At 49.3% G+C, this 69707-nt stretch overlaps 4 protein-coding genes across 4 annotated transcripts; 2 read left to right on the top strand and 2 right to left on the bottom strand.

Annotated features, from left to right (window-relative positions):
* Positions 1-9538: 9538 nt before the first annotated feature.
* LOC117867492 (C-C motif chemokine 4-like) lies at positions 9539-11392 on the bottom strand. The gene is made up of 3 exons (XM_034752586.1): positions 11018-11392; positions 10472-10586; positions 9539-10011 (listed from the first exon to the last, which is right to left on the bottom strand). Exons 1-3 carry the CDS (start codon positions 11088-11090, stop codon positions 9924-9926), a joined length of 276 nt encoding a protein of 91 aa, XP_034608477.1. The 5' UTR covers positions 11091-11392; the 3' UTR covers positions 9539-9923.
* An 18163-nt stretch (positions 11393-29555) lies between these two features.
* Positions 29556-32809, top strand: LOC117867493 (C-C motif chemokine 4-like). The gene is made up of 3 exons (XM_034752587.1): positions 29556-30844; positions 31005-31119; positions 32245-32809. Exons 1-3 carry the CDS (start codon positions 30772-30774, stop codon positions 32324-32326), a joined length of 270 nt encoding a protein of 89 aa, XP_034608478.1. The 5' UTR covers positions 29556-30771; the 3' UTR covers positions 32327-32809.
* An 8646-nt stretch (positions 32810-41455) lies between these two features.
* Positions 41456-43825, bottom strand: LOC117867522 (C-C motif chemokine 4-like). The gene is made up of 3 exons (XM_034752654.1): positions 43669-43825; positions 42638-42752; positions 41456-41809 (listed from the first exon to the last, which is right to left on the bottom strand). The coding sequence occupies exons 1-3, from the start codon at positions 43739-43741 to the stop codon at positions 41722-41724; spliced, it is 276 nt and encodes a 91-aa protein (XP_034608545.1). The 5' UTR covers positions 43742-43825; the 3' UTR covers positions 41456-41721.
* A 19801-nt stretch (positions 43826-63626) lies between these two features.
* LOC117867732 (C-C motif chemokine 5-like) lies at positions 63627-66947 on the top strand. Its single transcript, XM_034752976.1, has 3 exons — positions 63627-63919; positions 64563-64674; positions 66014-66947. Exons 1-3 carry the CDS (start codon positions 63709-63711, stop codon positions 66099-66101), a joined length of 411 nt encoding a protein of 136 aa, XP_034608867.1. The 5' UTR covers positions 63627-63708; the 3' UTR covers positions 66102-66947.
* The last annotated feature ends 2760 nt before the right edge of the window (positions 66948-69707 follow it).

Below are 69707 nucleotides of genomic sequence, written 5' to 3'. Positions count from 1 at the left end.
GTGAGTCCTTCACCATTACCTAAGTAGCACTTGCTTGACAAGGGGCATGGGTTACAAAACCCAGTGAATAGAGAGAGGATGGGGACAGGTATTTGTATGTGTTGGTCTGAGCTGTCTCTGAGGGCTTGACACACCAATTGTACTACCTCCTCTCTTGACTGTTGAATATCAGAGCTAACTTTGATTCCATTAGGAGTCTAGTTAAAGGCTGCTGAGCTGAATTCACTTTGGGCCAATGGTGCACCAGCACTGGGGCTCCCCTACTATGAGCTGAAATTGCTAAGAGCTGAAATCACAAAAGAGCTAAAGTTCTTAAGAGCTGAGCTCACTGAGTGCTGTTAACTAGTGGGGGAGCCTGAAGCTATATGGCTAAGCAGCTGGCGGAGCAATTTGTGGGGACGACTGGAGGAGCAGCGGGCGGTGCAGAGCCTCGTGGGGATGGTTGGAGCGGCCCAAGGAACAGCGAGCGGAGCTGTTTGCGGGGACGGCTGGAGCGGCTCACAGGTCGGTGAGCGAAGCGGAGCAGCTTGTAGAGCGGAGCATTTTGTGGGACGGCAGGAAGGGGACTGGATCATGGTGAAGGCTGTGGAGAGACGGCCGGTCTCGGATCACGTAAGGTGCCCCTTAACACCCTGCATGCCCCACCCCTTTTACTCTGGGGCTGCACTGACCAGGGACAGAGAGTTTGGGATCTGTTGGACTTTTGGGACTTTGGGTGGTTGCTGGACCCAAGAGACTTTGGGGGTGTTGGACTTTGGGGACTCTGGGTGATTTTTGGGTTGCTGGATTCAAGAACTCAAAGGGAAAGGACACAGCCCAATTTAATGCTGATGTTGTTTACCTCATGTCATTAAACATTTTCTGTCACACTCAGACTCCGTGCTTGCGAGAGAGGAAGTATTGCCTCTTAGAGGCACCCAGGGGGTGGTATGTAATTGTCCCAGGTCACTGGGTGGGGGCTCGAGCCGGTTTTGCATTGCGTTATTGAAACGGAACCCCTAGATACAGAACCCGGCCCTTGTTGCTGCCAACTTAGATGGGCAGAAGGGTTACATATATATTGGTGACCAAAACTGGACACAGGACTCCAGCTCTTTACGACTGCCCCGTCCTCATCATTATTTACCACTCTGCCAATCTTTGGGTCATCTGTAAATTTTACCAGCAGTGAAAAAGGGAAGAAGGAGGATCTGGGGAATTACAGGCCAGTCAGCCTCACCTCAGTCCCTGGAACAAGCATGGAGCAGGTCCTCAAGGAATCAATTCTGAAGCACTTAGAGGAGAGGAAAGTGATCAGGAACAGTCAGCATGGATTCACCAAGGGCAAGTCATCCCTAAATAACCTAATTGCCTTCTCTGATGAGATAACTGGCTCTGTGGATGAGGGGAAAGCAGTGGATGTGTTATTCCTTGACTTTAGCAAAGCTTTTGATACGGTCTCCCACAGTATTCTTGCCAGCAAGTTAAAGAAGTATGGGCTGGATGAATGGACTGTAAGGTGGATAGAAAGCTGGCTAGATCATCGGGCTCAATGGCTAGTGATCAATGGCTCCATGTCTAGTTGGCAGCCGGTTTCAAGTGGAGTGCCCCAAGGGTCGGTCCTGGGGCCGGTTTTGTTCAATATCTTCATTAATGATCTGGAGGATGGCGTGGACTGCACTCTCAGCAAGTTTGCAGATGAAACTAAACTGGGAGGAGTGGTAGATACGCTGGAGGGTAGGGACAGGATACAGAGGTACCTAGACAAATTAGAGGATTGGGCCAAAAGAAACCTGATGAGGTTCAACAAGGACAAGTGCAGAGTCCTGCACTTAGGACGGAAGAATCCCATGCACTGTTACAGACTAGGGACCGAATGGCTAGGAAGCAGTTCTGCAGAAAAGGACCTAGGGGTTACAGTGGACGAGAAGCTGGATATGAGTCAACAGTGTGCCCTTGTTGCCAAGAAGGCTAACGGCATTCTGGGCTGTATAAGTAGGGGCATTGCCAGCAGATCGAGGGACGTGATCGTTCCCGTCTATTCGACATTGGTGAGGCCTCATCTGGAGTACTGTGTCCAGTTTTGGGCTCCACACTACAAGAAGGATGTGGAAAAATTGGAAAGAGTCCAGCGGAGGGCAACAAAAATGATTAGGGGGCTGGAGCACGTGACTTATGAGGAGAGGCTGAGGGAACTGGGATTGTTTAGTCTGCAGAAGAGAAGAATGAGGGGGAATTTGATAGCTGCTTTCAACTACCTGAAAGGGGGTTCCAAAGAGGATGGAGCTCGGCAGTTCTCAGTGGTACCTGATGACAGAACAAGGAGTAATGGTCTCAGGTTGCAGTTGGGGAGGTTTAGGTTGGATATTAGGAAAAACTTTTTCACTATGAGGGTGGTGAAGCACTGGAATGGGTTCCCTAGGGAGGTGGTGGAATCTCCTTCCTTAGAGGTTTTTAAGGTCAGGCTTGACAAAGCCCTGGCGGGGATGATTTAGTTGGGGATTGGTCCTGCTTTGAGCAGGGGGTTGGACTAGATGACCTCCTGAGGTCCCTTCCAACCCTGAGATTCTATGAGTCTATGATTTTACATTTACTTCCAGATCATTAGTATAGATATTGAATAGCATCAGGCCTAGAATGAGGCCCTGTGGGACCCCACTAGAAACATTCCCATTTCATGGTAATTCCCCAGTGATGACTATCAGTTAGCTACTTCCCTTTAACAAGTGCGTCCTTGAAATTGTATAATAGCAATTATTTAATCAGCATGTCATGTGGTCCTAACTCAAACACCTTACAAAAATCTAAGTATATTACATCTATGCAGTTACTTTATCAACCAAATTTGTAGTCACTGCAAAGAATAATCAGTTTGTTTGATAAAACCTATTTTCCATAAAACCATAGTGACTGGCATTAATTATATGAATATCCTTTAATTCTTTGTCAGTTGAAGCCCATGTTGACTTTTCCATTATTTTACCTGGGACTGAGGCAGGCTATGTTACCTGGGTCATCCCACTTGCTCCTCTTTTGAATAGAGGAATAACATTATCACTCTTCCAGTCTTCTGGAATTTTCCTGGTATTCCAAGACATATTAAAAATTAAGATCAGCAGGCGAGAGATCTCCTCAGCCAGCTCTTTTAAAACTCTTGGCTGTGAAATGATCCAGGACTAGTATCAGAGGGGTAGCCGTGTTAGTCTGGATCTGTAAAAAGCGACAAAGAGTCCTGTGGCACCTTATAGACTAACAGACGTATTGGAGCATAAGCTTTCGTCGGTGAATACCCATGTCGTCAGACACATGTTCCTAATATACATGCCTCTGACGAAGTGGGTATTCACGCACGAAAGCTTATGCGCCAATACGTCTATTAGGTGCCACAGGACTCTTTATCCAGGACTAATGATTTAAAAATGTTTATCCCTAGTAGATGCTGTTTAACATCCTCCTCGGTTACCGTCTGGAATCAGGGCCTGTAGCTGCTCTGGGATCAGCTAGCTGCCCTGAAGTTGAACACCCTGATTGACCAACCCACCTGCCTGGTTGAGAGGTGTCACCAGACCTGCCTTTAAGTCCAGCAGCAGCATTAGGCCAGTGGACGCTCGCCACTTACCCCTGCCGCTGTGATCATTCCTGTGCCGGCCTCGCTCCAACCCTGCTCTTCAGTTTGGTTCCTGATTCGGGCTCTGACCCCAGCTGTGACCACTAGGCCTGACTGCCCATATCATGCGTTATTAATTAACTCTAAAGTTAATTAATCATCCTCACATGATACAAGAACACCATCCTGCTTCTTTCCAAATACAGAAGAGAAACATTTATTGAACAATTCTGCCTTTCCTACATCAGTATTAACAATTTTACTATCTCCATCTAGTAATGGGCCTATATAATTTCTAGGATTTCTTTTGTTGCTAATATACTTAAATCACAGGCACCGACTTTCCATTGGTGCTCGACTCCCAGCTCTGCCCCAGGCCCTGCCCCCACTCCACCCCTTCCCTCAAGGCCCCAGCCCCGCCCCACCTCTTCCCACCCTCCCCCGAGCACGCCGCATCCTCGCTCCTCCCCTCTCTTCCCACAGCCTCCTGCACACAGCGAAACAGCTGATTGTGGCCGGTGGGAGGCGTGGGGAGGGAGGGGGAAACACTGATCGGCAGGGCCCACCAGTGGCCGGAGGGAGAGGTGCCGATGGGGGGGGCTGCCAGTGCGTACTCAGCACCCACGATTTTCCCCCATGGGTGCTCCAGCCCCAGAGCGCCCATGCAATTGGCGCCTATGACTTAAATACGAGTACCCAGAAGTCACCTCCTACAAGACAGGCCCAACAAAGAAAATAACAGAACACCACTAGCTGTCACCTTCAGCCCCAAACTAAAACCTCTCCAGCACATCATCAGAGATCTACAACCTATCCTGAAAGATGATCCTTTACTCTCACAGATCTTGGGAGACAGACCTGTCCTCGCTTACAGAAAACCCCCCAACCTAAAGCAAATACTCACCAGCAACCACACATCACTGAACAAAACCACTGACCCAGGAACCTATCCTTGTAACAAAGCCCGATGCCAACTCTGTCCACATATCTATTCAAGTGACATCATCATAGGACCTAATCACATCAGCCATACCATCAGGGGCTCGTTCACCTGCACATCTACCAATGTGATATATGCCATCATGTGCCAGCAATGCCCCTCTGGCATGTACATTGGCCAAACCGGACAGTCTCTCCGCAAAAGAATAAATGGACACAAATCTGACATCAGGAATCATAATACTCAAAAACCAGTGGGAGAACACTTTAACCTGTCTGGTCATTCAATGTCAGACCTGCGGGTGGCTATCTTACAACAGAAAAACTTCAAAAACAGACTCCAACGAGAGACTGCTGAGCTGGAATTGATATGCAAACTAGATACAATCAGCTCAGGATTGAATAAGGACTGGGAATGGCTGAGCCATTACAAACATTGAATCTATCTCCCCTTGTAAGTATTCTCACACTTCTTATCAAACTGTCTGTACTGGGCTATCTTGATTATCACTTCAAAAGTTTTTTTTCTCTTACTTAATTGGCCTCTCAGAGTTGGTAAGACAACTCCCACCTGTTCATGCTCTCTGTATGTGTGTATATATATCTCCTCAATATATGTTTCACTGTATATGCATCCGAAGAAGTGGGCTGTAGCCCACGAAAGCTTATGCTCTAATAAATTTGTTAGTCTCTAAGGTGCCACAAGTACTCCTGTTCTTTATACTCCTTCTTATAGTTCTTGTACCTGCCAGTCATGGATTTTCCCCCGATGTCTTTAGTATTCCTTGTCAATTTTCTGCACTTCATAACTTCTAATTTATATCGATTGCTATCTAGTCTCCCTTTTACCATTTCTTAGTTGACCCGAACAGCCAGTCAACATTCAGGGCCCTGGCGATGTTCCAGCTGGAAGCAGAACTTGCAGGAGTCTGGTATTTTCTTTGCTGGAGTCTTGTTTAATAACAGTCATTTACAAAGTTCCGCTTCTGCCAATTCACGAAGAATCAAAAACAAAAGGAGCAATTTCTGTGCTTTTATCCCCAAGCCTCTTTAGCCAACACCAGACCCAAAAATTCGCTCTAACTTTTCCCAGGGTCATGTGATCACAGTCCGCTGCTTTGGCTTTCTTATTGCCTCTGCTCTGTCTTCCCTAACTCTCACACACTTTACCTAAAGCAATACTCAGCCAAAGCCCCTCCACCCACCCAGCGAACCCCTTTTGTCTGAGGTGTGTGTGGGGGGGGTTGTGATGAACGACAGTTATGTTAATTGAGGGGTGTGTACACGCCCAATGTCAAAGAGGTTTGTGCCCCATGCAGTCACCAGTGCTTCTTAGCAAAACATTGTATATCACTTTTTTATGTCTAATTGCTGCCTTCAGTTCACCACTGAACCAGACTAGCTTCTAGCCAAAGTTGTTCTCTTATCTGATTTTGGAATTGTGACTTTTGGCCATTTAATAAACTCTTCTTAAAGAACTCCTAACTGGCATTCATGTTTTTCAGGTTAAAGCTTTATTCCCAATCAATTTTGCTCATGATTTTTCTCAGCTTTGGGAAATTGGCCCTTTTGAAGCCACAAGTAAGGGGTGAAGGACTTGTTAATTCAGACCCCAGAGTCTCTGAGCTACACAGTCACTGAGGAGACAAAGCCAATGTTTTTTAATGCAATATGCAAAACTACCCAGCATGGCCAACTTTGATTTTAAATGAAACGTGAGAGTCTCCTGCCATCACATGACTCCAGGAGGTGGGGCTTTAAGAAAAGCATCAAATGCTACGAGAACAGATGGTGACAAGAACACAAGAGTTGGCGACTCTCAGCAGGGGGGTTGTGTATTTGTCTCTGAAATATCTGGAATTGGTCCCCATCAAGACAGAGCCTTCTGCTCATGTCACTGTCTGTCCCTGTTCTCCCTGCTCCTCTCCCCCACCTGCCTGGCTGCTGCCCCTCTCCTCCCCGCATCCTACTCCTGCCCCTCCTAGCTTCTGCCTGTCCCCCTGCCATCTGCAACTGTCATCCCTCCTCTGCCCTGCCCACTGCTCCTCACCCATCTACACTGGAGTCAGGCTGTCTCCTTTTCCTCCTCCTCCGTTTACGGGTGCTAGTGGGGGAGAGGGGTAACTGAGGGCCCGGAGGAGACAGTCTCCCAGTCTCCAGCAGAAGAGGCTGGGCAGAAGATGGCAGCGTTGAGACCTCTGTGTTCATGCCAGGCAGGAGCAGAACCAGAGCAAGGACCAAAGTAGAACCCGACTTTCCATCACTCCTTCCTCATCTCGCTCTGAGCCTGGCTCGTCTCCTCTCCCTGTAGGACGGAGGTGCAGCGGAGTTTCGTGGCTGAAGAATTTCCAGGAAAGGTGGTGGGCATGACACCAATTCTGCTGAGCAGAGAATATTGATGAGCCGCTCGGGAAGTGGCAGCAGGAAGAGCAGAGATCATGGCCTGTGATTCCACAGTTCAATTCTGACACTGTAGGACAGTGGGTGAAGATGGAAGAAATGATTCGCTGCCGCTGCTTTCCAGGAGACAGCCCCCCCTTCTGTAGGTGTGGGCTGCAGTCCTCGTTCCTTTGCATTTGACTGTGTTACAATGACTTTTGTTTGACTGGGTCTGAGTTACCAGGAAAACCTGATTGCGCTCTGTGACTGCCCTGTCCTCAACATTATTTACCACGGCACCAATCTGTGTCATCTGCACATTTTTTTAGCGATGAGATTTATTTCCAGAACTTTGACAAAAATATCGAACAGGGTCAGGCCTAGAAACGATCCCTGTGGAACCGGTCTGGAAATGACCCCACCCACTGAGGAGTCCCCATTGAGAACTGCTTTTGAGATCTGTCTGTCTGCCAGTCTTCACGCATTTCACATAGTTTCTATTGACATTGCATACTGGACATTTTTTCATCAGAATGTCAGGCGGTACTAAGGCACATGCCTTACAAAAGTGCAAGTATATTACAGCTACACAATTACCCTTTATCTACCAAACTGCCAATCCTCTCAAAGAATGAAATTAGGTTTGTCTGACAAGACCTATTTTCTATAAAGCCCTGTGGACCCGCATTAATTATATTCATATTCATTAATTGTTTAGCAGTTGAATCCACTATCTCCTTCTCCATTATTTTGCCTGGGATTGATTTCCGGCTAACCAACCTGGGTCATCCCGCTTGCCCTTTTTGAATACTGAAACAACATTAGCACTCTTTCAATCTTCTGGAATTTCCTCAATATTCCAAGATTTATTAAAAATTAACATCAGTGGGCCAGAGATCTCCTCAGCCAGCTCTTTTAAGACTCTTGGGTGCAAGTAATCTGGGTTTGCTGATTTAAAAATCTTTATCCCAACCATGTCTTGTACAGCATCATCCTCAGTGACTAATAAAATGGAAAATGCTTTGTCATCCACAGCTGATATGAATGCATCATCCTGCTTTTTCCAATACAGAATAGAAATATTTGTAGCACACTTCTGCTATTTCTGCATCATTATTCATAATTTTACAATCTCTATTTAGTAATGGGCCTGCTAAGATTCCCCCCCCACTCAATATATATAAAAAACTCCTCCTTGTTGTCCTTAGCTCTACCAGGCATGGATTTTTCCCTGATGCCTTTAGCTTTCCTTTTCAATGTTCTGCCCTTCACAACTGCTAATTTATATCAGTTGTGATCTGTTTTCCTCCTTTTCATGTGTAATATATTGAATTTTTATTTCTAATTTCTGTCCTTACTTTGCCATTGACCCAGGATGGACTTCTACCCAAAGTTGATCTCTTTCTTCTCTATTGAACCATGGCTTTTTGGCCATCAAATAAATTCTTCTTAAAGACTGCCTATTTTCATTCACATTTTTCAGTCTAAATTATTCCTCCCAATCAATTTTGTTCATAAATTTCCTCAGCTTTGGGAAATTAGCTTTCTGAAGAGCCAGGTAGGGGTGAGGGACTCATTAACTCAGATCCTGGAGTGTGTGAGCAGTTCTAAACAGTCATTAGGGTGGCAAAGCCAATGTCTTTGAATGCAATAAGCAAAATACCCAGTATGGCCAACTTACTTTTTTTTAAATGAAAGGTGAGATTCTCCTGTCATCACGTGACTCCAGGAGGTGGGGCTTTACGAAAAGCACCAAATACCGTAAGCCCAGACTGGTGATGACAACACAAGAGTTGGAAACCCTGAGTATGGGGATTGTGTATATGCCTCTGAAATTGGTTACAATCACAGACAGACTCTTCTGTTCACATCACTGTCTGTCCCTGTTCCCCCTGCTCCTCTCCCCCACCTGCCTGGCTGCTGCCCCTCTCCTCCCCGCATTCTATTCCTGCCCCTCCTAGCTTCTGCCTGTCCCCCTGCCATCTGCACCTGTCATCCTTCCTCTGCCCTGCCCACTGCTCCTCACCCATCTACACTGGAGTCAGTCTGCCTCCTCTTCCTTCTCCTCCCTTTCTGGGTGGGGTCAGTGAGGGCATGGAGGAGACAGTCTCCCTGCTCTCATTTTGAGTGCCCGGTGCCCCAGTGGCCCCCATTAGCTCTGCAGATCAGTTGCAAGGAAAGCCCCTGCAGCCCGGAACTGGAACATGCTTTGGACAGATGAAATGTTCTGAGAGTTTAGCTGCCAAAGTCTAGCTAGTTGTTACTGAGCCTGTGTGAACTGAGATCTTTCCAAGGCTTAGAACTGGGTCAGATTTGGATAGGTTTTCGTGAGGGCAGCAAAAGGCACCTCCCTGACACTAGGGTGTCCCACCTGCCGAATTTTCCAGCCCCTGCTCCAATGTATGGAAGTGCTAAAGTTGATGATCGTAAATTGTCTTTCTCATACCTCACTCCCCCACTGCCTGTCTTCCCCTCACTTTGTGTAATATCAGCCATATATCTGTAAATTGCTTGTAGTTTTCTTGGCCTAGAAAGGGGCCTGGACCCTTATAAAGCGATATCATTATTAATAATAAGAGGTGTCGTTCCCCAAAAGGATCCATACTAACAAACAGGCAAACACAGGACATTCATATAAAAATATTTATTCTTCATCATCTACGTTCAGCATTCCATCAAATCACATAGCTCAGTATTACAGGAAACGTTCCGTTTGATATAAAATATATTAAATAATCTTCACATTTGAGCTGTGAAGGGAGCCATGTCATGTGACCTGCCCCCAACCCCCCGGGTACTAATCTAGAAATAGTACACCGTTTAGCTCAGGTTTCAGTGCAAATTAGATTTCTTAAATAGATTGAAATAATATTTTAAATACATGTATATATGTCAGGTTATTTCCACTAAGCCAGCAAGTGGCACTAACACTAGATGCACCAGCAGGAAGGGTGCCCTTTGAACATGAACACTTTCATTGCTGGGCAAGGCTTGGTCCCTGGTCTGTCCCCTGCTCTGCTCACTTCATTTCCAGATGGGTCACGTACTCCTGAACCCAGTCCTCTTTGGGGTTAGCACAGACTTCACGGCCCTTCTTGGTGATAAATCTGCCGAACGAAAAACATTTGGATTAGAACAAGGGGAACTTTGTGAGTGGAGAGAACCAAATGTCTCCCTTTAAAACCTCTCCTCTCACTAATACCAGCTACATCCAGATCCCGTAGATTAGGGGAACATTTTCCAAAACACCTACGTGATTTAGCTGCCAAAGGCCCATTCTCAAAAGTGATCTAGCCGCATCGGAGCACGAGGTCCATCGACTTTCAAGGAGACTCAGCTCCTGTGTGTCTCAATCACTTCCGATAATGGGACTTCAATGACTCAGCAGCCTCGCGCCTTTGAAAATTGCACACCCTTAGTCTGCTCTGTTCTCTTTCTCTGGTGCAGTCTCTGTCAGAGCCTCCCCCACCCCTTACATTCAGTGGGTCTTAAGAAACCCCCAAGGCCAGTAACTGGGGGACACAAAACATTTCTCTCTCTGTCTCAGGGTCTGAAGTTTGTACTTACACTATGGCCGTCTGGGAGCACATGCTGTTGGTGTCATAATAATCCACCACCAAGCCGCGTGGGATCTTCCGGGATGTGTAGCTAAAGCAGCAGGCAGTCGGGGGATCGGAGCCAACTGAAAGAGACGGAGACAACAAACATGAGTGTGTGCTGAGCTGTATGCAAAGAAAAGCCCCTCTGGCAGCCTGGGGGACGTGGGACGGGGCAGGAAGAGAAGACTTCCAGCCGTAGGGAGTCGGGATGAGGAAAGGAGGTGAAGGAAGGAGGGAAATGGGGGAGATTTTCCTCCAGGAATTCCTTCCATCCTTTCCTCTTTCCTGGACACAGCCAGGTCTGAAAGTTCTTGTCAGATCTTTGGTGGGCTGCTGGCTGCAGCCCTGACACCACCAGGGCTCTCCCCTCCCCAGAAGAGACCTCCTTGCCCTGCCTTGACCAGCGAGAACCTGCTGGCTAGGAGCTGGCAGAAGGAACCATCTCCCGGCTACGACATTTCTCCTTCCTTCTCTGAAGGGAAACACTGAACGAGAGGAGAGAAGCTGGACTCACTTGGGGCAGAGGAGGCCTGCGAGCAGAAGGCAGCGATGAGGAGAACGGCGAGGGCAGCCACGGAGACCTTCATGTTGCTGTTGGGTGAGGATGAGCGTCAGGAGCAGAAGCAGACCAGGGACTCTTGAACACTCCTTCTCCTTCTGATGCTGCACCCAAGGGCAATCTGTCCTTTTATAGGCGCCTGGGGGGCAAAGCGGAGGGAGATTGCGAGGGAATTTCCAGTGCGGTGGTCAGCTGATGTCAGGGTGCCGTTGTGCCGACTGCAGGAAAAACTGAGTGGCTGCGAAGGGCTAAGATTTGAGTCATAATTTGCTGTTACTTCACCAGTGAAGGGGAGGAGCTGCCTTGAGCATGATTGTTCATATCCTATCTTTTGCAAATGCGCCTCAAAACACAACACTGTACCTTTTGATCTTTTCACAACAACGACGATCACACGAAGAGACCCACAGGCCCAGCTGGGTTCCAAGTAACCATGTTCACTGAATAGACACATACCTGCCATGCCCAGCTCACTCCAAAAACACAGAACACTCTGAGTATTCCTACACAGCCCCCACACTATTTAAGGGACACTCCCCAATTCCTCCTAAAGTAAAGGACCTAAAAGCTATGATTATTGTTACTTTTCTATTAACTTTTTATTCATTTTAAAAATAATATATAGAGAAAAAACCAACACCACAAAATATACACCACAAAATATACACCACATACACTTCTCAGACTATACTAACCACGTGCTACCTAACCTGAGCTATGCTTTAAACATTTCATTATATATAATACGAATGGTTAGCAGATAAATCAGTGATTTGTGTTGCACAATTTACAAACACATGTTGCTTATAAAAATCCAATAGTTAAAGAAAAATGATTAAAATCAGATAAAGAATAGAAGCAAAATTCAGAGAAGGGGGCTGGGGACGAAGAGGGAAGGAAATGGGTAGAGAAGAGGGGGGCCCTGCACTTGCATGTTGGCCAATCTTATGACGTCTATGCTCCAGTCTCCAATTGTTGGTTGCTTTTTGGATTTCCATTTTTGGAGTACTGGTCTTTTAGCAATTATTAGTGCTCTGCTGAGTCAAAGTTTTTCAGATTTATTCGGCTTCCAATGAACATCCATTGGGTTTAAAATGACGTGTTTAGCTTGTAATACCATTGTAGTTGATAAGAAAAAAATTAACTCTGCAGTTTAGTCCTGCCCAAACCACAGGTCTAGGTGCAGTCCCACCAGCTGCATCATGGCACCAACATCTGTCCGACTTAGCAACTCTGGTTTTGAACAGGTGGAGAGGGATCCAATGCATCCTCCGTGTGATTTGCTGCTGGATTAATCGTACGCAGAGGTCAAAGGAGCAGTTCCGAACACTGGCTAAAATGCGTTTCCATTGGTTAGCAGGAAGTAATTGGCCTAGTTTTGCTTCCCATTCCTTTTTTTTTGTTTTTTTGCTAGCCTGGTGTGTACGCAGTGTTGCCGTAAGTGTTGGAGAGATGAAAGCAGTTTCTTTGGGTCAGGGATACGAAGACATCAGGCCAAACAGCTGGGAGATGGCACGTTTACACTGGATATATTGCCACTCCTTAGTCTCTAGATTGAACCTTGCTTTTAATATTGTAAAAGGCAGGAAAGCGTCATTGTCTATAAATTGACTCCCAATAAATTCAAAATCCCTTTCCTCATGCGCCCGGGCTGTTGATGGGGTTGCCTGCTGTTCCGTGTTTCGAGTTATCGCGGACAGAGGGCCTTGGTGTGTAGAAGGGGGTCATGTTTCAATTGAGTAGACATCGGACGCCAAGTATTCCGGGCTGCCACAAGAGTTGGCAATTGCCCTTTAGGGAATCTGCAGTGCGTTGGGAAGGGGTAAAGGAGCAACCGATTCTGCTTCCCGCTGGAGCCAGCCTGTGGGGGAATGAGCCGCTGTGCTGCTTGGCTAAGAATTAGTGCCTGATGGCAACGTTTGAAACCGGGAAATCTGAACCCCCTGTTCTGTCGGGGAGCTGTAATCTGTGTAAGGAGATTCTGGGTTTGTCACCTGCACCCCACAAGAAGGACCTGAACATGGTGTTGAGTTTGGTCCGATAAAAGGGAGGAATATGGCTAGGGAGGGAATTGCGAATGAAAAGGATGCTGGGAAGGGCATTCATTGTAATTATGTTTGTTTTTCCCCCCAGGGGGAGAGGTAGCACCTGCCGCCTATTGAAATCCTTTGCTATCAGCGTGTAATAACCTGCTGTTGTTCTGATTTGAGTGATACTACTCAGGACCTTTGACCTCTCGCGTTTAATCTGTATGTGAGAATTTCCCCTGCTCTGCCCTCCAACTCCCAGTGTGTTTGTCGGAGTCTAAAAATAGCAAATTCAGCACATGTGGAAGTCGGTCTGTTTCCTTCATACTGAAGATTGAGTCATGTTTTAAGTTTTTCTTGGGTGGGGGGGGGTAGTTTGCACATTCGAAATCCAGAGCATTACGTGGTTTGGTTAATTCCAGGAGCTGAGCCTGGCTACTCTTCTTTCTACCTGCTGCCCCTAATAAAAGCGTTTAGTGTCTCCCATAGGGTGGAATGGGATATCTCTAGTGTGGCGTGCATTTGGAATAAAAACCAAATTTCTTCTGTGACATAGTGCTGAAAAAGTTTATCACTCAGAAGGGAGGAGTTCAGTCTCCACCTCTCACAAGTCCAGTTTGTCTCAGGGGGGGAAAATTGTAGGATCACTGGTGCCCGATCACAGCTCATGATAGACCTGATTTCATTATTAAGTACTGAGTCCAACAGATTAATAGAAATTGGGAAGAAATCTATTCGTGAGTATGCGGAATGCGGAGAGGAGAAAAAAGTAAAATCCTTCATTGTAGGGTTCTGTAACCACCATATGTCTTTTAACCTCGATTCTTCCATATTGTCTTGTATAAAGTTTTCAGAATGTGATTGTGTACACTGGGGCCAGGCTGACTTGTCGAAAAAAGGGTCCAACACCTCATTAAAATCGCCTGCTGTGATGATTGATTCTAGTAGGATATTAATTAATTTTTGAAAAACTTAAAAAAAAAAACCCATGGATCATCTTTATTGGGGCCATAAGTATTAATTAGGGGCTATATAGTCAGAGATCTTAGCCTTCACCTGCAAAAATCTACCTTCCTCATCTTTATTTACATCTAGAATTTGTAAATTGCGTCTTTTGTGAAACAATATTGCTACGTCTTTGGCTGCGGGGAAGAAATTGCTCAACACCCACTCCTCCATCCAGCTTCTCCTAAATTTCTCTGCCGCCAACTCATTGTGGTGGATTTCCTGTAGGGAGCTATCTGCTTGCAGTGATTTTAGATGAGTGATAATTCTCTTTTTTAAATCAGATGTGATTCACCCCTTTGATGTTCCAGGAAACACCATTTATAATAAAAAGAACGAGGAGTCCTTGTGGCACCTTAGAGACTAACACATTGATTTGGGCAGAAGCTTTCGTGGGCTACAGCCCACTTCATCAGATGCATGCAGTGGAAAATACAGTAGGAAGATATATATACACAGAGAACATGAAAAAAATGGATGTTGCCATACCCACTATAACAAGAGTGATCAGTTAAGGTGGGCTATTATCAGCAGGAGAAAAAAACCTTCTGTAGTGATAATCAGGATGGTCCATTTCCAACAGTTGACATGCTTATTTTTACTCTCACCTTCTTGTCAACTGTTGGAAATGAACCATCCTGATTATCACTACAGAAGGTTTTTTTCTCCTGCTGATAATAGCCCACCTTAACTGATCACTCTTGTTATAGTGGCAACACCCATGTTCTCTGTGTATATATATCTCTTCCTACTGTATTTTCACTGCATGCATCCGATGAAGTGGGTTTTAGCCCATGAAAGCTTATGCTCAAATAAATTTGTTAGTCTCTAAGGTGCCACACGTACTCCTCCTTGTTTTTGCTGATACAGACTAACACGGCTACCACACTGAAATCTGTCACCATTTATAATGTGACAGGTTTCAGCATGGTAGCCGTGTTAGTCTGTAGCAGCAAAAACAACGAGGAGTACTTGTGGTTTTTGAATGTTATAATTCTTGACATCTGGTTTGTGTCCATTTCTCTACACAAAAGAATAAATGGATACAGATCAGATGTCAAGAATTATAACATTCAAAAACCAGTCAGAGAACACTTCAGTCTCCCTGGTCACTCAATAACAGACTTAAAAGTGGCAATTCTTCAACAAAAAAACTTCAAAAACAGACTCCAACAAGAAACTGCAGAACTGGAATTAATTTGAAAACTGGACACCATCAAATTAGGCCTGAATAAAGACTGGGAGTGGATGGGTCACTACAAAAACTAATTTCCCCCTGCTGATACTCACACCTTCTTGTCAATTGCTTGAAATGGGTCACCCTCATTACAATTACAAAAGTGATTTTTTCTCCCTTGGTATTCTACTGTTGAGAATAGCCCACTTCCACTTTAACTGAATAGTCTCATTAGCACTGACCCCCCACTTGGTAAGGCAACTCCTATCTTTTCATGTGCTGTGCATTTATACCTACTACTGTATTTTCCACTCTATGTAGCTGATGCAGTGGGTTCTAGCCCATGAAAGCTTCTGCCCAAATAAATCTGTTAGGCTCTAAGGTGCCACAAGGACTCCTTGTTGTTTTTACCGTTTATAATATTAGCCACAAGGAGTGCTTAGGTCAAATATTTCTTTATTAGGTGCCTGAATAGGGTTTTGAACCATGGACAATGTGTCTCTTTGTAGGGCTCTGGAGGTGGAGTGGAGGGGAGTGTCAGGAGATGGTGGAATTTCCAGCGCAGCACGCAGCGGATGGCAGGTTGCTGTCACGCTGATAGGAGAAAAACGAAAGGACGGCCAAGACTCAGGAAACGGTTTGTGCCCAGCTCTGAGCCGTAACACTCCATTCGGTTCTGTCATCTCCCCTGCGAGGGCGAGAGACTCCCCCAGCCGAGATAGGACACGGAACGATCGCGATGTTTAGAGCCAGTTCGGCCACAAACACTGCTCAAAATAAGTGACCCGTGTTTCCCCACCGTGGAGCTTCCATGGTTTGAGAATGGAGCAAAGATTACAGATGGTGTGACTTCATCCCGGAGTCAGGGAGAGACACAGAGCTGTGTTTATATGGCCCAGTTTGATTGTTTGGGCAGATTCAGCCGCCATTCACTAAAATGGAGGGCCGGGGAAGGAGGTGGTGTCCAGCGACTTGGGCACTATAAGAGATGTGGGAGACCCAAATTCAAGTCTCCACATCAGGCAAAGTGGGGATCAAGCCCAGGTCTCCACATCTGAAGTAGGTTCCCAAACACTGGCCCAGAGGTTACCAGGAGGCTCGGGCACCACCACCACCTCTGGTGTTTTTGTGAATCTACCTCGTCTTTTCCTTTGCTTTCAGTAAAAAGGTTAAAAAGATGTCAAATGACGCACTTAGTTCAACCCAATATGAAATTTCACCAACTCTTTCGATTTGCTGAGAAGTCAGAACATTTTTGGTTTCTTTGCGTTGAACCGATTGTTTTTTGGTTTTTGTCTGGCATTGCCAGCAACTCAAAAATCAGCTATTCGCACAGCTATAATTTCACTAGCAGGAATGTTTGCAGAAAGTGAAGCAAAAGGATACGTAAACACAATCGACTCAATGTCGTAATTAGAGGTCACTGAAATAATTGCAAATACTTTTTCTCATCCTTTGCCCTTTTCTAGTTGTGACACAGTGTGAAACTCAGGAGTGCCAACCTTCACAGTTTTTATCAAGAAATTGTGTGCGAATCTCAGCTTTTCCTTAAGAAAAAGAAAAGAAAAAGTACGTTTCTAGCCCTCATGATTGCAGAGGAAAGATTGAAGATGTGAAGTGAGTGTACCCTAGAGCCTCAGGCAAAGGAAAAGAAACCAACATTGATTATTTTAAATCTTTGGGTCTGACTCATGACTGTTGAATGCCTGATTTTGGCACTACTGGAAACTGAAACCAAATTGAAACAGAAAAAAGCTCTTAGAATGAATAATCAGGCCAAAAGAAATATCACATCATGAAAAGCAAAAAGTAACTCCCAAGGTTCTGCCGTGATCACATGACTTTACGGAGGGCATGCCTTCAAAATTTGCAATTTCAATAAATTCAAAATTGCGTTTCAGTTCCTGCCCAGTCTGTCCTAGATACTGTATCTAATCTGGAGATTTTTGAACCACTAACCCCATTAGTTAGCTAGTAGTTGCACAGTGCTTTGACGCGTGCTATATGGAGGAAGGAAGATCATGTGTTCAAGGCACTGGAATGGAATTTAGGAGATCTAGGTTCAATTCTTGACTCTGCCACTGATTCCCTGGGTGACCATGGCCAAGTGGCCCAGATCTTCAAAGGCATTTTGGCTCCTAACTTCTATTAAGCACAAATACCATTGAGGATCTCTGGGCCCTAATTTCTCTGGGCCTCAGTTCCTCATCTGTCAGGTGGGGATGATGACAGGGCCTTACCTCACAGTGGGGAGGGGAGGACACATGAATGAACATTTGGGAGGTCCTCAGATACTACACCGACTGGGCCAGGGAAGTACAAAGACAGATCTAGAAGTGCTAAATGGAGCTGGCTGGAATTCCACCAACCCTCCCCTAACCCGGGCTGTGGCCCTGCCCACACTTGGCCCCGAGGCCCTGCCCTCGCTCCCCCTCTCCCTGGAAGCTGGTGGGGGCTCAGCTCGGGATGGCAGCCTGGAGCTCAGGGATCAGGCTGGTGACTGGGGATGGAGTGGCCCCAAGGCGGCCAGGGGGTCGGGACAGCTGGTGTGGCTGGGGAAGGCTGGCTGGGGCCCCTCCGAGGGGTGGGCACGCTTGGGTCTCTGGCCATGGGGGGAGGGAGGGAGGCACTCGGGGGTACGATGGGCAAGGGGGTCGGGGCCTCGGGCGGAAGGGGCGCAGCCACGGGGATAGCTTCCCCAAAGGCAGGGTTGACCCGCTGCCCATGAATTCCACTGACATTCTCAGTGAACAATGTTATTGTTTTTCCATTTAAAACAGTTTTTTTTTCATGACTGGCGAAGAATTGATTTCCCCCTATTTCAATCAGCTCCGGTGCTGAGCGTCTGCGAGCAAACCCTGTGCTCGGCTCGAAGCCTGCATCTGCTCCTGCCCAGCACGGTGGGCGTTTGCAAAGGCCCTCTGACCTTGCACTGGCGCGATTCCCATTGGCATTGGCACAGGAAAACACTGAGGTCCTGCTGATGGTCTGGTCATCGGCGATTTGCACGCAGTGTCAGAGTTCTGCTGTTCTGTAGGCTCCAAACCCCTTAAAATAAAAAGCAAAGAAAAACAAATGCCCAAGATAAATGTGACTGGACGAAAAAGGGGAAGTTTTTAGTGTGTTTCATTGAGATAGGGGAATTGAAGAAGTTGCTGAGAAAGGATGTGCGATCGCTCTGTTATTTATAGCAGGTTTCAGTGTAAGGGGATGAGAATTGCTCTGAAGGGAAAAAGCCAAAAAACCTCCCTGGATTCTGAAGTAGATTCTCGCATGAGATATGTCTGAGGCCTGCTGTATTAATTTACATGGACTATATGGGACCGAAGAGTCAAAGGTGTTCCCATGACCCTGAAACCGTCCAACACTAAACAGTTTTAAACAAGGTGCGGGGTTTGGTAGACAGAAACCTGTCTGCTCGGTGTCCTGGCAAACTCACCATTAAACATTTTTTGAACCTTTTATGAAAGATACAGCAAAGAAGGAAAACCAGTTCAAACCTTTGAAATGTGAAGTAAAGCTGTCATTTTAGTACTAGCCCTTCTTCCCCTTCCTTTACATAAAGAGAGTCTGTAGAAGGAAACCCCCCCCCCCGTGTCTGACGGGCCCTTCGATGCTATCAAAGATGGTCAGAACTGTCCTTTTTGGGGCAAACAGAAGCCATTAGTTGAGATGGGCGCCTAAAGCGGTTGTTATTGCTGCTGTTGTGGAAGACGGATCCCATTTCCTAGAAGACAAAACAGGACAAACCCACACACAAAAAGGGAAAGAACGAGCGGAGACAGAAAATGCAGCTTCTGTCTCTGGTGTTGACATTCACTTGCATAAACGGGGTCTGGATGAACTCTCCCCGGCCATCCAAACTGGGGGGGAAGATTTCAGGAGCAGACTATTTCCATAGACTTTGCCTAGGGGCTCAGCGCTGGAGCCGCTTTCCCGAAGTGCTCCATTGTGGCTGGTGCTGGGTTACAAACCACTTTAGTGTTGAGTGCAGAGGTGATGAAATGCTGTTATCCCTATTCTATGGGTAAAGGAAGACAGAACTGTGCTTAACCTGCCCTGAGTGAGGGGGTCACCCTCACTCACTTGCTAAGCAGGGGTACGGATGCCAAATCCCAGTAAAAGAGACAGGGGAGAGAAAGGTGTTCTTACTTGATGGTGTGTTAAAAAAATAAAAAAAGAGATAAGTTCCTGGAGGATAGGTCCGTCAATGGTTATTAGCCAGGATGGGCAGGGATGGTGTCCCTAGCCTCTGGGGGAGGGATAGCTCAGTGGTTTGAGCATTGGCCTGGTAAACCCAGGGTTGTGAGTTCAATCCTTGAGGGGCCATTTAGGGATGGGGGGTAAAAATCTGATCTGTCTGGGGATTGGTCCTGCTGTGAGCAGGGGGTTGGACTAGATACCTCCTGAGGTCCCTTCCAACCCTGAGATTCCATGTTCTATGACTCCATCCAGAGTCCTTGTTTCTGCTTTGTGATTACTAGATCTGAAATCACTAGTGAGCAGGTCTAGGAGCTAAGCCTGAGACCTGGTATGGGGACCATGTTGCAATAAAAGACAACGAAGAGGCAGTTGCACAGAGGTTCCCCACTAGGAGCTGGGCTACGAGGGGGGACAGGGAGGAGTGGCAAGCAACAGCAGCAGAGGTGGCAAAGATGCAAGTGGCAGACACAGCAGCAAGCCACCTGCACAGGTGACAGCAGCGGCAGAGGTGTTGCCTTTTCGGGGGTGGGAGGTGAACACCCATCCGAATGCATCGCTGAACTCTGGGTCTGCACTGACTAAGGCCAACCAATTGCGAGTGGGGTGCGGTGCGGCAGAGGGAAAAGGGCGTGGCCTGTTAAAAGGGACATTCATTCCTTGACTTTTCCTACCACAAAGTGGGAAACTGAGGCAAAGGCCACTGTCCAACGTACGTGGGGTGGGTGTTTGCTTACGGTTACATGCTTTGAATAGTGGTTGTGGTGTTGTCCCAAATAAAAGCTCAGTTCCCTATCCCTTTTAACACACGTTTTATTTTGTTGTACACAGCCTCAGTGCTTGCAAGAGGGGAAGTGGGGCCTCTGAGAGGTGCCAGAGGTGGCGTGTAATTTCCCCAGGTTCCTGGGTGGAGGCTCGAGCTGGTTCTGTTTTGTATTGTTAAGAGGAACCCCTAGATGCAGAATTCAGCCCTTGTTGCTGTTGGCTTCACTTGCAAACATCGCTCCTGGAAAAACACAGGCCCGGCACAGTCTTCCCAGCCACTCCAAGACCCGGAAAACTTGTACCTGCCTTGGGCTGTTGAGGGCATTGCTTTTAGCTGCTTCTTTCCGGTCACAGGCTTACAGCAGTGTTGCAACATATACTGTCTTGGCCGGCTAAGCCAGACTCTCCATAGACAGAAAGAAAACAGGGAGAGAGAGGAAATAAGACAGGGAAGGAAAAAGACACAAATGGATGGAGGGATGAGACAAAGTCTAACCTCCCAGGTGGTGTTTGGCATTTAGCCAAAGCCAGGAAGGTGGCGATGTCGTTGGGCTCCATCTCTCTGGCCTGGTTTGGTCAGGACGTCTCTCAGGATTAGGATGAAGACGGTCCAAGGTCCCAAGAGACAGTGGGGGAGGCAGGCGGGATGATGTAACTCACTCCAGTCGCCAAAGACGTTTTAAGGACCCCCAAAGGGAGTGATGGGTGGAACCGCTCCTCCCCTCAATATTTTGTCCACCAGTTTGGCTTGGTTTCCGAGACACTGCTTTGGTTCACTGATTCGGGTTCCACCCGTCTCTTGTTTACCAAGCATGATTTTAACACAGTCCTTGAGTTACAGCTGGAGCCAGGAGGCCTTTTTGTTCAGACTCGTTCAGTCTGTCTCACATTCGCACCTTTCCTCCAGCACCACGTGTTGTTATCGGTTATTGTGACCTCCTGGGAACGTACACCCGCTCGTTACAGTTCAGCTCACAATTGGGTAAATCAGTGGTAGTCCCAATTATCACAACAGCCCCCGCCTGCCATCTGCGTCCTTCCTGCCTGGCTCCAAGCGCACATTCCACATCACTCCCTGCGAAGGGCTGAGAAATGTGTCCAAAGGCAGAAATGTGAATTGATTAGAGCCACGTTCCTGACATGTCTGGAGCAATAAGGGGGGTTTCTGCACGACTAAATGTCTCAGGCTCCACTCCGGTATGAATCCCACAACCAGGGGTGATCAGGAAACCATGTGTGAGGTGGAGACTCTGGGGCACAGGAAGAGGTGAGGGTTGGAAGTGAAGGGGAGAACGCAGCTATACTGAAATCTCCTCCGTGGTGAGCAATGACCAGCGTTTGCACTCCTACACAATTGGTGCCTTATCAAATTTCTTATAAACGGCGTCACGCCAGGGTTGGCCAGCTGGGAGGCTTTTACCAGAAGATGTTGTGACAAGTGCGTCTGCAAATGTATCACTCACGGCCCAATAGCTCAAATCCACTTCCACTGAGGGCAATGGGCGTAGTGCCAGCATTTTCTGCAAAACATATTCTAAGGAAATGAAGTTTTTATTTTCTCCCCTACATTTTTCATGGAAATGTTCTTTTCTTTTCTTTTTTTGGTGGCGGTTGTTGACACACAGCTGAATGAAACATTTTGAAAATGTCAATTTACAAATCAAATGGGAAAAAAAACCAAACCAAAAAAACCAACAACTCACAACATTTTGTCCCCCTCGTTCCCTTTCTTACAGCGGAAAAGGAAGGGACAACAAAAAGAAAACAAAATTTCAGTTTGACCAAAAATTGAAATTTGTTGAACTATCTGAAAGTTTTCTGCCAAAATGTTCTCACCGTCCGAAAAGCCCTTTTCAGTCAAAAAACACTTGTTGATGAAAAATGTGCCTCAGTTCCGCCATTGACTTCAATGGTAGCAGGTTGTGGGTCTCCGGCACTAGGAATTTACACACCTGAGAGATGCAGCTATAGCACCTAACCACTTCTGCACACCCGGGACAGGTCAATGGGGGATTCTGCTGTGGAGTTAGCTACCGCCTGGCGGGGAGGTGGAGTACCTGCGCCCACGGAGAACCGGAGGTAGTGTCTGCGCTAAAGCGTGGCAGTGTTTTACGTGTAGACAAGCCCTAAACTGACTTGGATTGTAAGTTCTGAGGGGCAGTATCATGGGTTTAGTCCCTCCACAGCGCATCCCCCTTAGGGTGTGACTGGATCTGTGCTCGACCCCTGGTTGTGTGGGCTCGGTGGTCTGCCATAGGGCACGGAAACTTGCTCTCTGGCTGGGGTCCGCTGGAGATTAGCCCGTCCAGGGCTCAGGAGAAAAGAAACACAGGAAAGGAAAACCAAACAGACAGTCCCACATGTGCCGCAGGCCTCAGTGCCTGCACTTCCCTGGCAAGCCACAATCTGGTTTCATGTCCTCAGGCTGTCCGGCCTGAGGGGCTTGGACCGCACACAGTCGTGAGTCCTGAAAGTGGGAAAGGAAGAATCTCCGTCATTGGAGGGTTTTATGAACTGGTTGGACTGACCAGGGAGGATGTAGGGATACTTGGTCCTGCCCCAGCACGGGGGACCGGGCTATGACCTCTTGAGATCCCTTCCAGCCCAACATTTCTGTCCTCCCTCACTGCAGCTGGCAGCAGGCCTCCCTCCGGGCAGCCCGTCATACAGCTTGGTGTCCTCAGGCAAGTGGCTCGCAGGAGTTCTAGAGCAGATGCTTGCGGTCTGACCTGCTTCGTGCTCAGACTGGCCCTGGGCACACGAGCAGAGGTCTGTCCTCCTCCCAGTGCTGCTCTCTGCTGCACCAGGCCTTCGCCTTTGTAAGGCCCTGTCTCCAGGCCTTCCAGGCCTCGCCGGTGGAGCAGGGCTGCTCTGTAGCCCCTTCCTTGCTGCTGGGGGGTATTTGTACCCCGTTACAGCCAGCGACTGTCCCTTTGTTCTGTATCGGTTCAACACCTAGCACAATGGGGTCCTTGTCCGGGACGGGGGCTCCTAGGCGCTACAGCCCAGCTCCTCAAAGGGATTTAGACACCTAGCTCTGGAAGTGCCTAAATGCCTTTGAGGATCTGGGCCAATGGTAAGACCCAGAATGAAGCAAAATAAACCTTGGGAAGCTCTTATGATAGTGTTTTCCCATGGCATGGAGACCTGCACATCCCCTCAGTCTAGCTGGCCTTGTCCGGGTCACTGCTGAGCCCTAGTTCTCTCTCAGCTCCTTCCTGGCCCTCCGCGTCTCTTGGGGAGGGGCCTCCTAGCTCCTGCTGGCAAAGAACCCCCGTAGAGAGCCGCTACCCAGGAGAGGTGGGGGGATATTTACTTCTCTTGCTGTCATTTTTACCATTAGTTTCCGTACTGGGTTGGGGAAACCCTGCGATTACTGCAAAGCTGCAAAAGGGGAATTTCTCCATCTGCCCCAGAGGGGAGGGACCGAAAGGGGAGACGGGCAAGGGAGTTAGGGGACGGGCTGAGCAGAGCACCGAGGACGGACAGGAACCTCTCTGTGGGGCTCACTAGAAAGAGGAACCTGCAGCCTTCCCGCGAGGCTGGAGGAGAAAGTGACCTTAGTGGGCGGGGAGGCGGTTGTGGCAACACCCCTGATTGACAGCTGAGGGGATCCATTTAAGAAGCTCTAACGCTGCAGGTCAGGTTGAAGAAGGGACTGCAGAAAGAGGGCAGCTAGGGCCAATCAGATCCATCTGCCATCCCCATGTGTTTGCCCTGTTCCCTCTCACCATGTTGCTAATGACCAGGGCTCTTAGGGTTGATGCTCTTGCCTTGCCCATCCTCTCCTCCTCATCACCCTCCAGTTCCCCCACAACACATGGTGTCCCTCACACAGGTTAATGGCTCTGATACTGGATCCAGCTGGAGGAGGAAGATCCCAGTCAGGAAATCTGGAAGCAAAGTATATCCAGCTGCAACAGCAACAAAGGGGATGCAGGAAAGTGTGGTGATTGAAGACTGTGTTGAAATTGCAAGCGATCACTTTAAAAGTGGGAGAGTGGGAGGAATGTTTCCTGGTCCTGCTTGCAGGCTAGGGAGCTTTGTATGGAAGCATGCCCTGTGGGAACAGCAGTTCAACAAAAAAGGGCTAACCTAGCACAAGGTGGCTGAGTTGTGCCTCGCTGCATTATGGAGCAGCCTGCTTTGTCTCTCTCTGTTTTTGGTTGCTGTGGGTTATCATTCCAGAGTCTAAGAATAAAAGTTGTGTTCCGTCGCAACCTTCCAGCGAGAATATTTAATATTTGTTATCTACCTTCTCTCTGTGTCTGCGGTGAACATAACAGAAAGCACCAGCTGTGCTCATTTCACCAGGTAGAATGGCCAGAATGGAGTGTTGGGCGATGTTTACTGCAGCCCGGTGGTTCTCAATGTGAACACTGGGTTGGGTGGGGGCTGCGGAGGCCTGCCTGCTCCCAGGCACCTCCTCCTTGCTCCCAGCTGCTAAGTTGCACTGAAAGAAGCAGAGAAAACATTAAATCCTTCCCCAGTGCTACTTTTCCACATAAGAAAGTGCGGCAGCTGCCCCGGGATTTGATGTAGTCACAAATGGGAGGGAAAGCTGCTCTCCATGCTCACGAGTAGGAGATATCTTCTCGGTTGATACATGGTCTATGCTACGGACAAAGCTGAGAACCCTTCATCTAGGGTGAACGTCTGTTACGGCGCAGGTATAGTCCGCTAAGTGACAATGTAAACAGCCCTTTCTTACTCCACAGACTGGCTTCCCATGTGTCCATGTTGTCTCTGACAATAACAAGTGCCTGTTACCGCTGGGGAGCAGAACAGCTCTGGGAGAACACGCTGGTGCCTGTTCTGCCTCATGCATCATCACCAGCCACCCCAGCCACCTTCTGGCTGCACCATCTTTGACAGCCCAGGTGTTGTGAGAGGCAGGAAGGGCCCAGCTGGATTTTCAGATCCCGGGTGGAGTTTGTGGGCTGGGTAAGTAAAGAAACTCTCTTTTAACCTATAAATGGAGCCCTTTTAGTCTGGAATCACGGAGAGTGAATGAATACAGTACCTCCACAAGGTCATTTTTACTGATTCATCTTGCATGATGTAACTGCTCTTTAAAGTCAAAAGGGGGGAGGGGGATCATGCGTTTTTTAGCCTGGAACTCTGGAGGACACTGGCGGACGAGCAGGATATTGAGATCACAGGTGCTGATGATGCTAAACTTGCACACCTGAGAGGGGAAGGGAGTTTTTCAGACTGCTCAGAGGACTGACTTTTCAGTCTTTTGTTGACATGCCCTACAGACGCTTAGGAGAAAAAGTGTCTTTGTTAAAGATCCACCCTCTTACCCTTTAATGATGGGCCCAGAGAGCCCATAAGCCACATCCCTAAGACCTCCAGCAGGTCATCCAGCAAAACCAGCGAAGACCGGGCTTGACATTCCCGATATTGCTAAGATGAAACAAAAAAGCAGATTTAAAAGAAATAAGCCTGTCGGGGCTTCTCTAGTCATTGTGAAGAAGCAAAGAGGTGGGGGGAGGGGATACACAACTTGATTTCCTTCGCCTTTGCAGGTCACAACTGTGTCTGTGCCAGAGAGCGCAGGGGAGTGTGAAAACCACACGCCGACACTCTGACTGTGTGGCTGATGCTGTGCAGGTGTGAACAGGAGTGGAGCAAATGAGCTGAGTGCAACAGGATGTGAACTGGGCGTGTGCGCGTGTGTGTGTGAGTGTTGGCCCCCTCTGTCCCCTGAGAGGGAAGAAGGCACGTTTGCCTCTGTGGTGTTTGGCGTGGCTGGACTCAAAGTGGGTCAAAGTTGCCCTGGAGAGGCTGGGAGGTTTCTTCTGGCTCCAGAACTTCCCCCGGGTGTGTAAAGGGGCCACAGAATCACAGGCAGAGACAGTGCTCCTAGGCCGGAACTTTCCAGCCTGGAAACGTGTTGTCCCACAGTCTTGGAGACTGTGACCCTCAGCGTCCTAGTGAAGGCCAGCGAGCTGAGGAGATGCTATTATAAGGTTTGATCCTCAGATCCAGCTTAGTCCGACTCAGGACAAGACAAAGGTGGCTTTAAATGGCCTTTATATGCCCCAATCAAGGTCAGCTCACACCAGCTGGCAACGGCCCCTTATGACAACCCCAGATCCCACAGTGCTCCAGTCATACTACCCATCCAGGTACTTACCTGTCCCCCATCTGAGTGCCTCACAATTGCCAGTGTATTGTCACCCCCTCCCCAGGAGGCAGATCAGTGCCGTTATCCCTGTTATACAGATGGACTGAGGCACAGGAAGGCCAAGTGACTTGCCCAAGGTCACACAGAGAGCGTGTGGGAGAGCAGGAAACAGAGCCCAGGGTTCCCCAAGTCCCAGGCTAGCCCCATAACCCCAGGGCGAGCTCACCTTGTCACAGCTGGCCACTGAGGGCTGGAATTGGGCCGGCTGCCCAGTGCAGGCCGGGGCCTTCCCAGGAAATCCCAAGGGGGTCATGGGAGCCTTGTGCGGGGTGAGTCTCCCGCAGTGCTGGGGGAGCTGCCTGGAAGCAGACACCTAAGAGCAGAGCCAGGCCAGCTGTGGGTGGCTAGTTTCGTTCAGGCTGCCTCTGAGAATGGGACACGTTTCCCATCTCTGGGGCAGCTTGTAGGTCAAGCTGCTTCGCTGTTGTTGTTCTCTCTGAAGCGGATGGAGCCCAGCCTGCCCCGTGCCTGACTCCAGCTCTCAGCCTTGGTTTTCACTCCCCTGTAACTGTCCCCTTCAGATCTGTCTGCACCAGACACTTGGAAAGCAGAGGGACCCCACCGTCCGGGCGTCAAGGGAAAGGCACCGAGAGCCGCGTGCCCTGCACATCCCAAGGCTTGCAACCTAGAGGTCACATACCTCTCCTGCTCAGCATGCACGAGGCTGGAGGCCCTGCAACTGGTGCACCCCCATCCCCTCTGGGACCTTGCAGAGCGATGAATGGGTCTGCTCAGGGTGACGCTGGTGACTCCAGCCGCCCGGCTCTGCAGAGAGATCGCATCACTTCATGGTCCGTGATAGCAAAGGTGCGGGGATATCCAGGCGTCAGCATGGGCACCAGACCATTGCTAGCAGGAGGCTCCAGCCAACGTCAGACCCAGGTGTGAACCCGCATTTCCTGCTCTAGGATCCCAGGGAGCCACAGGGCTCAGCGTATTGCAGATGCACCTCACCACATCCTGCTCAGCTGTAACACAGTTCCGACAAGTCCTGGTGCCCGAGACGAGTCCTCGAGCTGGAACCCGACAGAGTATGAAACCTGAAAACAGCCTGGAGCTTCCCAGCATTAACCGACCTCAAACCCCTGGTTCAGGACAGACCACGGGGCTGCCAAGCATCTCACAGAGCATGTCCCTCGACCTCTGAGCCTTGCATAACCCAAGCCCTTTCCCATCTCTGAGGCCAAGCTAGCTAGTCCATACCCACTGGCTGGGACAGGAACGGGTCCAAAAAACCAACCAACAAACCAAGCCCACCACTGGCCAAGTGAAGCAAAAATGGCTGGCCAATCACAGTAGTCCCTTGCCCCCTGACAAGGTGCCCACCTGGGTGACTGGCCTGCCCGCCCAACCCTAGACCCAGCCCTGGGGGGGTGTCATAAGAAAGGATAGAAAACTTATGGGAACAAATCTCTCAGCCCTGCTGTAGTGCAGAGGACTAGAGTGGTATCCCTTTAAATAGTGTGTGAGCCCTGTAGTGGTGCACACTGTGCTCTATGTTTTAGAGTACATGTAGCTTGGCCTGATGTGTTTGATGGCTATTTGGGACTCAATGATGCCAGTGTGGTTTCTTCGTATTATTTGTGTGCAAAGAGCAAAAGATACAACCCGTCCCTCCAGGAGACACCTCTTCCTCTCCATGCCAACTAAACATTCCTGTGAGCACAACCAATAATACCACAATGCACCCTATTTTAAGGGACTAACATTCAACCCTCCCCCCATTAAATCCTCATAGAATCATAGAATATCAGGGTTGGAAGGGACCTCAGGAGGTATCTAGTCCAACCCCCTGCTCAAGGCAGGACCAACCCCAACTAACTCATCCCAGCCAGGGCTTTGTCAAGCCTGGCCTTAAAAACCTCTAAGGATGGAGATTCCACCACCTCCCTAGGGAACCCATTCCAGTGCTTCACCACCCTCCTAGTGAAATAGTGTTTCCTAATATCCTAATTATAGGCCTGTCAGCCTGACATTGATCCTGAGCAAGATAATGGAGTGACTGACATAGGACTCTGTTAATAAAGAACTAAAGGAGGGTGATGTAAGTAATACAACATGGATTTATGGAAAATAGATGCTGTCCAACTAATTTGATATCTTTTTTTTGATGCGTTTAGAAGTTTGGTAGATAAAGGTAAGAGTGTTGACATAATATACTTAGACTTCTGTAAGGCATTTGACTTGGTACTGCATGACATTTTGACTAAAAAATTAGAATATAAAATTAACATGGCATACATTAAATGGAATAAAAACTGGCTAACTGATAGGGCTCAAAATGAAATGGTCAAACAGGCCTGTTTTCAGTGGGGCCCCGCAGGGATCAGTTCTTGGCCCTGTGCTGTTTAACATTTTTATCAGTGACCTGGAGGAAAACATAAAATCATCACTGAAATTTTGCAGATGACACAAAAATTGGGGGAATGGTAGATAATGAAGAAGCCAGGCCACTGATTCAGAGTGATCTGGATTGCTTGCTAAGTTGGGCGCAAGCAAACAATGTGTGTTTTAATGTGGCAAATGTAAATGTGGACACCTAGGAACAAAGAATGCTTGGCATCCTTACAGGGTGTCCAGTTCTGGTGCCCACAGTTCAAGAAGGAGGCTGATAAATTGCAGAGGGTTCAGAGAAGAGCCAAGAGAATGATGAAAGGATTAGAAAACCTGCCTTCTAGTGAGAGACTCAAGGAGTTCAATCTCTTCACTTTAACAAAAAGAGAAGGTTAAGGGGTGACCCGATCACAGTCTGTAAGTAGCTACTTGGGGAACCAATATTTAATAATGGGCTCTTCTATCCAGCAGAGAGAGGTCTAACACCGTCCAATGGCTGGAAGTTGAAGCTAGACATATTCCAACTGGAAATAAGGTGCACATTTTTAATGGTTAGAGCAATTGACCAAGGATCATGGTGGAGTCTCCATCACTGACCGTTTTTAAATCGAGATGGGATGATTTTCTATAAGCTCTGCTCCAGGAATTATTTAGGGGCAGGTCTCTGGGCTGTGCTATACAATAGGTCAGACTAGATGATCACAATGGTCCCTTCTGGCCTTGGAGTCCATGAGTTTGGAAGGGATCTTCAAGGCACAAACCAATCTGTAGCTCTGGGCAGATTATCCCTTACTTTACATTGTGGATTTCTTGCATCTTCTGAAGCCCCTGGTCCTGGCCACTGCTGAAGACAGGAGATTGGACTGATCTAATTGATATATTAGGAACACAGGAATTGCCCTCTGAGATCAGACCATAGTTCAGTGTTCCTAATGTATCATCCGCAGTAGCTGCAGCCCCACAAAGCCTGGCATAGGTGTCACCAATTTCTTCTTGGGTGGAAGGAACACCCGCTGGAATGGACACCAAAGGGCAGGGGGGTGAATCTGTCTCTCCCTCCTAGGGTATTAAATGTGGTACCATTTAACCTTTCTCACCTGTGTGACAGCTGCCATCTTCAACACAGCGAGGGCTGACCTGGGGACGGCCAGAGCTAAAAGCACATTCTGCAACAGCTTGAGCTAACAAACCCACACACGGTAATGGTGTGTGTGTGTGTCACAACTCCTATCCTCTGCAGATTGGCAGACAGGGACCTGTAACACACACTCCCTGGTGGATTGACATCTGATTTTACCTGCCAACACCCTGATCTTCCATCCGGGACTAAATCCTGCTTGCATGACTCCAGTGACTAAAGGCACTAAATCAAAGTAAAGCCGCCGTTGAGTGTCATATGAAGAATAAAATCCCATCCATGGCTGTGTTCAGGCGGCTTGGCAAAGTGGCCTTATATCCTAAGAAGCCAGCTCTGGCAGGATCGTCCTAGGGCAGAGGGATCTGCAGATGGTAAACCACCGGGATAATAGCTTCGACGGCACCTCTTCCCGTACCCGCTCTTAATCTCTTATTCATATGAAAGCCTGGCTCATGAGAGACTCAGTATATCCCAGATGCCTCCTCTTTTTCCAGCCTTGCACAACTTGCATGCCGAGGGAAGAGTCCCTCTCTTTGTTCCAATGGATACATCCCCTCCCCCACCCAGCTCCATGTGACTTACAGGCACCGTTTTGTTTTCCTTGCGGCCTGTTGGCATGAAAGAACCGTGCTGAGTAACAGCTTGGAATGCTCAGCTCTTCACTTGTTATTAATTCCTGAGCTTTGGCTGCGAGTTCCCTTTCTCTCCCATCTGCACAGCTCACCCTGTGACATCCGCTCTGGAAATTCCACTCTGCTTCCCTTTGTCTCTCTGCCTCTGGAGTTCCCTATAAAAGGAGAGAAGCCTCTTGCTGCTCAGTGTCACAGCTAGTCCCTGGTCCGGCTCCGCTCCTCCTCACCCAACAGCAACATGAAGGTCTCCGTGGCTGCCCTCGCCGTTCTCACCAGCGCTGCCTTCTGGTCCCTGGCCTCCTCTGGCCCAGGTGAGTCCAGCGTCTCTCGCTGAAATTATCCATTTCTGAAGGAAACCGATTTATTGCTCTTTGGATGGTGGGGGGGAGGAACCTTTCCCCTGATAACGTGTGTTATTTTCCCTTGCATGGAACTCAAGGCACACTCACGCTGTCTGTTTCCATCTTTCAGAGGGACCGGGCATGCCCATCACTTGCTGCTTCTCCTACATGGCCCGCCAGATCCCGCGCAGCATGGTGATGGATTACTATCACACCAGCAGCAAGTGCTCCTTACCCGCTATAGTGTAAGTGCAAACTCCCAACACCAGAGACAGGCAGTGCGCAGATGTGCAGAGACAGCTTCCATTTCAATAGATGCTCCTGTTGCAAGCGTTACAGTGTAGTCATGCACTGCAATGGAATAGTTTGCTCTATGTCAGCGGTTCTCAAACTGTGGGTCGGGACCCCAAAGTGGGGTGTGATCCTGCTTTAACGGGGTGGCCAGGGTTGGCTTAAACTTGCTGGGGCCCGGGGCTAACGCCTGAGCCTCACCACCTGGGACCGTAGTCCAAGAGCTTCAGCCCTGGGTGGCAGGGCTCAGGATACATGCCCACTGCCTCAGGCTGAAGCCCCATCCAGAGCCGTGGGGCTCGGGCTTTGGCGGGACTGGAGCGGGCTCAGGCTTCGTTGTCAGAAGAGGGTCGCAGTGCTACCCCCTGCTCTACGTCTACACGGCAGTTAAACACCCGCGGCGGCTGACTCGGGTTTGCGGGGCTCAACTGTGGGGCTGTAAAATTGGGGTGTAGACATTCGGGCTCGGGGTACAACCCCAGCTCTGGGATTCTGCAAGGCGAGAGGATCCCCGAGCTTGGGCTCCGGTCCAAGCCCGAATGTCTACACGGCAATGTTTAGCCCCACAACCCGAGCCCGGGTCAGCCGACTCTTTTATTCCAGTGTAGACGTACCCTTGGTGTCTGGCTTCTGCTTCTCATTCCTAGCACGAGGCAAATCCAGGTGTCAAAGGCCTGAGGTCGGTGACTAGAGAGCCTAGCGCACCAGCACAGACTCTGAGAGCCAAGTATTCACAGCTGGGAGAAGAGGCCACCTAGAAGGGATTCCCCCATAGCTCCTCTAGGGTCCTGGGGTGGGACCTGCTCACCCCTGGGGATAATGGAGTGTGGGGGCGGGGCAGGAAGTGAGGCTGGGGGAGGGCAAACCACAGGAAGGCTTTAATATGTAGAACAGGCAGCCAAATGGGAGGAGGGGCAGGCCAGGTGGCCCAGACCAGCATCAAGTTCTGGTGGAGAATCCTTCGGGGACAGGACAGAACTGACTGGCTGTGCTGGGATCTGGAAGTGGGGCGACCTAGGATGGTGAGGGAGAGACACAATGTTTCTCTCACTCTAACCTGTCTCCTTCCTGTCCCACAGGTTTATTACGAAGAAAGGCCGGTCCGTCTGTGCCAACCCCAGCCACTCCTGGGTCCAAGCCTATGTGAACACCTGGATCTGAACTGAGCAGAATGGGGGACAGAGAATTATTCCTATTTATTACGTGTATTACGGTAGCACTTCGCAGCCCCATTGTGCAAGATGCTGTAACACCGGACAAAGAGGTGATTCCTGAGCCCAAGTGCTGGCCATCTAAGGACAGAGTTCAAAGGGCACCGGAAGGACCTCGCCTCACTTCTGCTGACACAAGCCAGGATGCTGCTACCAACCCACTTTTCAAAGAACTGACAAACGCTGGACTTTGAACGTATCATGTGACGCTATTTAAGACGTGCAGTAGGGCCCCCATTTTTTGTATTGCTAATTATATTATTTATGGCATGCATGCAGGAGGGTCACATGACTCCCCGTGCATCGCAGTGACCGACACAAAAACACCCCAGGTTGTTGAATGCGTTCGGTTCTTTGTGCTGTAATATTAGGCGATGACCAGGGACTGGGTCGAGTGATGATTTTGGAAAATAAAATGTTTTGTAGAAAAACACCCTGGTTTTTGCCTTAATGTAATTACCGACTGGAAGGATCTCCAGGCCCAGACACATAATCTGAGCACTGTGCCTGCCTGTCTCACTAGGAGAGGATCTGGAACAAACCCTACCAGCTCAGCACCACTAGAGTTTGGGGAAAATTTGGCCCCATTTGCAGTTCACAGCTCAGATCTATCCCTCACACACATCTACATCCAGCCCTGCATGCCCTGTCTACAGTACACCCAGCTACCCCTTATGTACCTGCAAGAAACAAAAATAGTATATAGTTCCCACCTTAAAGTGGGAGGGCAAAGGGTTAAATCTCTTACCCTGAGCTGAGGACAGCAGCGGGTTTGCAGAGATTGCAGTGAGGGGATGAGCTCTGCTGGGTGAGGGGAGGAGAGCATGGGGGCGGGGGGGGGGGGGGGGGGGGGAGTCTGGAGTTGGGGAAGACCTGTGTGTGTGTGTGTGTGTTTTGTGTAGGGAATCTCCCTGGGAGCAGGGGTGTGTGTGTGTGTGTGTGTGTGTGTAATCTCCCTGGGAGCAGGTGTGTGTGTGTGTGTGTGTGTGTGTGTAGGGAATCTCCCTCGGAGCAGGAGTGTGTGTGTGTGTATATGTGTGTGTGTGGAATCTCCCTGGGAGCAGGGGTGTGTGTGTGTGTGTGTGTGTGTAGGGAAACTCCCTGGGAGCAGGGGTGTGTGTGTGTGTGTAGGGAATCTCCCTGGGAGCAGGGGTGTGAGTGTAAGTGTGTGTGTGTGTGTGTGTAGGGAATCTCCCTGGGAGCAGGGGTGTGAGTGTATGTGTGTGTGTGTGTGTGTGTGTGTAGGGAATCTCCCTGGGAGCAGGGGTGTGAGTGTGTGTGTGTGTGTGTGTGTGTGTGTGTGTGTAGGGAATCTCCCTGGGAGCAGGGGTGTGTGTGTGTGGGTGTGTGTGTGTGGGTGTGTGGGGAATCTCCCTGGGAGCAGGGGAGTTACCCAGCCTGCCCAGTGGAGACCCAGCCCCTGCCCCAAGGAGCTGAACTGAGTATTTCCCCGGCCCCTTGCCCTGACTGCTCTTTGCAGAGCCCTGCGGCTGGGTCGGAGCCGGTGTGTTTCAATGCCCTGGAGGAGGAGGCCTGTTGTTCCACTTGCCACTTCTATCAGCTGTGGCCTGTTGTTTCTGGGCACGGAGCCAGCACGTGTAGGCACGCACATATACACGCTGCATGGATCCACTCAGCCCTGCATGTGCCTTAATGCCTGGGACACACCTCACCCCTCCCTTGCGGCCCCTCGCTGCGCACCCCCGGCCGGAGAGACACAGCAGAGCAGCTGAGATGAGGGAGCGTTGTCCAGGGATGGGGGATGGATACTGGAGGCAGGCAACCTTGGCTCTATTTCTGACCAGTTCATCTTGGGCATGGTGTCAAGAATAAATGGACACAAATCGGACATCAGGAATGGTAACACACAAAAGCCAGTAGGACACTTCAATCTCCCCGGACATTCTATAACAGATTTAGAAGTAGCCATCCTTCAACAAAAAAACTTCAGAAACAGACTTCAAAGAGAAACTGCAGAACTTTTAAAATTCATTTTCAAATTTAACACCATTAATTTGGACTTGACTAGGGACTGGGAGTGGCTGGCTCATTACAAAAGCAGTTTTGCCTCTCCTGGAATTGACACCTCCTCATCTATTATTGGGAGTGGATCACATCCACCCTGATTGAATTGGCCCTGTCAACACTGGTTCTCCACTTGTGAGGTAACTCCCTGCTCTTCATGTATCAGTATATAATGCCTGCATCTGTCATTTTCACTCCATGCTTCTGAAGAAGTGGGTTTTTACCCACGAAAGCGTATACCCAAATAAATATGTTAGTCTTTAAGGTGCCACCGGACTCCTTGTTGTCATCTTGGGCATGTCACTTCCCTGCTCTCTGCCTCGGTTTCCCTATCTGTAAAATGGGGGTGATAATACCCACCCTTGTAAAATGCTTTGAAAGTGATAAAATTACATCAGCTCCCCAGAGCAACACACACTAACAACTCCCAGCACATACTTATCTGATACTCACCCTTCACTGACACACTCAGATGCACTTGCTTTGACTCCACTCTTAATCCAGAGTGACACTCCATTTGCTGATTTATTCCACCCCGTACTCATGTGACCATGACCTCACCATGCTTATTGAAGAAGGGGCTTACTCCACACTCACCTCCAATTACTCCATCTCTTTCTCTCTCCACCCTGAATCCACATCCGCTTCCTCCACATTGACAGCCATCTCACTTCCTCCAAACACCTCATTTCCTAAAGTTCCCGGGTGAAATAATATACAGACGAGATTTTTACTACTAATAAGAAATGTCTTGCATCCCAACAGCAGAAATAGCTCCCGTAAAGCCATTCAAAAACAGAACTCCGTGAAAAGCAACTGTTCCCAAGAGGATAACCTGAATCGAGTGAAAGAACCACATGAGGCAAAACAGGCCAGATTCTACTGTCATTCACACTAGTGTGAATCTGGAATAACTCCACTGACCTCACTGGAGTTACGCTGGATTTGTACCAGTGTAAACGAAAGCAGAATTAGGCCTCGTGTATTTCAGTAAGATCTTCGTTTGACAGAGGGCTGGGGTCACTGCTCCAAGATAACAGAGGTTCCATTTTATTTCAGGGGTTCAGGTAGAAAGGCTGACATCTGAGCTGCACGCAGGCTTAGCGTCTGATGAAAGGTCAAACAAGGCCTGATCCTATATGAATGTGTCCATGGGGGTGTCACGGGGGCACCTGCCCCATAGCCCCAAGAATGGCACTGCAGGTGCTCCCTGGCTTCATTTCTCCTCACTGGCATTTTTTCTCTTTCCCAGCCATTCATGTGGCTCAGGTCTCTCACCAAGTCACTGGCTAAAACGTAACCCCTTCAGGGTAAAAAAAGTCCAAATTTCTTCCCTCCCTGTTAGGTGCCTGTCCAGGCTCAGCTGCCACGCCCTTCTGGGCTACCTTTAATCTCTCCTTTAGGACAGAGCCCTGGCTCCCGGCTGCTTCCCTTCCAGACCCTCCTTCACGACCTGCCCCAGGAACCCAATTTGCTCCCTGTGGTTCCTCCCCAAGCGGAGCTCTTTGCCCTTTTACCAGGCCCAGGTGTTTCAGGCTCTCACCTGACCCCAATTAGTCCAGCCCCTTTATGCTGGGAGGCCGCTAATTCTGGTACAGGCACAGCTGACTGAATGGGGCAGGCCAGCCCCAGGCATCCTGGCCCTTTTAAGGATACGTCTACACAGCGACTCTCAGAGCCGGGTCAACAGGCTTGGGCTCGGGCTAGCGTAGATGCTACAGCTGGGGCTGGAGCCGGAGCCCGGGCTCTAGAGCCAAGGGATGGGGGTGGGCTTCGCCTGAGTCTGTTGGCCCGGGCTCAGAGAATCACTGCTCCCCGTGTAGACACCCCCAAAGGGCAGGACACCCTGTGGCAGGGCGTTTTGCCATTGTCTATGACAGTGGTTTAAAATACATGGAGATATACCTATCTCCTAGAGCTGGAAGGGACCCTGAAAGGTCATTCAGTCCAGCCCCCTGCCTCCACTAGCAGGACCAAGGACTGATTTTGCCCCAGATCCCTAAGTGGCCCCCTCAAGAAGTGAGCTCACACCCCTGGGTTTAGCAGGCCAATGCTCAAACCACTGAGCTATCCCTCCCCCCCTCAAACTGTTGGTTGCGACCCCGCTTTTATGGGGTTGTCAGGGTTGGCGTTAGACTTGCTGGGGCCCAGGGCCAAAGCTGAAGCCTGAGGGCTTCGGCCCTGAGTGGCAGGGCTCAGGTTACAGGCCCCCAGCCTGGGGCAGTGGGGCTTGGGGGGGCTCAGGTGTTGGTCCCCCAACCCGGGTTCATGTAGTAATCTTAGTTATCAGAATGGGGTCACGGTGCAATGAAGTTTGGGAACTCTGGTCTATGATGGTGCAGGGCTGAGCCCCGATGAGTCTGATTTTGGCAGGCGTGGCTCATACCGGGGCGCTCACTCACTAGGGCTGGGCAGGAAATGACATTTCCCCCCCCCAGGAAAAACGGCAGGAAATGGCTCCCCTCACCCCCAGCTGTTGAAACTGCTCCATGAAAACGACCGGGATTTGGTCAAAAAACATGAAACCCTGAAACCCGGGAAAAGGTCGGATTTCTGTCGCCACGTTTGGGGGTTTTGGTTCATCTGCAACCCCCCCAAAAATTCTCAGTGAAAATGGATTTTTTGGAGTGAATTTCTGTTTAGTTGAAAAGGTTATTTTTCCACCAAAGGAATGGAACACGTCGTAACTTGGGGGGATATTTGATCACTGAGCCCTGGGGCGCCAGGCTGGCTTTGTCCTCATGGGCTCTGTTGATAACAGTGGAAGCTCATGTACTTTCACCCTGCAGCGTCCCCTGAGATCTGGGGCGAGGCTGACCCCGCCTAGCCATTGGACGTTCCGCAGTGACATGCTGATGACAATTTGTTCCAGCCAGTGTGAAATGCAACGTGGACTCGAACTGTTCTGGCCATTAACTCTAGAGCAGCGACGTAACTGCGGCCCACCCCAGCACGCTGCATGGAAGAGCAGGATGCAGATGAGGTCAGTTCCCGGGTCTGCTCCTCATTCTGTCACCTCCTCCCCGTCTCTAGCAAGACTCCCCACAGGTGCTAGTCAGTGGGAGGCTCCCGCTCTGGAGTGGGTACCCTGGCCCCGTAACTCCTTGCCCGCAGGCCCTGTTGTTGGGGCAGTGGGGGCAGGTGGGAGGGTGCGGTTGGTTTCAGGCCAGGGGAGTCAGGACTTAGGGTCTGCAAGGGTCTCCGTTTGGCTCTGCCTGCCAGGGATCTGGCAAGGAAAGATGTGGAGAAATTGGAGAAAGTCCAGAGGAGAGCAACAAAAATGATGGAAGGGCTAGAAAACATAAGCTGTGAGAGAAGACTGAAAAAATTGGCTTGGAGAAGAGAAGGCTGAGAGGGGACATACAAGTACATAAAAGGCTGTTATAAGGAGGAGGGTGATAAATTGTTCTTTTTAATCTCTGAGGACAGGACAAGAAGCAATGGGCTTAAATTACAGCAAGGGAGATTTAGGTTGGACACTAGGAAAAACTTCCTGTCAGGGTAAGTAAGCACTTTGCCTAGGGAGGTTGTGGGACGGAGGTCACTGGAGATTTTAAAGAGCAGGTTAGACTAACACCTGTCAGGGATGGTCTAAGATAATACTTAGTCCTGCTTCAATGCAGGGGACTGGTCTAGATGACCTCCCGAGGTCCCTTCCAGTCCTACCCGTCTATGATTCTGTGACCCTCTCCCCCAGTCCCCAGGTGGGATTTCCTTCATTCCCAAGGATTAACCTGCCTCCAGGGTCCAGGAGCTCCCTACTGATAAGAGGCCCCTGGACTCAGATGTCCCTTTACACACAGAGGCCAGGTCTGAGCTCAGAAGGAAGCTCTCAGTCACTCTGTGGTGACTTTAACGTTATCCGGCTGTGTTGAAACTTGCACCGGGGGAGCGGCTTCCTCCTTGTGCCAGCTCAGAGAGTGGCACACACGTACACAGCCCCATGACCTCAGATCCAGTCCTGCTCAGCTCCCTGGTTCCACTCGGAGCACCCTACCAGAACCAGCCCCTGACTGTGGCCTTCACACTCCCCACTCTGCCCTCCCCTGCTTGGGGCGCCCGGTCATAAACATATATCTAAAGGGAGCATAAAATCCCTCCTTTACCTGTAAGGGGTTAAGAAGCTCAGATAACCTGGTTGGCACCAGACCAAAAGGACCAATAAGGGAAGAAAAGCCTTTCAAATCTGTGGGGGAAGGTTTTTGTTTGTGCCTCTTTGTTGTTCTCTCAGACAGAGAGAGACCAGGGCAGGAAAAAATATCTCCTAAACCCCTACCTGAAATAAGCATCCAAGAGTACAAATTGTGAGTAATAGCAAGGAAATGCGTTAGATTATATTTTGTTTCAGCTTGTGAATTTCCCCTGTGCTAAGAGGAAATGTTATTCCTGTTTTGTAACTGGGAAGCAAAATCAGAGATGATCCTCTGGGTTTTAAATCTTTTTATTTACCCTGTAAATTTACCTTCCATCCTGATTTTGCAGGTGTGATTCTTTCCCATTTTTAAAAAATAAACTTCTTCTTTTAAGAACCTGATTGGTTTTAGTGTCCTAAAGAAAAGGTCTGTGCTCACTTTATTAGAAGCAATTGGTTGGTATATTATTCTCAAGGGAAGGGGGTGAAAGGGCTTGGAGGGATATTTTGGGGAAACAGGAACTCCAAGTGGTCCTTTTCCTGAATCTTTGTCTAACTCACTTGGTGGTGGCAGCAATACCATCCAAGGACAAGGAAGGATTTGTGCCTTGGGGAAGTTTTTAACCTAAGCTGGCAGAAATAAGCTTAGGGGGTCTTTCATGCGGGTCCCCACATCTGTATCCCAGAGTTCAGAGTGGAGAGGGAACCCTGACACGCCCAATTCCTGTTATCCCAGACACATTTCAGCCCTGCCCATCTGGGGGTGGGTGGCCGAGGGAGGCTGTCCATGAGGATAAAGAGCTGAAGCAGGGTGCTGATCTCCCCTGATTTCTGAGCTTTGTGTTTTAAAATATATTTTTTGTAAAATCCAAAGTTTTTACTATGAGCCTTTGAGTTTGTACCGTGAGCTAAAATGTGACCCTTTCCACCATCGCTCCCTTCAGTCCTTAATCCCACCAGATCTGAGCACTGCCCAGTCTTTAGTGTATTCCTCCTCCCAACGCCCCCGTGAGGCAGGGCAGGGCTATTATCCCCATGGCGCTACAGAAAAACCGAGGCCCAGATCTTTGAAAGTCTTTAGGGGTCCAACAACAACAACACGCTTGGACAGTGAAGGTCCGTAGTGCTGATCGTCCATGTCCACCTTGTAGGGCTTTATTCCAGGCCTCTAAAAGCTCCACGGGGTTATTGCTAACCTGGGGCAGCCAGGTTAATTGTGGGTGAGCATGTGGCCGCGCCCAGCCCATGACTTCAAGTGTGATCTTCAGGGCTCGATGTTCAGGGCCTTTGTCTCCGAGATGGGCTATATGACAAAAGGTTGTCAGCCGTTGATGGCCAGTGGTGACTTCCGTCCTCTCGAGGCTAGTTCTCACGAATACATCCCTATTAGTGATAAAATCAAATGAACGTATGCCCAGTAGTCACTGCCGGAAGCCCTGGCGAGGTGCCTCCCACCTCCTCCTGTCTTGTTTGAGCAATGTCCTGTTTCAGCTCCGTAGAAGATGATCGTAAAGACACACATTGGCTAAAGCTGTACTTTTGTGTATTTAAGGGTCCAACTCCCACCGATTTCCTGTTGACTTCAGAACTGCAGAATGGAGACTTAGTCTGCTCATCATTCCCAGGTGTGTCCTGTCAGTGCCCACAGTGTGCCGCACGCCGCCCCACATGCAGGGCGACACTGCCCCTGCCCTCAAGATCTCATACTCTCCCCTTGCCCCATTGTCCTGTATCTCTTTATGCGCAAGGCTTGGTACTTTGATATTTGTATTCTCCCAGGCACCTCCCGGTTCTGGGCTCAATGGAGCTTCTCCCCAGAAGTCGACACTACTTCTGGACTGGGGCTGTCAGACTTTGCTTTCCCCCCACAATGGGCCTGTGCATTTGGCCGGGTGCAACACAAATCCACCCAGCAAGGGACTGTCTTGTTTCCTGTCAAATCCTTCCTGTGCACTGGGGTGATGGGACCCACGGGCAGTCCAAGCCCCCTCCCTTGGGACATTGAAAACTGCACTGGACAAGGCTGCAGGGAATGAAATCTGGGAACAATCCTTCAATGGCTCCAGGGACGGACTTAATGCCTGACCTACTGGGCGTATTCCAGAGCCTATTTGCTGCATAGTGTTAGTGTGCGTGCACCTGTGTATGAGTGCAGCTGTGTATCTGGAGGTAGTGTGTGCATGCACGTGGCTGTGTCTGGGAGCGGGTGCATCTGTATGCAGGCATGTCTCTGGGAGTGAACGTGTGCGTGCAACCGTGCGTGTGGGATGCGTCACGGTCCATCTTTGTGGGTGAACATGTGTATGCAGGGCTGGGTGTGCGTGTGACTCTGGGGGGGTGTAAGGTGGGTTGTGGAGAGCGGGGGAGGTGTAAATAGCTGTGTGTATGTGAGTTGTATTTCTATTCAGGGCTGGGGTGTGTGTGCGTAGAGGTATGTCACTGAGGAGTGTGCTGGTGTATATGTGTGTGCGTATTTCATAGAAAAAGTGGAACCTGGATTCACACCCTCCCGTTGTTATTTGTTTTGTGAAACACAACACCCAGCTGATGAAGTTTAAGCAGATTCATTGAGTTTAAGGCCCGATCATTCAGCCTGACCCCTTGTATAGCCCAGGCCGTGTGTGTGTGTGTGTGTGTGCCGGGATGGTGGGATATGGACGCTGGTGTGTTTGTGTGTGAGGACGTGACAGCCGGAGGGGGCTATTTCCTTGCCGGGATGGGTGAGCGTTGGATTTGTGACATGAGTGCTATTCAGGAAAAGTGCCAGAATTCACTTTAAACAGAACCAAGGGGTTGATATAAAAATATTTATTCTGTAACAGCAATGTTTCATGTTCTGTCAACCCCACCCCAGCCACTGCTCAGCAGTAGAGCAGACCCAGCCAGGGCTAAATACCAAATATATTAAATAATCTTCTGCGCGTCTGTGACGTGAAGAGAGACGGCCCAGCCGCTCACGCCCACAGCTCACAGCGAGCGTTCTATAAATAATATAATTAACAGTATAATTAGTAGGTATTACACCGATCCAGGATTTTAAATAGCTGTACAAGATAGTTACAAATTCTTGGTTTTATCAGGGGTTGGGGCAAATTCAGCTCCTGTTTCTGTCTCGTCAGCCTGTCCTTTGAGGGTTTACGCTCCCACTGCCGGGGGCGGCGCATCGCCCAGTCTGGCCCCTGCTCCGCTCAGTTCAGTTCCAAGTCGTTCACGTACTCTTGAACCCAGGATTCACTGGGGTTGGCACAGAGCTCACGGCCCTTCCTTGTGGTGAACCTGGGGGGCAGGAAAGAGACGGACAGAGTCAGAGGAAAGGAGGGGATATTTCTCGCAAGTGCCCACCCCCTTCTGGTATCCGCTGCACCTTCATCCCAGTAGGTCTAGTCAGCTCTGTTCTCGCTCCCTGAAGGAGTCTCCATCAGCCCCTCATGGTCCTGAGGCTGCCACCGGGCTGCCTGTTCCACACACTGGTGCCCCCTTGAGATCTTTCCTCTCCCAACCTCCATCCTGGCCACACCTCACACCATTATGCCTTGGGTGCGGGGCTTAAATTCTCATAGATTATTTCCCTGAGCCCCTCCCCCCCCCATTCCCCACAACATGCTAAAAAACTTCAGGGCCCAGTGGGGTGTGCGGGGAGGGGCTTCAGCCACTGGGCTGAAGTGGGTGGCGGGGCTTGGGGCTTCTGCCATGCGGCAGGGTGTTGGGGCAGGGCTCTGGTCTTCAGCTGCGAGGTGGGGGATCTGGGGGCTTTAGATCGGTGGTGGGGCACACCACACCCCCTGCCCTGCGGGATGTGGGGGATCACACTGGAACTTCCCGCAGGTTTGAAAATATTTCCTGAATTTAAGCCCTGCTCGGGTGGGCAGGTCCCATCCCCAGCCTATCATGTAGTTGGAAACCATGACACCCCCCTTCCCGCTCCGGCCAGTAGTGTCCAACTCGGTATTGTCTGTGCTCCTGCAATGGCCTGTAAGTGTTGGACCCCCAGCTACGTTTTCCCCAGTATCTGCCTGTCCGTCTCTATACCAGGAAATGGAATGGACCACAGGTGGTCGCTCCAGCCCATGTCAGTGCCGCTAGGAGTCTGCCATTGGCACTTACACTATGCCCGGCTGGGAGCACATGCTGCTGGTGCTGTAATAATCCTTCACGAAGCTGCGGGGGATCTGCCGGGCTGTGTAGGAGAAGCAGCAGGCAGTCGGGGGGTCAGAGCCAACTGCAAGAGACAGAGATGAGTTCAAACGGAGTCCCAGGGGAGAGGTTTGCGTTAGTGGGCTTTTTAAATTAGTCTAGGGGTTCAGTGGTGCCAAGACATGACGATGGCTGAGCGTCGGTACGTGTGCAGCGATCTGCAGACAGCGTATTATTTATGCTCCCTATTTCACAGAGGGGATCACTGAGGGACAGAGTGGCAGAGATCTGTCTGCAGCTACAGCGCAGGCCCATGGCAGAGTCAGGACATGAAGTCAGGAACGGCCTCACAATCCCATGAGCTAATCGCTAGCCACGCTGCCACTTTCAGCCTTGCCAGGGCTCTCTGGGCCCGCTGGAGTCAGTCCGCTCTGAGGATGCTCAGTATCTGGCGGGACTGGGTCCTTAGTGCCAGTTTATTCACAGAGCAGATGCAGCAATGCCAGCTTCTGTCAGCCCACCCTGACTTGGACAGTCCCTTGGCGGGTGAACGGAATACCCCGTGGCCTCTCTGCTAGGCTCATCAGCCAGGGTACCAAATGATGCCCATCACAAGGCTAGTTTTGGTGATGTGGACCCTTGATCTCTGAGGAGTGAGACCACAGACTCATTTCACCTGGCTCCCCAGACAGCCACCAGAGGGGCAGGGCTCTTGGTCACGTCCCGTAGAGGCTACATTTGAACCGGTAACCTAGGGATGGAAGCCCCTAAGCCAACCAGCCCCTCTCCCACATTGTCTGTGGTGTGCATCTCACTGCAGAGATGTGGCTTTTACCGGAGAGAGACAACTAGCCTGCATCACCCCGAAGTGCCCCAGAAAAGGGGCTGCTGGTGGTGTGACAGCACTGACGCACCATGGCTGGCTAGCGCAGAGCTAACTGAGTTCTTCTTCCTTCACTACACGGCCAAATTGGCTCTGAGAAGATAGACACGGAACTTACTTGGCGCGGAGAAGGCCAGGGAGCAGAAAGCAGCGATGAGGAGAACGGCGAGGGCAGCCACGGAGACCTTCATGTTGCTGTCGGGTAGGGATGAGCCAGAGATGGGAGTGTGTCAAACCCTTTGCTGTCTGATGCTGAGTCTCTGGTCTCTCCCCCTTCTTATAGGAGACTGGAAATCGAAAGGAGAGCGAACCCCCAGGAACTGTGGAAATTCCAGCGCATTCAGGAGGTGACGACATGGTGCAATTGTGCTATTTGTGGAAAAGCGAAGCAGTAGCCGCAATGGAGGAAATCCCGGAATAGTTTGTGTGAGGGGCCGAAGGGCCAAGGCCCCAAGTTCTTACTCTTCAATTTGATTTCAACATCACAGGAAAAGACCGAAGAAAATGTGTCATAAGCGTTTGTGGAAGTGCAAACTGCGCCGATCTCACTTGTGTGCGGTTTAGAATCATAGAATCATAGAATATCAGGGTTGGAAGGGACCTCAAGAGGTCATCTAGTCCAACCCCCTGCTCAAAGCAGGACCAATTCCCAACTAAATCATCCCAGCCAGGGCTTTGTCAAGCCGGGCCTTAAAAACCTCCAAGGAAGGAGACTCCACCACCTCCCTAGGTAACGCATTCCAGTGCTTCACCACCCTCCTAGTGAAATAGTGTTTCCTAATATCCAACCTAGACCTCCCCCACTGCAACTTGAGACCATTGCTCCTTGTTCTTTCATCTGCCACCACTGAGAACAGCTGAGCTCCATCCTCTTTGGAACCCCCCTTCGGGTAGTTGAAGGCTGCTATCAAATCCCCCCTCATTCTTCTCTTCTGGAGACTAAATAACCCCAGTCCCCTCAGCCTCTCCTTGTAAGTCATGTGCTCCAGACCCCTAATCATTTTTGTTGCCCTCTGCTGGACTCTTTCCAATTTTTCCACATCCTTCTTGTAGTGTGGGGCCCAAAACTGGACACAGTATTCCAGATGAGGCCTCACTAATGTCGAATAAAGGGGAACAATCACATTCCTCGATCTGCTGGCAATGCCCCTACTTATACAGCCCAAAATGCCGTTAGCCTTCTTGGCAACAAGAGCACACTGTTGACTCATATCCAGCTTCTCGTTTCAAACATTGCACAACACTGGAAAGCAGAAGGGCCTGGGCTTGCAGTGGAGCTGTGGGGAGGAGAAAAATGTTTTAATTCTATTATTTTTAAATGAAAAGAAATTGGCTTAAAAGTAGATGTAAAATCTAATGGGGGGGGCGGGGCAGAGAAGTGAAATGTTTATTTTCAGACTGGACTGGGTTCAATCAATTATTTCAAATAGATTCTTATAAAATACCCACCTACCCTATAGATCCATCACTCGTATTATCTCTAGCATGTGTGGTGTACAATCTACAGTCCCAACGTGATAGCGGCCCCAATTCCCATTCCCTTCCCTGGGAGATGAAGGGGCTCGACATCTCACAACACACACTCAGCACCTGACCTTATATTTTAGGAGGGGTCAGTGTGTTCCTGTTATCTGTGGGGAATGTTTTTGTACCATCCTTGATATTGGGATGTTCTGGTATCACTTGATATCGGGACGTGTTTGTGTGAGCGCTCTGTGCTTAGCGCCAGTTCCCTGCTGCACGTTCCAGAAGACCGCTCTGAAAATTGCCCGGTAAAGCTGCACAGAAGAATGTGAATTCTTTTCCTGGAGGTTCTGACCAAACAGCTTGAAGGAGGTCACCACACACAAGGTAAAGGGCTTGTATCTTGCTAGCCTCAAGTCATTCGCTCCAGTCCTGCTCATGGCCTTGGGGAATTTTTAAGCCAAAACTTTTTTCCAGTGAAAAATACAGACTCGGGGATACTGAAATGTCTCACAAATTCAGAGCGAAGTCACCAAATTGGTTTGGTCAAAACCAAACCCAACTGGCCAACCAACCGGAAAAGTCTGAAAACACTGAAACGTTTTGTTTCAACATTATCAAAATGAGTCATCTCGGTGTTTCAGTTTGAAAACAAATTGTTGTCAGAAATTCCCTTCAATTTTATTAAACATATTGAAAACCTTAAAAATGCTCAAAATGGAAGCGAAACATTTTGCCCCAAACAATTTTTTCTCAACTTTTTAGATGTGCTGAAAATTTCAAAAAAATGTCAGTTTTGGGTGGATCCCAAATGATTTTTGCTTTAATTTTGCAAAGTTGCCAGAGAACGGAAGAATCAGTTATTCGCACAGCCCTAGGTGTAGCATCTTAGCATCCTGAGATCCAGACCCTGGCTTTTGCCCCTCTGTTTCTCTCCTCACCTGGATAATATGTGCTTCTCTGCTCTCGGCCGTGGGCAGGGTTTTGCTGAAGAGGAACTTTCTGGTTTCCATCGTTACCAACGTGTTTCATAAAAGGGACATGCTCAGATACCCAGTATTGTCATGGCTTGTGTGGTATTGTCCACAGTGACAGAGAAGGAAGGTAGTGAGGGAGGGCTTGTGGGGGGATATTGAGAACTCTGCTTTAGCCATGTTTAGCTTGAGCCGACGGCTAGACATCCATGAGGAGATGTCAGAGAGACAGGCCAAGACTGTAGTGTGGACAGAAAGAGGCAGGTCTGGAGTAGAGAGGTAGGTCTGTGAGTCATTGTCAGAGACAACTGCTGAACTTATGTTTGTGAAGGAGATTGCCCAGAGACAAGTGTTAGAGAGAGAAGAGAAAGGGACCCTGGATGGATCCCTGTAGAACCCCCACAGAAAGCTGGAGGGGGATGAGAAGGACCCTCCAGAGGACACGCTGAAGGAGTGATTAGAGAGGTAGGAGGAGAACCAGGAGAAGACAGCGTTATGGCAGCCCAGGAGGGACAAGATTTCAAGAAGAAGAATGTGTCTGATGGTGTCAAAGGTGGCTGACAGATGAAGAAAGCTAAATATAAGAACGGCCATACTGGTCAGACTAAAGGTCCATCTAGCCCAGTATCCTTTCTTCCAACAGTGGCCAATGCCAGGTGCCCCAGAGGGAATGAACAGAACAGGTAACCATCAAGTGATCCATTCCTGGTCACCCATTCCCAGCTTCTGGCAAACAGAGGCTAGGGACACCATCCCTGCCCATCCTGACCAATAGCCATTGATGGACCTATCCTCCATGACAGGTTTCAGAGTAGCAGCCGTGTTAGTCTGTATCCGCAAAAAGAACAGGAGTACTTGTGGCACCTTAGAGACTAACAAATTTATTAGAGCATAAGCTTTCGTAGGCTACTGCCCACTTCTTCGGATGCATATAGAGTGGAACATATATTGAGGAGATATATATGCACACATACAGAGAGCATGAACAGGTTTGTTAGTCTCTAAGGTGCCACAAGTAATCCTGTTCTATCCTCCATGAATTTATCTCATTCTTTTTTTAACCCTGTTATAGTGTTGGCCTTCACAACATCCTGTGGCAAGGAGTTCCACAGGCTGACTGGGTGTTGTGTGAAAAAATACTTCCTCTTGTTTGTTTTAAACCTGCGGCCTATTAATTTCATTTGGTGGCCCCTAGTTCTTGAGTTATGAGAAGGAGTAAATAACACTTCCTTATTTACTTTCTCCACACCAGTCATGATTTTATAGACCTCTATGATATCCTCCCTTAGTCATCTCTTTTTCATACTGAAAAGTCCCAGTCTTATTAATCTCTCCTCATATGGCAGCTGTTCCATACCACTAATCATTTTTGTTGTCCTTTTCTGAACCTTTTCCAAGTCCAATGTATCTTTTTTGAGATGGGGCAACCACATCTGCACGCAGTATTCAAGATGTGGGTGTACCATGGATTTATATAGAGGCAATATGATAATTTCTGTCTCATTATCTATCCCTTTTTTAATGCTTCCCAACATTCTGTTTGCTTTTTTGAGTGCTGCTGCACACTGAGTGGATGTTTTCAGAGATGAATGACTCCAAGATCTCTTTCCTGAGTGGTAACAGCTAATTTAGACCCCATCATTTTATATGTATAGTTAGGATTATGTTTTCCAATGTGCATTTATCAACATTGAATTTCATCTGCCATTTTGTTGTCTAGTCACTCTTTGTAGCTCTTCGCAATCTACCTGGGACCTAACTATTTTGAGTAGTTTTGTATCATCTGCAAATTTTGCCACCTCACTGTTTACCCTTTTTCCAGATCATTTCTGAATATGTTGAATAGGACTGGGCCCAGTATAGACCCCTGAGGGACACCACTATTTACCTCTCTCCATTCTGAAAACTGACCATTTATTCCTACCCTTTGTTTCCTATCTTTTAACCAGTTACCGATCCATGAGAGAACCTTCCCTCTTATCCCATGACAGCTTACTTTGCGTAAGAGCCTTTGGTGAGGGACCTTGTCAAAGGTTTTCTGAAAATCTAAATACATTATATCCACTGGACCCCCCTTGTCCACCCCCCTCAAAGCATTTTAGTAGATTGGTGAGGCATGATTTCCCTTTACAAAAAACATGTTGACTCTTCCCCAACAAATTATGTTCATGGAGGGCTGGTTTTGATCTTTGGGCAGGAGAGGGTCACAAGAGACTTTGGTGACAGTGATTTCAGTGGAGGACAGAAAGTGAGAGGTGGATTGAAGATGATATAGGGTCAAATTGGAGGAGAGGACAATGCTGTCCTGGGGAGAAACAGCCAATGAGAGGGCAGCCCGAGCTGGAGAGGGGACTTGGGATCCATCCCAAGGGGCAGATGCTATTAGAGAAGGGAAGTAGAGGGAAATAAAACCTACAGATGTAATGAAGAGAAAGTACCAAGGGAAAGAAAATATAATTGCAAATGGAATTGATCAAAACCTTGTGTTAGCTGCAAACAGATTCTGGAAATGGTAAACAAGAAGCCCCCCCACAAAGGACCTACAGAGAGTTATGAACAGAGAGAATGGCTGTTTGAACATCTATTTACCGAATACAGTTCAAAGGCACCTAATGGACAAGTGAGGGCCCAGTAGGTGTAAAAACCCTGCTCGTGGATAAACTTGGTGGAAGAGGTACAGCCACAGGAACATCGAATCCAAGGAGCACTTCAAACCGAAGAGACGCAAAGAACAGCGAGAGCGGAGCAGGACTTACAGCCAGGCAGAGGGAAAGGTGATTCTTCTCTGAAGTGATCCAGTCTATTGTTAAGTAATCTCTTTTGTTCTTGTTAATAACAATGCAGTTGGTCCTAATGATGCAGAATGAGGAAGCGTAGCGTGTGCAAACTTGCAAAAGTTACTGAGTTGGAAATCTCTAGTTTATTATTGTAAACAGCGTGTCTTCGGCAATGGTCTATATTATTTATGCTCCTGTACAAACTTGGGGGTTTTCCCTAGAAAGTTCTAAAAGCTTAAAATGATCCCATGTGCCTTGGTTTGCCTCTGCCTCTCCTCCCGGCTGGCATAGCCTCGCCTAGTTGGGTGACCACACAGACAGACTGGGAGAGGCTGCAGTTTCTCTGTTGCTTCTGTGTGGGAGTCTCCCTGGCCAGGAGCCCAGGACAATCAGACATCCAGAAAACCCAGATCGTTTGTTTCACATTTTTTGCTAGCGCAAGCATTTCTGGTTTTGGTTTCATTTCTGAAGCTTGTGGCGGGATAATTGGCCAACTCCAGCCCCAGGCTGTTCTGGAGGAGTCCTGCTGTCCTTGAAGGGGAAATTCACCCCACATTCACATGAAGAGCCTAATTCTCCCCTCAATCCCACCGCTGACCCCCGCCGAGTTCACTTGGGCTAGTGCAGGCCCCCTGCGCTGGGCTGAACAACCCTCCTAGAGTGCACCAAGTCCCACTGAGTACTAGTACTGCTACCCCTTTTGACCCAAGGGGTTAGCCAAACTCGGGGCGTTGTGGGTTGTTCCAGTCAGGCGGAGAAACTGATGATACAGTCAGGTATTTTTTTTGATGCAATCCTGTTTATTTATAAAAGTTATACATCATTTACTGCTTCCCTGAACACAGCAGGAATCAAACCACAGGGTTCAGTCCCTTTTCTCGCTGTTATAAGCCTGCCTTTCCAGACAGCACTGTGCACCCCAAAAGCTTTCTCCCAGGGCCAGATTGCCACCACTTCGGTTACTGTAACATACTGTCTGCTTGGCTTTCGCCCCCCCCCCGCCCCTTCTCCCCCCCCTCCCGCAAACAACACTCAGCGAAGCTCTTTGCCCACATAGTTCTAATTCCTAGGTGAACTTGCATATGCCTGTGTTTTATGTGGGGGGCTTTTTAACTCTCTCACAGCTATCTTCAATGAGTGGTGCCCGTCACCCCCAGCAGTCTAAATGAGGTTTAACCCAACCCTGAACATTATTGTTTAGCATGTTTATTGCCATGATGCCTACACCTCACAGCTAGCTTGGGCCCCATGGCGCTAGGCGCTGTACGTACATACAGCCCCTTCCCCAAAGCTATTTGGGTGAGATCCTTACTCCTTGGGATAGACCTGGGGAGGCTGAATGGTTTATAAAGAGAGTCATGGCCCTTGCTGTGAATTGAAGCACTAAGACCAATCCACAAGGACCTGCTGCCTCATGCTGTCTGTTATTGCCAAGTGTTTGGAGAGCTGGAAAAACGAGGAACAAGGGTCTTGGGTCAAGGCCCTAGATGGGGCTCTTTTTTTTTTAGGAAGGAAAAATCAATTTCACACATACAGAATGGGAAAAGACTGTCTAGGAAGGAGTACGGCAGAAAGGGATCTAGGGGTTATAGTGGACCACAAGCTAAATATGAGTCAACAGTGTGATGCTGTTGCAAAAAAAGCAAACATGATTCTGGGATGTATTAACAGGTGTGTTGTGAGCAAGACACGAGAAGTCATTCTTCCGCTCTACTCTGCTCTGGTTAAGCCACAGCTGGAGTATTGTGTCCAGTTCTGGGCGCCGCATTTTAAAAAAGATGTGGAGAAATTGGAAAGGGTCCAAAGAAGAGCAACAAGAATGATTAAAGGTCTTGAGAATATGACCTATGAAGGAAGGCTGAAAGAATTGGGTTTGTTTAGTTTGGAAAAGAGAAGACTGAGAGGGGACATGATAGCAGTTTTCAGGTATCTAAAAGGGTGTCATAAGGAGGAGGGAGAGAACTTGTTCACCTTAGCCTCTAAGGATAGAACCAGAAACAATGGGTTTAAACTGCAGCAAGGGAGGTCTAGGTTGGACATTAGGAAAAAGTTCCTAACTGTCAGGGTGGTTAAACACTGGAACAAATTGCCTAGGGAGGTTGTGGAATCTCCGTCTCTGGAGATATTTAAGAGTAGGTTAGATAAATGTCTATCAGGGATGGTCTAGGCAGTATTTGGTCCTGCCATGCGGGCAGGGGACTGGACTCGATGACCTCTCGAGGTCCCTTCCAGTCCTATAATCTATGAATCTATGAATCTAAACCTGGTGCCCAGGGCGTGTCAGGGGCAAAGCTGGGATTGGGGAGGCGGGGTGTGGGTGGGGCCACAGAGTACAGCACCATGGAGAACCTGGCAACGCTGAAACCCCTACGGCAGCCCAGGGAGGAGGCTGAAACATAGACAGGGACCGGGGATTGTCTGTGTTACACCGGGGGCCGCTCCAGCCCCCAGAGCAGCCCAGGATTGGGAGGTTGCACAGATCTGGTCTTAAAGGTGGGCCCTGAACTGGGACCCCTTTAAATTTCAGAGTTAAAGAGTCAGTGTAGAGACTCTGGTGATAAACTGACCCCGGGGATATCGGTGCCAGGCTGGGTCAGCACATGGAAAGGTCTGGTTTGGATGCTGCTAAAATCGTGAAGAAACTAGTGTATTCTTGAAATGCCCCCTCCTGGCCAAGGGACACGTACCCTGGCCAAGCCAGAGGAACTGGGCCCTTTGGGTGAAACCTTTGCCTGCTGCATCCTATGAGCACAAGAGCTTCATGCAAAGCGTCCTGTGGCAGACAGTGCTCGCTCTGCAGGAGCACGGTGGCAGACCTGAGACGTGCGGCCGTGAAGACCCTGCACTGCAGAGGTTAGGGAATCTCTGCAGAAGCAGGGACTTTCCTTTTCATGGTTTATTTGTAGCCATTACAGCTGGCTGGAAAATGTAGTGCTGGTTTTTTCCTTGGCTTGTTGAAAAGCCAAAATTCAAAAAGTGTTTGGCCCAAACTTGACATGTTGGGGGGTTTGGACCAAAACCGTTTCAGTTTTCATTTTTTTGATGAAAAGTTGGAATTTTCCACAAAAAAATTCATTCTATTGAAAACCCAACTTTTCATCCAAAACCAATTTCCACGGAAAACTTTTGACCGTGCCCAATTGCGATTTCTATGGTGTTCTTCACCCCAGTAAGCCAGAGAACCTGACTGTTTTACCATAGAATTAGGCTGCTTGTTATAATCCTTATTTGACAACCTCTCCCATAACCTAACCCAGAGTGACAAACTCCGAGGCAGGCGGTTGCCGACTCTCCTTCCACCCTCAGTGAGAAAACCAAGGACAGTGAAGCTAAACTTCCAACCAATGTCAAGTACAGAAGGAAGTTATGACAAGTTTATTCTTGGAAAATCTGCCAGCAAAACCTTTTATTGCACCCTGTTGTCTAGGGCGGGGCAGACGTTTTCCATCCAAACTGTTTTTTGGATGGACAATGGGTTTTTGATTAAACTCATTTTGCAGAAAGTGTCTGCTGTCCACAGAAACGTTCAACTTTTCATTTAAAGACCAAGAACTGACATGCTTTTTCCACACACACCCTATTTTCAAACCAGCGTTCCTGTCAGCTGTTCTTACGGATGACACTTACTGTAAAATAAGCACTTTCGGGGTGGTATGTGCAGACTGTCATGTAGCTCCCACACACGAAAAGCAAAAAGACGCTTTCAGTCTGAATGAATTGGATTTAAAATAAGAGAAACGAGAACATAAAAAAGTGAAGTCTTTACAAGAGAAAGAGCACAGCGTGTGCATCTGAAGAAGTGGGTTTTTTACCCACAAAAGCTTATGCCCAAATAAATCTGTTAGTCTTTAAGATGCCACCGGACTCTTTGTTGTTTTTGTGGATACAGACTAACAGGGCTACGCCTCTGATACTTAGTACATCTTTGGCCACCTTGATTACATTGAACTCATTAGCACTATGAAAGTGATTTTTCCTCCCTTTTGTTGAGAATAGCCCACTTCCACCTTAATTGAATTGGCTTGTTAGCACTGATCCCCCACTTGGTAAGACAGCTCCCATCTTTTCATATGCTGTTTATTTATACCTGCTACTGTATCTTCCACTCTGTGCATCTGATGAAGTGGGTTTTAGCCCACGAAAGCTTAGGCCCAAATAAATGTGTTAGTCTCTAAGGTGCCACAAGGACTCCTCGTTGTTTTTGTGACTACAGACTAACACGGCTATCACTCTGATACTTAGTGCAATGTGTGTATCGTCTGTGCAACAGTCTGCACTGAGCTAAAGGGACATTACATTATCCTTAGAGAATTAAAGATGCAGGCCACAGAAACAGAGTCATACATTATTTGCTTAGATACACATGACCAATAACCTCTTCTAAAGCGTGCACATTTGTGCATGGTTTGGGATTGCAGCTAGTCCCAGAGACTGGGGCCTGCTGTACATTTCCATTGGTAAAGCCTGTCCTGGAAGGCTACGAATTGCGTTCATGCGTCTGCTCTGTAGCACATTCCTGAGCAGGTCACTTGTCCTCTCTGTGCCTCAGTTTCCAATCTGTAGCGTGAGGATATTTATTATTTGAATGACGATATCGCCTAGAGGCCCCAGTTGAGAGCAAGGCCCTGTTGTACCGAGTGCCGCTCAGACACAGAGCTAGGTTCTAAATGATTTAAAATCGAAATGATCTAACTATAAATGATTATTCCTCCCCTATTCCCAAGCTGTCAGACTTTGCAATGGTCTTTGTTATCCAGGCAGTCAGGGCTTTAGGCTTGCCTGGCCATCATTCCCCTTCACCTCCGTGAGAGGTCCATCCTCGCATTGTCGGGGCAGGAGCATGTGTGGGAACTGACGAATGTCTGCGAGGTGCTTGCAGCTCTTTGGATGGAAGGTGCTAGCGAGGGCAAAGTGTGATGATGGAAGCGTCTGGGCTGCTGAAAAGTGGTTCGCAAACTTTTTCTGTTGGTGACCCCTTTCACACAGCCAGCCTCTGAGTACCCCCCCGACAGCTCGTGACCCCCAGGTAATGACCTCGTGACTCCCTGAGAGGTCACGACCCCAGTTTGAGAATCCCTGCCCTAGAAACAACAGTGCTAAAGGGAGTGGGGAAGCCAGAGAGGGAAGAGGCAGGTGCAGTCTGGCAAGGCCCGTGGAGATGACTAAAGCCGGGACTCAGTGAGTTAAAAGGCATTGCTGAAAAAGCGCTGAGAGCTCTCGACTTGGGCTCTGTTTCAGACTCTCAGGGGGAGCTCTGTGGTTTCCCTTCTGGGCTGTTTCCATCCCCTCTGTACTGACACCACTATAAATAGCCAGGCTAGCTAGTCATTCTTCCTCCTATGTTTCCAGCCCACACGCTGCTAAACCCAGCAGGGCTTTCCCCCTCTCGGCTCCATTTCCCTGGTGTCCCCGGTCCTGCCTCTGAGCCACAGGATGAGATGATGCAACGAGGAGATGGGGCCAGACATCAGTGGGGCTTTGTTTGCGCCTGGGGCTGGCTTGCTTCCATTGGCACCCAGGGGAGAAATCCCTGATTTCCCAATGGACCTGCTCCGTTCTATAGCGTAACCTCACTGCTGGCCTGACAGTAAAAAAGCCCATTGGCAAACCGATCACCAGCCTCTTTAGAACGGCCCTTAACATCTTTGAGGGCTGTTATCAGGTCCCCCTCAGCCTTCTCCTCTCCAGACTAAACACGGCCAGTTTATTTATCCTTTCTTCATCGGCCAGGTTCTCTGACCCTTTGATCCTTTTTATTGCTCTCAGGGATTCTCTCCCATTTGTTCACATCTTTCCTAAAGTGCGGTACCCAGAACTGGACAGAGGGCTCCAGCAGAGGCCTGCCCAGTGCCGAGTAGAGCGGAACAATTGCCTCCTATTAATACACCCTGTTAGGATATAGATATTCAGGCCTGTTTGTAAAGACCTATACTTTAAGAATTTAGGTATATTCTTATCACTTAGCTAGTTATAGAGGTATAAAAGAAAGAATCAAAATCACCATCTGTCTGTGTAAGGGCCTTCTCTCACTGTGACAGTCTGAGGCCTTGTTCTTAGGCTAAGCAGCAAAGGCAGCCGTAAGTTGGGAAGTGTAGGGTCACATCCTCACATCCCAAACTAGTCACATGGAAATCAGGCAATCTGGGGCTCTTAGGAAGGTGATCCGATCTATCACCTCCAGAGAAAGGGAAAAGCCTTGAAGATGTAAAAGGAAATTTAGTTTGATAGTTTTCTGTCTGGCAAGAACTCATTTATCAATAGCTGGGATGTGAAATCCTCACTTCTGTATTGTTTTGTATGTTTATTTGCATGGTCTCTGTCTGGTTCTGTGACTCTTTCTGTCTGCTGTATAATTAATTTTGCTAGGTGTAAACTAATTAAGGTGGTGGGATATAATTGGTTAGCTAATCATGTTACAATATGTTAGGATTGGTTAGGTAAATTTCAGTAAAATGATTGGTTAAGGTATAGCTAAGTAGAACTCAAGTTTTACTATATAGTCTGCAGTCAATCAGGAAGTGGGGGGGAATGGGAACAGGGAGTGGGGATGGGGGAATTGGAATCATGTTTCGCTAAGGGGGGGGGAATGGGAACAGGGACACAGGCAAGGCTCTGTGGTGTCAGAGCTGGGAAGGGGGACACTGAGGAAGGAAACTGGAATCATGCTTGCTGGAAGTTCACCCCAATAAACATCGAATTGTTTGTGCCTTCGGACTTCGGGTATTGTTGCTCTCTGTTCATGCGAGAAGGACCAGGGAAGTGAGAGAGTGAAGGGATAAGCCCCCTAACACACCCCAGAATGACATTTGCCTGTTTCATAACAGCATTGCACGGTTGACTCCTACCCACTAGAATCTCCAGATCTGTTTCACAGTACTGAGGTCTACCCAGTTCTTCCCCATTTTGTATTTTAGTACAATGCTATGGCCCAGGATTTTCGGCTAATTCCGGCTGGGTATTAGAGCAGTGGATCTCAGCCAGGGGTACATGTACCCCGGGGGTACGCAGAGCTCTTCCAGGGGTACATCAGTTCATCTAGATATTTGCCTAGTTTTACAACAGGCTACAGAAAAAGCACTAGCAAAGTCAGTGCAAACTAAAATTTCATACAATGACTCGTTTCTACAGCTTTCTATACTAACCACTGCAATGTAAGTACCATATTGATAGTCCAGCTGTCTTATTTTAGAAGTATAGGGTAAGAATGAGAAAGTCGGCAATTGGTCAGTACTAGTGTGGCTGTGACACTTTTGTACTTTTATGTCTGATTTTGTAAGCAAGTCGTCTTTAAATGAGGCGGAGCTTGGGGGTCCACCAGACCAATGAGACTCCTGAAAGTGGTACAATAGTTTGGACAGGGTGAGAGCCACTGGCTTAGAGGGATTGCATTTGGCAGCAGTTCCCTTTTAACCTGACCGCTACAGACGTTCGGGGCTTGAGTCTTTTCCTGCTAACTCTGGTGTAAATCAGGAGTAACTTCACTGCAGTGGGGCTAAAACTCTTTGTGCCTACTGACTTCAGCGGCATTCCTGCTGGCTTTCCCCCAGTCAGGATCAGGCCCGATCGACAAGTAGTAGGTCTACCCCAGATCCTGTTCCACGTTCGAGGGCAGAGCCCGGGCTGGTGCAAGTCGTCATAGCTGCTCTGCCTGCAGGGTGATGGTGACAATTTCTGCTGGCCGAGGATCCTTGTTTCGCTTTGCTCCTTGCTAGCTCGTGGCCAATAGTGGTTTCCCTTTCGCCGGTGTTTTGGAGCACTGCCAGCCCACTCTCTAGTCTAGTCAGGCAGGGAATCAGCAGTTCACTTTCAATTTCTGGGAGCGTTCCTCATGTTTGTTCCCAGGCCAGGATATTGTGTCATGTCTGTTTCCAGTGGAGGGCTCTCCCCAGCATCTGCTCTGGGGAGTTTCCCTCTCCGCTCCCTGAACGGTAAGAATTCCCCTTGCTCTCCACTCTGCAGCCAGCCCACACCACCGTGCAATTGGGTTTGGGCTCTCATGCAAACCGGGAGCCAAAGAGCAGCGTGCTGTGCCCAGAAACCATCTGTAACAGGGCGACTTACCCCACCCCGGCCTGGAGAGCCTGAGGCTAAGCCAAGCTGCCCCACCTGGGAGAAATCAGCTATGGCTGCAGAGACTCCAGGGAGCACAAGACTCCTGCGGGGCCCTGAGTTAGCAAGGACAAAAGGTCAGAGCAGGGAAGGAAGCTGTAGGGAAGAGGGGGAGGAAGAAACGCTCTCCAGGCAGGAAGGTGTGGGAGGGACTAGGAGACTCCCTGGGGGAACCTGAGAAGAGAAGTAGGAAGTGGCCCAGGGAAAACCAAGGCACAGGTAAAGGAGCAGACCTGGCTTGTTAGGTGCAGGGTCCTGGGCTGGAACCCAGAGCAGAGGGGGGTTCCGGACTGGCCCACAGGCAGGGTGTCCAAGCCCCTTGCCCAGGTCATAGAGCCCAGGAAGGGCGCACCAGGCAGAGCTGAAACGTGGCTGAGGAAGAAAGCCGGGGACAGGATTTTTGTTTCTGGTTTGTGGACTTCTAGTGGGGGCCAATGGGGTCTGTGGAAGGGGTGGAGAAAAGACAGTGACCCAGCTTGGGGGTCAAGTTACTAGAGTGATCAGCAGGAGCTAGCCCAGGGAGAGAGCAGCAACGCCAGGACTGGGCACCTAGCAGTGAGTGACCTCTGTTACTGTCCTTTCTCTCTCTTCCAGCTCTCCTGCGTGCTCAGTGTTGGTCTCCGTGCACCTGATGCTAACTGCCCGGCCTTGTCTGGGCAAATCAGACCCACCCCAGGGCAAGCCGTTCGCCTTCTTCATAAGCAAGTTTTTGAGGTCAGGCCAAACCTCTGTTATTGCTCTAATTTTCCATATCTTTCATCTTCTCTGCATGAACGAGCTATGTGGTAGGAGTGGGTTTCTCACTCTGCTGGAGCAGGGCCTGACAGCTCAGAGGTGAGATGGCTATAAACAGCCTGCTGGGTTTACATCTTCCCGTCCCCCAGTCCTCTCATTTATTTATTCCACTCCTGCTCATTTATTTTCAGCATCGTAATAGAACTGGGGAACCACAGACAGAAGGTTTCATACTTCCCCCTCCTGCACCTCAGCCTCTTGCGTGATGACCAGCTGGAGAGAAGTGAATAATTCTTTCCACAGCGAGATGATTATTGTGTTTTACACAAATGACCCCACTGAGAGACACGGTCCCTGCTGTGAAGGGCAAACAGTCTAAATAGGTAAGGCAGATAATGAGGAAACTGAGGCATAGACATGCCCAAGGTTACCCAGTAGGAACTAGAACCCGGGTCTCCTGATGCCGAGCCCACTGTCCACTCAACCATGCTGTCGCTCTGTGCTAGGTGACTTCCTAGCACTTATTTGATACTCATATTTATTCAGCCAATTTTTGGAGCCTTTTTTTTTTTTACCCTGTGGGTTGGCCCCACATAATTTTCTGTGAATGTTTGCGACATGAGCTGTGTTGCTTAGCTTTTTCCAAATGACAAGTGGGTTCCCAACCTCAGACACCTTAGATGGGGCTTTTTTTCAGCAAGCGGTGAGCTCCCGCCTTTCGAAAATCCGGCTCCCTTTTGAAGTGACTCAAACTGGGCTCCCTCCCCCCCAAAAAACAAAACAAACGGAGGCACCCAGAGTCGCCGATCAGTCTGGAAAATCTTGGGGACAATGACTAGACTGTGGCTGCCTACCTTACACCCGAGCCGTGACCCCGTTTAGAATATAGACAAGGAAGAGGTAGAAATAGCTTCCACTCCAAAATCAAGGTCTTTGGCTAGGCACAAACTTGCCCCAGTTTCCAAATTGCGGTTTGGATGATGCCTATCACAGACGGGGAGCCTATCTCCGGATGACAGACTAGTTAGACTACTTTGGGGCAGCTACCCAAAGGGGAGGGTGCTAAGGGAGTAAACGCAGTGCAGATAGAGAAAGGTGTATCTCTGACTCAAGGTTACCATGACTGTAAAAGCTCAAGGTGTCCAAGGAAATAGAAGGAGGGAATGCTTTGGGGGAGTTACAGTGGGGGAGGTCTAGGTTGGATATTAGGAAACACTATTTCACTAGGAGGGTGGTGAAGCACTGGAATGGATTACCTAGGGAGGTGGTGGAATCTCCTTCCTTAGAGGTTTTTAAGGTCAGGCTTGACAAAGCCCTGGCTGGGATGATTTAGTTGGGATTAGGTCCTGCTTTGAGCAGGGGGTTGGACTAGATACCTCCTGCGGTCCCTTCCAACCCTGAGATTCTATGATTCTTTCATTGCCCAGATAATAGAGAGGAATTTGAAACTGGCATTACAGAAACCTGGCGGGAGGATTCACATGGACTCTATTTAGGAAAGACGGAGTGGGAAGAAAGGCAGGGGAGGAGTAGTCTACATTACTACCATCATCTGCTTTTCTGTTTAGCAATGCAGGCTGTGGAATGCAGATGGACCACAGCTGTTGGCAAGAGAAAGGGTGGAAGTGTCTGTTACAGACCGTCCAATCAGACTAGCGAACAGGGCAAACAGCTCTTAATCATGGGCAGCGCATCGCATAGGCTGGGGAAGGCTGGGCCTCCCCAAACAGCCGGGCATGGCCCCATCCATGCTCCTCCCCGAACCCCTGCTTGCCCTTGACCCCAGCCCAGGCAGGCTGCTTCTCTTCAGGGACTGGGGCTAGGGCGGCCAGGACTTGGGGTGGTTGGGGCTGCCCAGCGCTGGGGGACCCAGGTGGGGCTGTGCCACCTGGCGTTTGGGGGGGACAGGGACTGGCAGCTGCAGGGAAGGGGGGCTCTGGCGGGGGAAGAGGGGCGGGTCCTGAGGCGGGGGGCAGGGCTGGCGGGGGTTAGCGTCACCCAGCCAGCGGTTCACCCGCTGTCCATGCTCTTAATGTCTATCGGAAATGTGCAGGAAGAAAAACCATTATTATGCTGGAGGTTTCATGCTGCCACTCGTAAAATGTCTTGGAGAATCAGAAAATTACCATCAATAATTTTTGACCACAAGAAGTATTACACCATAGCTGGGGCAAGTCTCTGAAACCTTGTTGTGACACAGATAAAGTAATGACAGAACAAGGAGCAATGGTCTCAAGTTGCAGTGGGGGAGGTCTAGGTTGGATATTAGGAAACACTATTTCGCTAGGAGGGTGGTGAAGCACTGGAATGGGTTACCTAGGGAGGTGGTGGAATCTCCTTCCTTAGAGGGTTTTAAGGCCCGGCTTGACAAAACCCTGGCTGGGATGATTTAGTTGGGAATTGGTCCTGCGTTGAGCAGGGGGTTGGACTAGATGACCTCCTGAGGTCCCTTCCAACCCTGAGATTCTATGATTCTATTATTCTAATGACTGAACTAAATATTAGTGATTGCCTGTACTAGGTACAAGTGATCGTGACCTAATTACACTTGCTATGTACAATCAGAATACAGTCCTAAAGCTGAAAATGATCTGGAGCAAACTTGAGAGGGAGGAAATATTTAAACAAAACAAGGTGAATGAGCATCTAGTAAAGTACTATCAAACAACCCACAAATCTGCAATTTCGAAAGACTGCCCGTTAAACCATCCTGATTAAGAAAGAAAGTGAAAGTAGCAATTATATATATGCACAAATGGAAGTTTTTTAGTAATGGGTATAAATTAGCTATCATGAAATGAAGACAAGCTAAAGGTATCTGTGAAAAATCTATGGCCAGTAGAGTTAAGGACAATAAGAAGAAATTTTTAAATACACCAGGAACAAAAGAGAACCTAGCAGTGGTATCAGTCTGCTAAATATAGATCATTAAGTTGTCAGTAGTGATGCAGAAAAGGTAAAGGGAATGACATGTAACTATAGGCTGATTAGCTTGATATTGATCCAGGCGGAAAATAAGGAATGGCTGAGATGGGTAGCAATCAGTAAGTAACATAAGGATGGCAGTGTAATTACACCAATTAACATTATTTTTTATGGGAAATAGGTCTTGTCAAACAAACTATATATTGTTTTTTGATGAGGTTTATAAGTTTGGCTGATTAACATAATTGTGTTGGCATAATAGACTTAGACTTCTGTACGGCATTTGATTTAGTATTGCACAACAATCTGATTAAAAAATGATCACCCAACAAGATCAGTTTAGCACATTAAAAACTGGTTAACTGATAAGAGCACAAAAATAATTTAAAATAGGGAATCATTACGGATGTATCCATTGGGGACCCACAGGGATATGCTCTGGGCCCAATGCTATTCAGTATCTTCACCAGTGATCTGGAAAAATGTATGCAATCTTTGCTTGTAAAGTTTGCAGATGAGACAAAAATTGGTGGAGTGATAAAGAATAAGGACTGGTTAATTCCACAGAGTGATGTGAGTCAGATGTTAAGCTTGGTTCATTTGAACTACATGTGTCTTAATACAGCTAAAACAAGGCCAATGTTTCTGATCAACTTAAGCTAAATCAAAATAAGCCACTTGTAAACTCCAAAAGAGGCTGGAGAGGCCTCTGTCTTGGATGTTCAGACACGACGAATCCCGGCGCTTGGCAGGGGTTAGACTAGATGGTTCTAACCCTATGGTTCTATGATTCTATGAAACTGAAGTAAGAGTGTCCACACAAATGTGCAGCAATTTAATCAGATCAGTTTGGCACTGGCAGAACTAAAGGTGTTAGTCTCCAGGTAGACAAGTCCTAGTTTCCGGACAAAAATATTATTGGCTATTCCAAAAATATCTAGAAGGAATGAGAACCAATGTGCAAAGATTTCCAGTGGCTGCTAAGATTGCGATGTAGAAATGAGAGGCTCCTGCAGACATGGGTCTCCGAATGAGGCTCTGTAGAAGAGCATTTAATCTTGGGCCTTTGTGGGGAGTGGTGAGGATGAAATGAAATCAGACGGCAGAGAGCGAAGAAGGCAATGGAGCATGAGACAGCTTGGTCCAGGGGACGTTCCAGCAGTGTCTGGCAAATGCATTTTCCAGCTTGCCCTCTCTAGCCATCCCTGGTGGTTACTTAGGATTGTTAGTTACTGCTCATTGCTCACTCGCTCGACCTCCGAATGACTTTCCTGGGCCCTTCACTGCCCCAGTGGAGAGATGCAAGAGGGCAAAGTCTCTGCTACTGTGACTTGGCACGGCTCCACTGACTGCACCCGAGCATTGCCAGCTTACACCAGCAGAGATTTGGCCCAAGCTTTTCCTGTCTCGGGGGGCGTCTCCGTGACCTGGAGCTCAGGATACTTACTCAGAAAACACCATGTGAAAAATAGCCCCATTGGCCTTGATTTCTCCCCCTCCCCTCCCGGCACTCTAAGACCCCCGGGCGCTGGGACTCTGTCTGTTTGCCTAGAAGGGAGCGTTGTGCTTGAGGTCGCCCTTGGCCACTTTGTGCTGCACTTGTAAGGGGACTGTTGGCCCCTTACTAAAACTCAGAGGGGTTTTTGGTGGCTAGCTCCCAGCACTAAAAGAGGAAGGGTCAATGGGAAATCAGGACCCTGAGACTGACAGTCCCCAGGGACAATGGGGAGAGGCCAACACCTGATTGACGGGGGGCCAGGCTAATCAGGGAGTCAGGAGGCTGGGGGGGTCCCATCCTCCATGTGAATTGCCTGGGTCAGACTGAGTGGGGCCGAGCTAAGGAGAGAGCAGGGGCCCGAGCTGAGCTGGGGAGCAGAGCCGTGCCAGCCGGAGGGGCCAGAGACGCAGCCCAGGGAGCAGGTCAGTGCGGGGACCAGTCACAGAAGCAGCTCACAGAGCAGACTGGCGATGGGGGCAGAGCTGCAGCCACAGAGCCGGGGGCCAGAGACACAGCCCAGGGAGCTGGAGGCAGAGCAGCAGCAGCAGCCGTGCTGAGGCCGAGTGGAGCTGGAGCTGGGGCTGGGGCTGGAGCCGTCCGGAGCCGGGTGCGGTGAGCAGCTGGGGAGAGCGAGGAGGCCCTGGTGCTGTGGGCCCAGCGCAGGGAGACGCCTCAGCCAAGAGGCTCTGCAGGCCAGACTTGGAGGGGGATCGTAACCCTGACGGGGCGGGGGTGACACTGGGAAGAAGGGTCCTGCCACCTAGAGCCTGAGAGCGTGTGGCCACCGCCAGAGCGAGTGTCCGACCCGCAGTGTCCCTACAGGACAGCCAGGGCCTGGGCAGGGGCCTGGGCTGGGTGAGGGACAGGCTGTGACCTGCCCGGACGTTCCAGAGACGCTGGCCGTGCCACAGAGCGGGGTGACGGGTTTTCCTTTCACCGTTCTGAGTTTTTCCTTATTTTTAAAATTGATGGCTGTTTAATACATTGTATTTGCTTTGAATTGTATGTAATGATCAGTGGGCTAGGAAAGCATCCAGTGCGGTGAGAGCACCCCGGAGTGGGGACACCCTCGCCCCTGTCCTAAGTGACCATGACAAGGATGGGGGTCGAACCCCCCAGGAATCCAGGAAAGTTCCCCACAACAGCGGGACCATTCCCCCGCTTACACACTGACCAACTCTGAGAGCTTTTGCCAGAGGCTGTTGTGAAGGCTGAGAATATAACAGGGTTCAAAAAAGAACTAGATAAATTCATGGAGGATAGGTCCATCAATGGCTATGAGCCAGGATGGACAGGGATGGTGTCCCTAGCCTCTGTTTGCCAGAGGCTGGGAATGGGCGACAGGGGATGGATCACTTGGTGATTCCCTGTTCCGTTCATTCCCTCTGGGGCACCAGGCATCGGCCACAGTCGGAAGACAGGATACTGGGCTGGATGGACCTTTGGTCTGACCAGTATGGCCGTTCTTATGTTCTTAAGGAGTGGCTCTTCTGTTTTAAGGTATGCTCAATGCAGGACCTGTGGTGATACATGCAGTGATTACTTCATATCCTTCCCCCTCAGCGTTCCTCCTGCTGCTGTGTTGAAAGTGACCTCAGCTCGCTGCGAGGACTATTCTTGTATATCCTGAGGTGAGGTGGAGCTGCTGACACTCCTTCACCACAGTGACCGGTGACATGCAGCTGGTGTCATGGAACAAGCCGGAAACCTCACTGCTCCCCTATAAAAACAGGGGCTTGTCCCGGGGGTCAGTATCAGAGGTTAGAAAGAGTCCCTGCTCTGCTCCTGTGGTTCATCCCTCACCCGACAGCAACATGAAGGTCTCCGTGGCTGCCCTCGCCGTTCTCCTCATCGCTGCCTTCTGCTCTCAGGCCTCCTGTGCCCCACGTGAGTCCAGCGTCTCTCTGTCCTTGCAGGGTCTTCTTCTGAAAGGTGGCAATGTTGCAGCTCAGCCTTTAAAGGTGACCTGTCAGGATTTAATACAACAGGGCTTTATGGCCTCTTCTGCTTTTTGGGATAGAGGGAAGCCATCTGGAAGGGCTGCTTTTAAGTTTCTCCTTCTTGCTGGTTTTTACCTTAGAAATATTGGGATTATCAAGTCAGATCGTCCCAGGTTTCGCTGGAGGGCTTTGAGAGGGCGCCTGGAGAAGGTGCCTGTGAGCTCTCACCTTAATGAAGGGATGGGACGAATGGGTGTTGAATCTTTACCAAAGATGTCCTTTGTCACTAGTGTTCATTAGGTGTTGGGCTAAAGGGAGGTTAATGAAAATAAACCCAGACCTGTAAAGGCTCTGGCCAGGACCCCTTCCCCTCTCACTTGCTCGCAATTCAGTGTGATGCTGTCACTTCCTCACAGAGATAATCAGAGCCCGTCGCTGCGCGTTGAATGGAAACAAATCCGACGAGGTCTCCAGACTCGTTAAGGAGGAAAAGCCTCAGATTGTTAGCGCAGGGGGCGACTGTCACTGTCCAGGCCGTGCCTCCTGGAGGAATAACTGACACTCACGTCCCACTTTTCAATCTCTTTCAGATGGTTCTGACACGACCGTGTGCTGCTTCAGCTACACCACCCGGAAGCTGCCCAAGAGCCACCTGAAGGAGTATTTCTACACCAGTGGAAAGTGCTCTCAGCCAGCTGTAGTGTAAGTACTGGGGGAGGTCTGGGCAGAGATCTCTGTCATTCTTTACTCTCTCCACAATCCCCTCGGGCTGTGCTAGGTTAGGGACTTGTCTACATGGGACAATTCTACTAGTATAAGCGATGATGTGAATTTAAACCGCTGTAATTATCCCGGTATAACTCCCTGTGTGGACGCTCTTATTCTGCTGTAAGAGGCTTTTTCAATGTAGATTTTGTTGCTTGGGAAGGGGTTTAAGATAAACTGGAAAAGGGCCACTCTGATGCTGGGGTAGGAGTATCCACATGGGGAGCGGTGGTTATACTAGGATAACTATATGGGTCTACCTGGAAAAGCCTTCCCGTGTAGACAAACCCTAGGAAAACTAGCTAATGTGATATGTTTTAAACACCATTTCGCACCTAGTGTAGCCAAAGGCAACCGTGTTTAATGTCAGTGGTTTCTGGGGCCACTTACATTGCTTTGGAGTGGATTAAGGCTATGTCTACACTGCAGCCTAGGTCGGCAAAATGTACGTCACGCAGGGGTGTGAATATTCCACTCCTCTAGTGACATATGTTACACCGACATAAGCGCTCGTGGGCACAGCGCTGTCGGCGGGAGCGCTTCTCCGGCCGACGTAGCTTCTTCCGCCCGCTCGGTACCACTGCAGCGCTGTCTGTGTCGACATGGACTTAAGCTAAACTGGAATTAGTGTCCACGCAGCGGTTATACTGGGAAAATGACAGGGGACAACTAACTTTCTGTGTAAACAAGCCCTTCGCTAGGGTTGACCCAGACACTCTAAACACTCTAAACACAGCTGCGCAAGGTACTAAATTTTGCACAGAAACATGGGACTCAGTTACTCCACACACTGCATTTCCCTAGTCTAGACAGAGCCCGTGGGGGAGAGCACGGTGTGTGACTCCCCTCTGCAGCACCCTGCAGCCAAATGCACCAAATGGCGGCTGTTGCTGCGTCCGGGTGGGGACGCCTGTCCACTGAGGGGTGCAATAGGCAGAAAACTAGGCTGAACCGATACAAGCCACGGTTTCCAGTCTCATTCCCACTGATGGGATCAGTGAGCAGCTGGTCATTTAGGTGTTTCTCTGAGGTTCTCCAGGCCCTCACGTGGTTTAATAGGTCTGGGTGCAGTCAGGTAGCGTGAGGCCTGGATTCGTAGGCTTGGGAGTCTGGGCTGAGGCTATTCTCCCCTTTGAATGGTCCTAAACAGGGAGCCATGGCAGTGAACAAAGTGGTCGTCCCATGGCCCCAGACCCACCAGGCCCGGTTTATTATAACAGCAAATTTCATCCCCCCATCAGTGTTCTAAGCCCCCGGTCTCTCTTGTTTCACACAGATTTGTCACCAGAAAGAACAAACAAGTTTGCGCCAACCCAGACACCAGATGGGTCAAGGACTACGTGAATTTCCTAGAAATGAAATGAGACGGCCGGGAGCTGATGGAGACCCTGCGCGCTTCCCTTTGCAGTGCTAGCGTCAGTGGCTGTTGTGCTGTCCGGAACGCCACCCCTCAGCCCCGAGCAAAGGCCGTCGCTGCGCTTTAAGGGCTCGCTGGCACTTTAAAGACATTTGAAGCTATTTTATTTGTATTGTAAAAGAATCACTTCTGTTCTAGATTATCCACCTTTATGGTACAAACCAGGCCCTGAACACTTGTGGTCATTAAAAAATCCTATGGCCCTTAAAGGTAGCAGCCTATGAGGCAGTGTGGACTAGTAGCTAGAGCACTGGCCTAGTAGATGGAGCACTGGACCGGGACTCAGGAGACCTGGGCTCTATGGGCAAGTCACTTCCCTGGTTGGTACCTCAGTTTCCCCACCTGTAAAATAGGGTAAAGAGCTTTGAGATCTACTAATGGGAAGTGCTATATAGAAGTTAGGTGTCATTCTTCATCTCTTGGCTAAATTACAGTTCAGTTAATTCAGTTCCACATCCCTAACTTCCTCCTGTGGTTTCAACTGGGTATGGGCCTTCCCCTTCCCTTCCCACTCCAAGTTCTGTGCAGCTATAGAACAGTTGATGTGCGTTACCCAGAGGTGGCTGCATTCCGGTAACGGGTGAAGTAACTCCTGGCTTGTACCTGCGTGAAGCTATCTGCCAAGTTTGAGAAGCACTTTGGGATCCTTCGGGATGACAGACAGTGAGCAGCAAGGAAGCGAATGCTGTAATATTATTGGTCTATTATTTATCAGGGGGTTGCCGTGGAGCAGCAGACCTTGCCTTTATTTTTGACACGCTGTCACTTCCTGATTTCAAGAAATAAAGATGTTTTCCTCTCTGTGACGCGCCTGGCTGTCTCTCCCCGAGCTCGGAGGTGTTCCGGGCGCCTCCCCGAGTGGACTGCGCGGCATCGTGTCAGCTACTGGGCCCAGTCCCATAGATGCGTATAGATTTGTAAAGCCAGAAAGGACCAGTAATCTGGCCTGACCTCCTGCCTGCATAGGTACGCCTCATTGAGGCAGGCAGGCGGAGACCATATGTGGGAGGGGGAGCCAGGCTGACTCGAACAGGCTGCCTTGCACGTGGGGGGGTGTCTGTGCACGCATCGGGGAAGCCCCCCCGCATGCCCAGCTCCAGGGTTCAGCTGCCCCAGTCCCTCTCCCTCCCAGACCGGGATGCGAAGGGGAAGCAGCTGCTGTTTAGCTCTCAGGCTGGCCCAGAGGCCACCTAGTGGCTGCATGTCAGCCCTGCAAGGTGACGGCATGCGACCTCCGCGCCCAGCCCCTAGACTCCCCCATATGAAACCTAATTGCGTGAGGGGGAGGGCGCGTGTTTCACCCACTGTCAGGAAAGGGTTAGTAGCTGAACCCCTGCTTCAGGATTTCATCTAATCTCGAACTACCAGGGCAGGATGAGACCCGCTGCAGGGGCAGATTATCCGGCATCTGCTGGGTTCTGAAACGCTCCCACGAAGCATCTGGCTCCAGCCACTGTCAGAGACGAGATGGGCTAGATGGACCTTGGCTCTGGTCCAGTCTGCCCATTCCCAGGTTCCTACGTGTTTCCCCGGCATTCAGTGTCACTGTCCCTTTCTTACTCTCGGCAATTTAAATCCCTTCCCGCCTCGCCCTGTCTCCACCAACCCCCTAACTCTCTCCTCCTTCACTGCAGAAAGTCCTCCTTGCCCCACATCACCCGTGTCTCCTCACTCCGCCCATGTGCCCCATCCCTCCGTCCTCTGCCCCTGAGGTCTCCCAGGAATCTTATACCCAGAATCCTCCTCCCCTCTAGGCTCAGACTCTGACCCCTACGTCACAGTGACCCTCTCATGGCTCCCCATCCCCCCTCTTCTCTGTCTCCCTTTGGTGTTATGTGGGGCACAGTGTGTTCCACTCAGCTGCCCTGCCCAGCAAAGGGGCTTGACGCTTTGTGGAAGGACAGGCTCTAGGAAGACAACAAGGAAACTCTCTAGGGCCATCAACTCTCCGCACAGGGGAGGGGAGGGAACCCGAGGAGCACATGGCAAAAGGGACAGAGACTCTGTGACGTTATTGACATAAACTGGGACCATATAGATCATTGTTGCAACCAAGGTCCTGTAGTGGCACCCAAATCTTGTATAAAGGGGGTCAAATGGGGTGTCTAGGACAAGGTTATGGTTTACTGGTTATGATTATGCTGTCTATATGTGTGTATCAGTTTTGTAGTCGAAGTTATGAATATTGGCTCTATACTGTCTGTATGGCAAACTTATGCTATGCTTCTGGGTGACATCCCAGACAAGCTGAGATTAGCTCTGCCTAGCCTGCTTGATGGCCCATTAAGGACCATCAACTATACAATGGACCCATTGAGAGAAGGCAGATACGCCTTGTACCTCAGCAAAGTATGCAGGGACTGGCCCATGTGACTCCAGACTCCATTTTGCTGTAATTTTCCACAGTAAGAACAAAGAGGTGTTCTTACACCTGGAAAAGACTATATAAGGCTGATGCCTGATCTCCATCTGGTCTTCAATCCTGCTTCTTACCTCTGGAGGAACTTTGCAACAAACTGAAGCTCTGAACAAAGGACTGAGGACCCATCCCAGCGGGGGATGTATTCCAGAGACTTGATTTGAACCTGCAGTTTATTCCATCGCTGCTGCAAGCCTGAACCAAGAACTTTGCCATTACTGTATGTAATTGATTCCATTTAACCAATTCTAACTCTCATCTCTATCTTTCTCCTTTTATGAATAAACCTTTAGATTTTAGATTCTAAAGGATTGGCAGTAGCGTGATTTGTGGGTAAGGTCTGACTTGTATATTGACGTGGGTCTGGGGCTTGGTCCTTTGGGATCAGGAGAACCTTTTTCTTTTACTGGGGTATTGGTTTTTATAACCATTTGTCCCCATAACGAGTGGCACTGGTGGGAGTACTGGGAAACTGGAGTGTCTAAGGAGATTGCTTGTGAGACTTGCGGTTAGCCAGTGGGGTGAGACCGAAGTCCTCCTAGTCTGGCTGGTTTGGTTTGCCTTAGAGGTGGAAAAACCCCAGCCTTGGGCTGTAACTGCCCTGTTTTAGCAATTTTTCCTGAGTTGGCGCTCTCAGTTGGGTTCCGCCAGAACCGCATTGTCACAGACTCTATTAAAGGAGCAGTGCGTCTCTGTGAGGGGCCGTCCATCGCTACCTGCATAAGCCAGGTGGGAGTCTGCGGGAGCTGGCGTAAGCGACTGGGGGCTCGGGAGGTCGGGGCACTGGGTTCGTGAACTGGAGGGGCTGGACTGCAGAGTTCCAGGTCCCTCCCAAGGAAGGGCTTGGACAACAAATGTGTTCCTGGGAGTGCGCCCTGGACACCCAGAGCTAGGCACAGTGACTAGACTCAGCCCAGGCCCAGGGGGTTCGGGAGCACATGGGATCCAGCAGTTGGGTCCACTTACAACAGACGGGACCGTGCAGAGGCGGCCTGGGCCAGGCTGTAGCACCGTGTCCTCGTTTCCTGGGTACCCAACTTGAGACAACTGGGGTCCGAGCTGCAGAAGTGCCGAGCGCTCACCGCAGGAAACAGGTCAGTGGGAGCGGAGGGCTGAGCAAAGCCAGTGCTATAG

The sequence above is a fragment of the Trachemys scripta genome, chromosome 18 (assembly GCF_013100865.1).
Source record: "Trachemys scripta elegans isolate TJP31775 chromosome 18, CAS_Tse_1.0, whole genome shotgun sequence".
In the NCBI taxonomy this organism is placed as follows: Eukaryota; Metazoa; Chordata; order Testudines; family Emydidae; genus Trachemys; species Trachemys scripta.
This window is presented reverse-complemented; position numbering and strand designations above follow the sequence as displayed.

Bases quoted from the DNA above. Each gene is read 5' to 3' on its own strand.
- LOC117867492 (XM_034752586.1), bottom strand. From the start codon at position 11,090: ATGAAGGTCTCCGTGGCTGCCCTCGCCGTTCTCCTCATCGCTGCCTTC. The intron at 10,587-11,017 runs GTGAGTCCAGCT...CGTCTCTTTCAG, and splicing joins GCAGGCCTCCTCTGCCCCAA to TTGGCTCCGATCCCCCGACT. The intron at 10,012-10,471 runs GTAAGTACAAAC...TTCGTTCGGCAG, and splicing joins TGCTCCCAGACGGCCATAGT to ATTTATCACCAAGAAGGGCC.
- LOC117867493 (XM_034752587.1), top strand. From the start codon at position 30,772: ATGAAGGTCTCCGTGGCTGCCCTCGCCGTTCTCACCAGCGCTGCCTTC. The intron at 30,845-31,004 runs GTGAGTCCAGCG...TCCATCTTTCAG, and splicing joins CCTGGCCTCCTCTGGCCCAG to AGGGACCGGGCATGCCCATC. The intron at 31,120-32,244 runs GTAAGTGCAAAC...CCTGTCCCACAG, and splicing joins TGCTCCTTACCCGCTATAGT to GTTTATTACGAAGAAAGGCC.
- LOC117867522 (XM_034752654.1), bottom strand. From the start codon at position 43,741: ATGAAGGTCTCCGTGGCTGCCCTCGCCGTTCTCCTCATCGCTGCTTTC. The intron at 42,753-43,668 runs GTAAGTTCCGTG...TGTCTCTTGCAG, and splicing joins CCTGGCCTTCTCCGCGCCAA to TTGGCTCTGACCCCCCGACT. The intron at 41,810-42,637 runs GTAAGTGCCAAT...CCTGCCCCCCAG, and splicing joins TGCTCCCAGCCGGGCATAGT to GTTCACCACAAGGAAGGGCC.
- LOC117867732 (XM_034752976.1), top strand. From the start codon at position 63,709: ATGCAGCTGGTGTCATGGAACAAGCCGGAAACCTCACTGCTCCCCTAT. The intron at 63,920-64,562 runs GTGAGTCCAGCG...AATCTCTTTCAG, and splicing joins TCAGGCCTCCTGTGCCCCAC to ATGGTTCTGACACGACCGTG. The intron at 64,675-66,013 runs GTAAGTACTGGG...TGTTTCACACAG, and splicing joins TGCTCTCAGCCAGCTGTAGT to ATTTGTCACCAGAAAGAACA.